Source organism: Pyrus communis, chromosome 4 (assembly GCF_963583255.1).
Source record: "Pyrus communis chromosome 4, drPyrComm1.1, whole genome shotgun sequence".
NCBI classification, from domain to species: Eukaryota; Viridiplantae; Streptophyta; class Magnoliopsida; order Rosales; family Rosaceae; genus Pyrus; species Pyrus communis.
The window spans coordinates 29,055,807-29,127,895 of record NC_084806.1 but is presented as its reverse complement, the minus strand read 5'-3'; the positions used below and the strand labels follow the sequence as shown (position 1 = coordinate 29,127,895).

Below are 72,089 nucleotides of genomic sequence, written 5' to 3'. Positions count from 1 at the left end.
TTAGAAGCCTCTTTTCTTTATTATTGTACTCCATTGTATTTGACCTAACAAATGTTGTATTTTATTTTTCAGATCTTAGTCCTGGTCGAGAGACGCTGAGTTGGGACACAAAAATTAAGATAGCTGTTGGTGCAGCACGGGGCCTTGAATACCTCCACTGGAAAGCTAACCCGCCAGTTATCTACCGTGACTTGAAATCAGCAAATATACTGCTGGACGATGAATTCAATCCAAAGCTTTCAGATTTTGGGCTTGCTAAACTTGCACCTGTGGGTGACAAAACTCATGTCTCAACAAGAGTGATGGGAACGTATAGGTACTGTGCGCCAGAATAGGCCATGAGCGGCAAGTTGACTCTGAAATCAGATATTTATAGCCTTGGTGTGGTTATTTTGGAGCTGATTACAGGGAAGAAGGCAATTGACTGCTCTAAGAGGCCAGGAGAACAGAACTTAGTATCTTGTGTGAGTTAACTCTTTCTATTTCTCAGTTTTCTTTCATATTCTGGACTATCAGATTTTCAATCTCATTTACCGTTGTTGAATTACTGCTAGCTTCTATTGCAAATAATTTATTTTTATTTTTTTCAAACTTATTGAACACCTTTGTTTTTGTAAATGCAGTCTTGTCGATTTTTGAAGGATCGGAGGAAGTTTGTCCGATTAGTTGATCCTCTGTTGCAAGGACATTTCCCAGTTCGTTGTTTGCATCATGCAGTTGCCATTACTGCCATGTGTCTACTAGAGCAACCAACTTTCCGTCCTCTTATTAGTGATATTGTTGTAGCACTTGAGTACTTGGCGTCCCAGAGCGACAAACCTGACCCTCATAGAGCTGGGGTCCATATTCCCTTTTTGGCATCACCTTCACAGCAAAACAGGGATATTTTCTCTCAGAATTCTGATTGCAGAATGAGTTCAACTTCTACTTAGAAGTTCTTGGGATCAACTTGCTGAAACAGCCTGATTGATGTAAGGCACAAAATCACTTTTTGGAAGGAATTTGGGTCATATGGTCATGGTTTCCAATAATTTGCGAAACAATATTTTATTACGCTGTTTGAGAAAGCATATATGCTGTCACTAGGACGGTTTCTTACATTGATTGCATAAATTTTTCTAAAGCATAAAGTTCGTATATGTTTTGATTGCATAAACATTTAAAAGTAAAATAGAAGCAAGAGGTACTCCTCAAGTTCATCTTTCTGTTTTACACATTGTGGTTGATGATTTACTTGGCTTGTCAACTTAAGTTGCGTAAACCATTATCATAGGTTAGTGAGTAGCATAAATGGATATCCTACTATTGTGTTTGCCCTTTATCTAGCGTTGGTTACTGTAGCTTGTCGGGTCCCCCGTTCGGAGGATATTTCAAGTACTCTAAGTCATTTGAATTCTATTTCTATCACTGGGTTCTATTATGCCATTTTGTCAAAACTAAAAGCATGGAAGTGTCATATCAACATTTTATTTTCCATCTTTATAGTCATATTGATCCGATCGTTTTCTTGAATAAATTTCATTACACACTCGTGTGCACACACCCACACATTTGTGTCCATGCATGGATATGTGTGAAAAAAAGATGTGGAGCTCATAAGGGAGCTTGGCCTTCATATGTTTTGTCATGACCTTGGATATTTTATCACTCATAGATATGTGAATGAACTCTGTTCCAAGCAATGGTTAGTGTGTCAGTTGGTTTAGTATATGATTAGGTGTGGCTTTCTCCCACATTTTCTTGGGCTTGATTCTTCAAGATATTCATCCAGCTATTTGCTAGAAGTTGCTGTCTCTAGAGATTGTTGGGTCCCGTGAGGGTCCCCAGCTTCGTATCCGAGTTTGCAAAGTTTGTTTGGGAATTTCTGGGTATAAAAAAATAAAAAAAGTAGAACGCAATCTTTCCCTTCATACATTATGTTTATTTACAACATGTATACCGTACCTTTAAAACATTGTCTCTGAAGTCTTGATTCTTGAATGAAATGAAAGTAGATTGTTCAATAGTGTTTGCCAATGAATGAATCTGTAAAGTTCATATTCCCCTGGTCATTTAATTGCATTAATTTACTGTTGTCTAGCGAATTGTGCTTTTGAATTTCTGAAATGCAAGTTTGATGTTGATGATTCGTGCTGATCTGTGATTCAATGTATCAGAAATATTTATCATGACAGTTCATGGTCTTTTCATTTTCCTTGTTTGCTCTTTCCTTGGCCGTTTTAGTTCTGTAAATGCTAATGTTTTATAGAGAATGCAATGATCTGGCTGTCATTGTTGATTATTTCTGCATACTCACTGTTGTAACATTTTCCAACTTTGCGCTCGCAGGTGCCTACGCTCGTCGAACACACAAGGAAATCCCAAAGGAAACCCCGAGATACCAATGTAATATACACGCATGAACAATTGGAATAGAAATGTGCACAAATATGTATATATATTTGAGTTTGGACGTGTAGCTTTTTGAGAAATTAAGAGATTCAGGTTTTTGTATTTTTTTATTAGAGTTCATAAACCATCATCTACTGGTGTGGATTTTTTCAATATAAATGAAAATAGGACTCGAGCTTAACAGAATCAAAGGAGCATCGTGTACGCCTTTTGACTGATAGAGAGCATCCCTCTTTTGTCCCTCCTAACCCCCAAAAAATAACAATTGAAAAAGTAGTTCTTGCCGCATCGGATTGAGGAGGAGGCTTGTTGTTCGGCTCCTCATAAATGATGTCATGGACCTAAATCCATTAGTATGGAACATGTTCTGTTCCAAGTGAAATCCCCTAGTATACGAAAGAGTGAAAAAGTGCTCATACATAAGAGCTTATGCCTTAAGGAAGCTGCATATTATACTATATTTTACTAAATAGATATCTGTGTTATGATCCAAGTAAGTCTTGAAAAACAAAAATTATATATATAAGATTTGTCCTTGTTGTATCTAAAAAATCTATTTCTTCTCTTTTTCCACTTTTTTTTTTAACATAAAGATAAAGAAGCCATTGCAATTGCCAGAAATACTAGTAAATCTTTCTTAAATCCAAACAATCTTTTTGTAGGCGTTTTCCTCTGATCCAATATGGGGATCGAAAATAGATCTCTACCAGACTACCATAAATGATTTTATCTCCTTATGTTGGAGGAAAGCCCTTACTAGATAGGGCAATCCGGGGCATCAGTTTACGACATCGACATAAAAGGGAAACATGAAGGTTTGATGAAGGGTAGTAGGTGTAGGCCTTTCCAGCCATATTCATTAATGCAATGGAACTCCAAAACTTGAAGAAATGGCATTGGTTGTACCTTAATTACCTTTATGCCCTCTTACTATGATGCAGTTTAGACCCCACACATGTTTAGGTCTCTATCTACGATCAGATCCTTTCCCCCGTATGATTGTCATCAAATATAAGTTTTTCCTATACTATAGTTGCAAGTCTATTGTTGTGTTTTGGAATTAAGAGAAGCAAAGCTTCAACAAGTAGAAGTTTCCTCGCAAAGCTTCGAACAAAGAGGTTGGACTGTTCATGTGACATCTCACATCGCCCAGGGGAGTGGATCCTTTAAGCCTTATATGTATATTCTCATCTCTACCTAGCACGAGGCCTTTTAGGAGCTCACTAGCTTCAGGTTCCATAGGAACTCCGAAGTTTAGCGAGTTTGCGAGAGCAATCCCAAGATGGGTGACCCACTAGGAAGTTCTTGTGTGAGTTCCCAGAAAAAAAAACCGTGAGGGCATGGTCGGGGCCCAAAGAGGACAATATCGTGCTATGGCGGAGGCGGGGCTCAGGATATGGTGGAGCCCAGGGCCGGGATGTGCCAATTTGGTATCAAAGCTAATCCCTGCTCGAAAGTGTGCCGACGAGGACGTCGGGCCCTTAAGGGGGGTGGATTGTGACATCCCACATCGTCCAGGGGAGTGGATCCTCTAAGCCTTATATGTATATTCTCATCTTTACCTAGCACGAGGCTTTTTGGGAGCTCACTAGCTTCGGGTTCCGTAGGAACTCCGAAGTTAAGCGAGTTCGCACAAGAGCAATCCCTCGATGGGTGACCCACTGGGAAGTTCTCGTGTGAGTTCCCAGAAACAAAATCGTGAGGGCGTGGTCGGGGCCCAATGCGGACAATATCGTGCAACGGCGGAGGCAGGGCTCAGGATGTGGTGGAGCCGGGGGCTGGGATGTGACAGTTCACTTCATTGATTTTACTTAACTTTACTTAAGACTACAGACAGGGGCCGAGCGGGTAGTGAAGGCTCGTTTCGTAGATGACAAGCTACGACTTTAATGAGCAACAAGCACCTACTCCTTACAAAATGAAAAGCAACAAGCGTAACTTGAAGAAGCGAGGCCCTTTCAGAGATAGCCACAGCGTGCCCTGTATAGGGTTCCAAACCTGTGCACCCCTAAACTACAACAAGCTTTGAAGCCCCTACTTATTTTATTTATTTTATGCGATATTTTTAGAAGTCTCTTTCTACAAAACAAACCTTTCTATAATATAAGGGAAGCTCAAATGCTTGAGCGCATTAGAAGTAAGGTTTTCAAATTAAAGTTTACTTGCTTACTTTAAAGAGAAGGGAGAAACTTTAATTTTATTATTGTAGGGGGCTAACAAGCAAGAAAAAGCCCCTTACTATAGATAGGCTAATACCCCTTTACATTATAATAGAAGGCGTTTCTTTCTCAAAGTCAAGTTTCTCGCTTGTTGCTTTAGAAATATTGCAAGTGAATCTTAGCTCCTTCCTTCAGTTGGCTTCGCCCTATCTATTCATCTCTTTTTCCAAATAGATATTTAGGGATCTCTTGTTCATAGATCTTGAAACCAGATCATTTCTCAATACATCTATCTATCTATCGATAGAAAGATATAGATCTCTTTTATCTGGCTAGCTTACTAGCTGGTAAAGATGCCACAATTGCTTCTTCAGGAAAAGTTGCAAAGGCGAAGAGTGAATCTAAGCCTAGTAGCTTAGGTCGGGCATGCCCCTTAGGAGGAAAAGTTCAGGTTGTTCAAGTTAGTGAAGCTATTTCATTGTAATTAGACCTAGCAAGAATGTGATTCGAGGCTATATGGAATATATGACAAACGTGGAGTGTTAGAGTATTTTTATTGGTCAGTCATGTCATACAAGCTCGAGTCAGACATCCTTGCTTCAATTTGAAGAGAATGCCTTATATATTGTATCAAAAATATATATTATTATATAAAAAAGATGGACAATCAAACTGATTTCTCAATTCAATAGAAGCCCAAAGAGGTGAGGTGAATATGGTCTCATCCCAAATAACGAGAGATATGTAAAAAGTAGGTCTAATTACTTTTATTCATAATCCTAAATGGAATGTAACGATGTAGGGATCCAGATGTAATCATAGTACCTATTTAGATATGCTCGAATGACCCCTTCTCATAATTAGAATGTATCTAACCCTATTTCGATCTGGTTCGGTATGGAATGAACTTATAACCATGGAATCGACATTACATGTATGACGCTAGCTAAGCTTGTAATTACTGTAGCTCCTCAATAGTCGTTTCGATATAAAAGGAAAAAATAAATAAAGATTCATTATAGCGTTCTACCAAAGCGAATGGTTTCATTATCTCAAATGAAGAACATTTCCCACCAAATAACGAGAGATATGTAAAAAGCAGGTCCAATTACGCCTATTCATAATCCTAAATGGAATGTAACGACGTAGGGATCCAGATGTAAACATAGTACCTATTTAGATACGCTCGAATGACCCATTCTCATAATTAGAATGTATATAACCCTATTATGGTCTGGTCCAACATGAAATGAACTTATAACAATGGAATAAATACTACAGGTACGGTGCTAGTTAAGCTTGTAATTACTGTAGCTCCTCAATAATCGATTCGAAATAAAAGGAAAAACAAAATAAAGATTCTTTATAGCGTTTTACCAAAATGAATGGTTTCATTATCTAAACTAAAGAACATTTCCCACCTAAGGATCAGTCCAATTATACCACTCACAGGTAAATAGCACAATATTTCTTCGTAAATCTTCGCTATTTGAATATGGAACATCGTAACAACGAATAGGAATGAAATGACTATAGCTCCTATATGAACAATAAAGACGCTCGTCTCGCTGAGACCTTCTCTTAAATTTTCAAACCTTCTGTCGTTCCACCCTTGCAAGGGCAGAAAGGGATTGAGGTGGGCTTTACCTTCACTTTTCTCATTGATTTGTTACTAGTTAGACTGATGACAGCAGCACTAGTTACACCTATCTCTTAATAGCTAGGCCCTGATTCACAACCCTAAGTGAAGGGACAATAGCGGACTTTGCCCCATGAAGTAGTTACTTTTCTTGCATTCCGAGTCTATTCTTTTCAAAATATCAAGTCTAGCTTATTATCCGAATTTATATTCCTAAATCTGGAAGATATAATATATATTTGGGATTAGCCGAGCCGATAGGATGAATAAAAAAAGTTCCAAGCTTACTTGATTGATAGGCCTTGAACCAACCCAAATGATTGTTCTAGAATGGCTATTCCTCACAATTGTTCCTTGTGATGCAGTGGCACCATGTCAATTAGGATTTAGGTCGGGTTAGGGATTAATGATTTTTGGGTAAAATACACATAACTACCTCAACTATGGGTTGAACCACAATTTCATACCTCATGTTTAATACATTGCAATGACATGCCTCAACTTATGAATTTGTTACAATATTATACCTCTGTTAAGCTTTCTGTCAATTTGTCGGTTAAATGATGACGTGGTAGGAGCGGGACCCACTCTTTCACCATGTCATCATTTAACAGCCAAATTATTAATTATTAATTCTTTAATAAATTAATTAATTAATTATTACCTGTTAAAGTTGGTCCCTTCTCCAGAATATTTCATTAATAAGTCTTATTGCAACAAACGATGTTGATGTGTTGATAAACCCTATAAATATACAAAATAAAACAGGATTTTTACCAATTTTATGTTTCCAAGAAGAACATAGTTTCCTCATTTCAAATCAAACAAAGTATGATTAGGACCACAATACTAGAATGGTTTTTTTTTTTTTTTTTTGTTGTCTTTTCTAATAACTAAAATCGATGGACAAGTACAGGTTTTGCAATATTTTAAACTACTATATTCTATATATTATTTAAAATCTTGTGTTGAACTGGCAGATAGATTACTGTAATCAATTAGCTGAAACAATGCTCATATTTTTTATTTTTTGGTATTATAGTTTGGTTTTTCTTTTCTGCGAGGGTCCCAGAGTACAAAATAATGGGCTTGAAACAGATAAATTAGTCAGCTATCGTATGAATTAAGGTTGTGGTCCACTAACTTTGGGCAATGCGTTTGGTATGGGCAAATGTATGTAGACTAACAAACATCATCTTCTTCTTCTTCTTGTTATCCAGTAAAGAGGACTAATAATTTGGAGTGGTACGTGACGAAGTCGATTAATTAATAAGCTTAATGGCAGTCTGCCGACCAAGTCAAACGTTAAAAGGACATCGTCATGCATGACTACTAATCCACTTATTAAAAGATTTAAGACCCACACTAACAGAAGTTTCTTCACTTCTAAGAATAATAAAGTTGGCTTCCAAATCTCAATCACCATTATTTACCAAGAAAAAGAAGAAGATGGTTCCAACGTTATTAAAATTGTGCATGAATAAGTGCAAGATAACATTTTGAAGTGCTCATAAGACCCCTCTACGGTATGTCGAAAAAAATCGGTATGATATCAATATATTACTTTCACCCAGAAATCAAACTCCTATAATGAGCTAAAAAATTTTGTGATACTATGGATTTAATATATTAAACTTACAAGTGTGATACTTATAAACTAAAGAGAAACATGTGAAAGAGAGAGAAAAGAGAAGACGTCAAATTACAATATAAAAATAATTGAGTCCTGCTGCTTTTTGCGATGTTTTTCAAGAATTCAACAGCTTACTCTTTCAAATTGTCAAGTGATAAATTATTAAAGTCAAATAGTCAAGATTAATTAGTCGTTGGAGATCAATGAAGCAATTTTTTTTAAGGAAACTTTAACAAAAAGTTCCCGGCAATGTTTATTTTAACGAAAAATCATATTTTTACACTAAAAAATCAATCATGGTACTATTCACTTTACCCTTTAGTTTGTCCTTATCGTTAAAACTCAAAGTTTTCAAACCCTTTTAATTAGTTTTCTGTTTTTTTTTTTTTTTTTTAAATCATAAGTTGACTACACCCTCTAAGTTTGTCATTGTGTGCTCATATGGTTTATGCTTATGGTTTCCTTCGAGTACCAAAATAAAATATTTAAAGAAAATCAACTTTGGGCTCATAATAAAGATCTTATTAAAATAAATTCAATGGTCATGCATAGTAAAGCAATAAAAATATAATTACCACCCCAATATTAAAATTATGCATAATCTAATTCTGTAAAAAAGTATAACTCTCCCAACTGTTGAACTCACATTATTGTAGGAGTAGTGTATAGGTATTAAACTCAAGCTGTCTGATTCATTTATGTAGGTAATCTCACTCACTCAAATTACTATAGAAGGCCTAAGCTTTTCACATTCGTTTGAAAATTCGAATTAGATTCAAATTTTGTAGGAATCAAACTCCAAATGGGTTGAAATTTTTTGAGTTTTATGGGAGTAGTTTTAATTGAGCAGTTTGATACCTATAAAACAAATGGCCAACTTATTGAAAGAGAAAGAAAAGAGAACAAATAGTAAGGTGGATGTAGACATCGAAATTTCGGTGAAATGTTCACGAACATATTAAAATCTTGACATGTGAGGGCTTACATGGCATGCACCATGTATCTCACAAATCATACACATGACACGTGACTCATCAAAACTGGATGAGTCATCAAGAGTGACACGTGTCAACATTTGGCGGAAATTAATTAAGGAGTTATCTTTACTAATTCTTTGATTAATTTTAACTTAAATCAAACAAATTAATTGATTTAAAACGCCAAATCAAGGATGGTTGTCACATCCCGGCCCACGCCCCCACCACATCCCGGGCTCGACTCCACCGCAGCACGAAATTGTCCGCTTTGGGTCCCGACCACGCCTTCACAGTTTTTTTTTCTAAGAACTCACACGAGAACTTCCCAGTGGGTCACCCACCATGGGATTGCTCTCACGTGAACTCGCTTAACTTCGGAGTTCTGATGGAACCCGAAGCCAATGAGCTCCCAAAAGGCCTCGTACTATAGGGATGAGAATATACATATAAGGCTTACAAGATCCACTCCCTTGGGCAATGTGGGATGTTACAATGGCCAATTAAGGATGAAATGTGATTGATTTATTTAATTTAAATCGAACATTATTTGATGAAGTCAAATCAGTAACCAAGCCCCAAATCAAGTCTTGGTTTTTTCTTTCATTAGTGAAGTCCAAAATCAAAACCAAGTCAAGCCTCAACCATGACTTGGAGAGCCTATAAATACGAGGCTCCAAGACAAAGGAATCGCCCCCTTAGAAATTGATCCACAAACCCAAACGGTCAAACTCTCAAGCCCCCAATATACGGTAATTGATAATTTTTACTAATTACTCTAAGTATTTGGAGTTTAATGTGTTTGTGATGATTATTGTTATCTTTCTATTGTATTTCTTACAATTTTAATTTAGATGTTATGAAGTGAGATTTGTCTAAAATGAATTGTTAAAATAAAAATGAAAATAAATGTAAATTACCACATGCAAAATCAGCAGTAATCGTTTATGGTAGTCTTCTTTTACGATGTATGACGTATGCTAATTGCCTTCACAATATTACGATACTCAACAAACGCCGTATCAAATATGTATTACGGTACACAGGTATGCCGCACTTATTTTCGTAGTATTACAACACTTCATTAACGTCGTATGTAATACCAATTAAGGCGCCCAATGCACGCATTCAAGAGCATTTAGGGCGTGTTCTGCTTAAATTATTCACGAATACTAGAATATGTCGTATTTGACAAAACATATATTACAATAAGGGCTTTTACTGCTTGAGGACTCGCACCATGAATAACCAATTACAGCGGCCTTTATGCGTCGCCAAGGGCCAATTTTTATTTTTTATTTTTTATAGTGCGTTGAAATAAATTAATTGAATTGGTCACGTGTATAAGGAATTCAAATCTCATTCATTCAATTAATCACTCAAGAAATAATATCCACCAATTAGTATCCAAAAATTTAAAACAAACACCAAATAAAGAAAACTGTTCAAAACTTAAACCATAAAAACATAAAGAATTCGGCCAATAAGGGGAATCTGGCTAACATAAGGGCCCATGTCTAAAAATCTAATCTTTTGTTGGAGCAGATACCTTTTAAAAGTCAGAAATTTGCATGGTACTATCCTCTGGATTCTCCACTTGAGCAAAATTGGTCTCAATCTTCTGACGACATTGATGATACTCAGCTACAACATGAGCAGAAGCTTGTCAAACGCAAGACCAATGGCCCTTGGAACCACACGATAACACATATCCGCTTCCATGGTGATGGGTGTTTTGCCTTTATTCTTGAAGTGAAGTGAAGCTTCACATCTTGGATCCACTTCAAGTAATTTCTTCTAGAGACTTCTAGAGCGGTAAAGTCGAGTTTGTTCAAATTTGACATGTTGTTGTCACAAAAGGGAACAAGATTGTGGTTAGTGCAATGGAGAAAAAAATTATCCATACACAAGGAGTAGACCACTCAAGTTCTATTAAACATATTTTAGTTTAAATTTACATGAAAAAACTTCGGGTTTCATAGGTGCAATGTTTTGAGAAAACTTGGTGTTTTATGAACTTCAAGTTCATGGGTACCTGCAAATAAACGCAATATATACAAAACAATAATATATGCGCAATAGGTAAATTAACGTAGGTACGCAGGGCCTACTCTGTGATATATCAGGGTTTACTGTGTTCAAGAGAAAAATATATATATACAATAGGTAAAACCAACGGCGCCATGTCAGCGGCCGTGATCTGGGTTTAAAAGTGGTCGAGGCGAGCCATGGGTTCGACGGGAACCCTAAAAGTTTGACAAGGAAAGCTTTCACGACATCGGGATCCAAAATTATGGCTTTTCGAATCAGGTTAATGAAATCCAATGAGATTTCAACGGGAAATCTCATCCACACATCGTCAGAGATGACTGCAAGTTATTGGGACGGCAGGGTTTCACTAGAAAACAAGGACCCCAAGCTGTTAGGCTTGACTGCAGGCGAAGCCTAAATGGTGGCACATGTATGAGAACATGGATGACACCAAAATGTGTCATTTTGGTTCTGGATCGAGCAGGTCAGCTTGGCTCAATGATGTAAATGACTGCAGGTTGTGGCTCGTTGGTGGCTCGGCTCAAAACCCTAATTTTTTTGTTTGCTTTTTTTTTCTTTTTTTTTTTTCACCTTCACATTCATCAATTTTGACACACCCCGACCCAGGATGTCCACTAGGACTCTGAATCGAGTTGTGTTGGTCGACACTTGGAAGGTGAAGAAGCCATAAAGTGTATTGATGTGAAAGATGTGAACAAATTTAAACCTAAAAGTGCCTAAGTCCAAGAATGCGCGGTGAGCGGGTGTGAACCCATTTCACACGTGATAACAGAGCATAAGTATAGTATAGTAAAATAGGGTGAGAATTATACCATCGATGGTAACCATCTACTCCAAGATTTGCCAATAATCCTTGTCGATACGAAAACTCTGCTACTAGAACCTGGAGGGGCGAAAAACAAGGATGAGTGGGCCTGGAAATAAAGTTTTAATAAAAACCTTTTGAAAACGTTATAACCCCTCACCGTAAAACCTGAATAGTTTCCAGAAAATAATAGTTCTACGTAGGTATAAAAACCAATGCACAAGACCAGCGAAAACTGAGATATGCCATGTCATAATATTTCAGCACTAAAAGATGTAAACCAAATGTGCAACTAATACAAGATAGTATGCTAGTTGGAGCCACATTGCATGACCTATACAACTGGATCTATAACTCATCAATTTAGACTAGCACACGAGTCGGAGTCACATAGTGTGACCTATATGACAGGCTCGGTATAAATATGTACACTTAAGTGCTACGATCACGTGAAAGTTATGCAATAAATCGCAGGTCGCCCAAGAGTTGAAACCACCTATTGTGGTCTGTACGATAGGTTGGCACCAAACTTGGATCCAAGGTGAGCGTGCGGTGTGGGAGGTGAACAATCACGTGAAGGTTGGCCCTGGCCTTGGGCAGGAGCATTAATACCGGAGTGCAGCCATGATGAGCTCTCATGAATATATGCATGCTCATATAATTCAACCATTTTAATCACATAATAACTCACTTGAACTTACCTGCACCCCCATAAGATCATTTGGCATAATCACAAATCTCATCATATGCAATATATAACACCTTTAAATCATGGCATGCTATGCATAACTTAGTTCAAAGCATTCGTGGAAACTATAATGTTTATACACACACACACACACACACACACACACACACAAACACACACACACGCTATAAAAAAGGAAAAAGACCCACTCACCTGGAGCCTACGCTACAAGTCCTTAGCATAATATCGAGGCGTCACGAATGAACGTCGCCTGCGACTAAGGCCAATTTGACCGGGAAAAGCCCCAATTTCACTAAAACCCGTTGGAACCCTATATTTGGGTGTGCTTTGATTCCTCCTCCATACTCATTCTGACACCTCAACCAATGATTGGGAATTGTTTCTGAGCTCAAGGGGAGTTTTTTTATGGTAGGGATCGATGAGATTGCCTTCAGAAATGGTGGATCGCCGCCTAGAGACTCACGAGTTGCCTTTGGAGCCGATGGCTTCGAACTTCATAATTTAGAGCCCAATTCCTTCGATTTTTGGGTGGAATGTGAAGAAGGAAGGTCATGGAGTTGGTTCTAGGTGGTTAGGTGATGTAATTCGTCGGAAAATCGGCAAAAAACCCTTGAATTCCATGGCTACCATCCGGGTCGGGTCAAAAAAGAAGAAATAGGTCGTGGATCCTGTGCTTCTCCTCTCCCTCCTTTCCTTTCCTTTCATGCTCTCCCTATTGGTCACTCTCTCTCATCCCTTCACTGACTGGTTTGCAACCGTCTTTATTCCTCCTTTCATTTCCATCACAGCCACACACGTGGCATGACCATTCTTTGCTCCAGAAATCTGGAGCCTTCTTGAAAATGGTCAAATGACCATTTTATCCCTATTTTTACTTGCCCACAACTTATTTGTTATAAGTCCGAATTACTTTCCGTTTACGCCCACGCGTTCGTACCACCAAGTACTATACAAATATGCTAAAAGAATAAGTCATATGTTTCTGTAGATGATGGTCAACGGAAATCAAAGTTCCTTGCCTCTAGGGCATTTTCGTCAATTCACGCTTTTAAAATTAATAAAAAGGTTGAATTAGGGACGGGTTGTCACAAATTCACCATATAATATATGTATAAATAATGCAAACACAATTTAAGCAAAATCTATAATTCGAAACGCGTAAAAGTTGGGGCATGCATCATGGTGAATGTTTCATGTAATCAATGCTGAAAATATTGACAATTTAGTCCATGTTTTATAAAAATCTAGATTGCATGATGAGAATTGTGAACCAATTTGTAGCAGAAAATACCATTCATATTCCTTAGTGCAGTGTTAGGAGTGTGCTTCATAATGTGTTGTGGCCAATTTAATAAACAGATAGATAGGTGCAGTAAAGAGAGAGGATGGAGAGTAGGGTTTAGGGAAATAATAGGATGATATTTCCGTTTGCTAGTTCATTTATTCATGGTAAACCATGAGGATAGAGAAATTTACTCCCCAAATTAAACCAAATCTATTAAGAATTTACACAATCACACAATGTTAAACATTAAATACAACAACCTTATTAGTTTTTTATTTTTTTTAATCCAACAACCTTAAAAGAATTGAGTTTGTGATGAGTGAAAATACGAATGTGAAAATTATTATCCTTCAAGTATTTTCTATTTTTTTATAGGGCTGGTTTGGTATGGGATACAGAACCGAAAAACATATCCCGATTCTCAAACCGAAATTTTTGGGAATCCCAATTTCAAGACCAATCCTAAACCAAATTTTCGGGAATCCCAAAATAGTTTCGGGATTTCGGGACAAATTGGGATTAAATTTTGATTTTGGGTTTTTGGGCTATTGGGCTGAAACTTGACATATTAGGCTTTTGGGCTAAAATTTAGCCTTTTATATTGAAATTGTCAGCCCAATTTCGTTAATACCAATCTGTCATACATACAAATATGTCATATGTGTGTTTGTGCAATCTATTTTGAGCCTTTAACTTCATACCCACATAATAAAAAATGAAGACTCAGAAGCCAATGCAATCTATTTTGGGCCACCAATTGCTCTACCCACATAATAAACAATGAAGACTCATAAGCCATAGAATTTCAAATGTGATTATGCAAACAAGAAGGAAGGGAGAGAAAAAATCTATCCAAGAACATATTATCAAACATATAACTTATACAAGTTTTCAATTACCTACTAGCACTAAAATTTTCAATAAAGATACCATAAAACATTAGAAGTTTCAGCAAAAGTTTCAACTTCCAAGAATCAAAACTTCGGAGCCATGTACATCATTGTTTAAGCATAATGCAACAACAATTGGACTACACTAGACTGCTCAACTCCCATTACATATCTTCTACTTCATGACCCTCAAAACAAGAACTCGGCAACACAAACTCAGCACAACTATTATGCAAAATAACAAAATCTAGGGCTCCAATTCACCTAAGCACAATTCTTTTCAATGTTAATTCAACCACATCAGCAACAAAAATGCAAGAACTCTTCTTAATTTTTCGATGTAATTATCGAACATATATCATATATACAATCTGAAATATCCTTCTCCACGTCCGGATATATACTTAGCATTAACATCAAATCTTAATTTCCCATAACCAAACAAGAAGCTAAATCAAATAATGGACCAAAAAAAAGTTGAGTTTGAGAGATGATTTGTGACATACCAGATCTTTAACCTCATGTTCAAGTTTCATCGATCTCTTTCTTTACTTTGCTTGGTAAAGGCTAATTGTATAAACCATAAATCATCAACCTCCATATCAGTATCTTCCAAGTGCTAAAGTTCACAAACCATAATCTAGAATTTGAAACCTAAATTAATTCCAAAATTTACCTGATTTGGGGGAGAATCAGTGCACAATGCACTGGAATCTGGATGAAGAAGTCGAGAGAGAGAAAGATCAAAAAGGTGAGCGGCACCGGTGACCATGGCTCTACCTCTGTGTCATGAAGGAAGGCTCATCCACAGTGAGGGATGAGAAGTTGAGAGAGAGATATTAGAGAGGTGATAGGTCAGTCGAGAGAGAGGTGAGTCATTTGTGTGATGTGGGTGTGGCCGGATTCGAAGATGGAGAGAGATCGGCGAGGTGATAAAGTGAGGTCAACTCGAGAGACAAAGAGGGATAGAGAATGTGACTGAGTTCTGAGGGTTTGATTTGTATTCAATGGTTAAGATTAAATCTCAACCAAATCCAATGGCTGTTACAATTCCAAATATATATATATATATATATATAATTAAATAATATATATTTTTTATTTCAGTTCGATTCGGGATTACCGAATGAATGAAAATATGAGACCGATTCCAGTACCGAAATTTTAGGATTGGTTCAGTATTAGGTACCGAAATTTTTGGGATTTTAGATTTGGTATTTTTTCGATTTGGTTCGGTTTGGAATATTCAGCATCTTTTTCCACCCCTAATTTTTTATGACCATATTAGATATAAAAAAAATGCTACTCTTATCATATTTGTACCACATTTCTAATAGAAATGTGATCTATATCTATTGGTGGCCCTTATCTCTATTAAGGAGTTGGTACAAATATTATATAAAAAATGTGATAAGTGTATCTCTACTCATTAGATACTGTAGACATTGTTGATTAATCCCGATCGACAACGGGCCCAATGTGAAGAAATTGAGGTACAGTGATTGGTCTGCGTGACTCTGCCATTGACCTGCATAACGTATAATTCCACCAGTTTATCATGCGGTCTTAATTCTCTAATAGCCTGAGCTTTCATTCCAATTTTGAGAAATATATATAACCTTTTATCCCTCAATACTGTGTAAATAATATTCGTCGTGTATAAAAATACTAACGCATCTGTCTCTGTGTGTGTGTAAAAGTCCAAAGAAAAAGTCCCACATACGTACATATTACGTACATATCAAGCTGTATAGGTAACCAGTCTTTTCTTGCTTTGGCTATTTCCTTGTTGCTTCTCCCACTCTTTCCAGGAACTTGGAGACAGACACCAGACGACCGCATCAACATATATCTGGATCAAATTAAGTAGCTACCTCCTCTAGTTGGGTACACTTGAAGGTCAACGTGCCTTCGATCAGAGAGATTGAGAGTAATTATCAGTCGATCGCTCGCTCGCCATGGGAAACTGTTACGGATCTCCAGTGACTAATAATCATAGCCCATCATCTACAACCAAGCTGCCTACCCCAGGTATATGTATATGTGTGTGTGTGTGTGTGTGTGTGTACATGCATATTTACTACTACTATTCCCCTCCAAAGTAATTCTTCAATTGCTTCCTTCTTTGTTTTATGTTTGGTTGCCATGAAAAATTGTTTGGTTTCCACTTTAAGTGCTTATTAACGCGAATTTATTTAAGAGGATTTATTTACATGCACGTTTATAAACATATATATATATATATATATATATATATTTGCAGTGGTATCGAGATACGAAAACAAGAAAAATGGATTCGTTGGAAAAAGTGTGACCAGAACCACAAAAGTTGCCAGGAATATTAGTGGCAAAAGAAATACTGGTGGAACAACGGAGAGAAGTGAAAGAAAGGCACAAGTGATATTAAGCAAAAGCAGCAGCAGAAATAATTATACTGAAGCAGCTGGAGGTGTGGCTCCTCCTCCTCCTCCTCCTGATACGGCAGCTACAGCTGCTCCAATCGAAAGTATACCAAGGTTGAAAGAGTTCACGTTAGCAGAGCTGAAGAAGTGTACTCAAAATTTCCGACCAGATACAATACTAGGAGAGGGAGGTTTCGGAAGGGTTTTCAAGGGCTGGGTCGATGCCTCAACGTATGCCCCATCAAAGGGAGGCGTCGGCTTGGCCGTCGCAGTCAAGAAGTCCAGCTCAGATAGCTATCAAGGTCACCAAGAATGGCAGGCAAGTAATTTTATTTTATTTTTTATTTAGCTAGGGTGTAGCGATAGATAGTAATATAATGCACACCTTTTTTTTTTTTGAAATTACTTATGCACATATTTATATACACAATATTTTTGGATACTAGCTAAACGCTTACTTTTGCCGGCCGAGTAAAATTAATTTGCATGATATTAATATATTATATATGTGTGTGTGTGTGTGTGTGTGTGTGTGTGTGTGTGTAACTTGACATGATCATATGCTTAGTATTATTTAGTATGGCTTAATTAAGCATATGGCAGGCACCAAACATTTGAGTTAATTGTTTCTCTTCATGGTAGACATGGCCTGAACCATTAGGCACATGATGTCATTGTTACTAAAATCATTTCAATTTTAAGTTTTGGAAATTTGTTTGGCAATTATTTTCATTTAAAAAAAATATCTGAAAATTAAAATCAAACCAAATTTTGAAAACTCACAAAATTTTCAGTTCTCTGTTAAAAACAATTACAAACAAATTTTCAATTTTTCAAAAAATAAAAAATAAAAAACAAAAATAAAATGGTTATCAAACGCCTCTAGCTAACACAGAAAAAATGATTCCAATAATCAAAAAATGGGTAATGTATATAGTGGATGGAGCACGTATGGCTTCCGTGATTGCATACTTCAATTTTTAAGGTAGCAGTAGTACTAGTGGGTGATGAATCATGATTAGCTTGGTCTTGGTCTTCCATTCATAAACACAAAATATATATTAGCATTTGCATGAAAATATATAAATTATTAGCAGACACTGATAAATAGTTAAGTTGGTATATATGCAGGCGGAGGTGAATTTCTTGGGGAAGTGTCGTCATCCAAACCTCGTTAGGCTGCTGGGACATTGCTGCGAAGAAAACCAATTCCTTCTCGTCTACGAATATATGCAGAAAGGCAGCTTGGAAAACCACCTTTTCAGAAGTAAGATTAATATATATATATATATAACCAACCATATGATGTGTTAAAAATATGAAATAAGTATGTTAATCAACACTTAAATAATAATTTAATCACTAATAACCACATCATATAATTTACAAAATTTAATCTAAATAGTTGGTCTTGCTAGCATTATCTTACATATTTACTAGTTAATAAAATGCCGTAATCGCATGCATCTTTTTTTTTTTTGTCTACTCATTCTTCGTATGGAAAGTCAAAAAGTAGGCAGTAAAGATGACAAATGGGTTATGCTCTAGGAAAATCAAATTTGAAAACTAAATTTGCAAATTGAATGATATGTCACTAATAAGAATAAACATGTTTATCAGCGTATAAATAATAAATCAATCATCAACTTCTATGTCCTTTAGTTTTCAAAAATTTGTCTACAATTTTAGTCTCTCTAACATTACTTATAACAAATTAACAAGAGAATGATAATTGTACAGAAGGTCAAGAACCACTTCCATGGGAAATAAGACTAAAGATCGCAATTGGAGCTGCAAGAGGCCTTGCTTATCTGCACAACTCAGAAAAAGTCATTTACCGTGACTTTAAGGCCTCCAATATTTTGCTGGATCCGGTACGTGTATAGAGAATGAAACATAAATTTTGAAATTGACATTTTTAAACACTCTTGATTTTTTTTGTTTTCTTTCTTTTCCTTTTTATTGACGTTTTTTTTCATGGAAATTTTGTTTTCTAGGCCTACAATGCGAAACTTTCAGATTTTGGGCTGGTAAAGATGGGGCCTATGAATGGAAACTCCCACGTAACCACACGTATTATTGGAACTTACGGATACGCAGCTCCAGAATATGTCGCAACTGGTAAACACAATTTTTAACACAAATGCATTTTTGAATAAACTGAAAATATTTTCTTGCACTCTGCTCATTGAAAGTTTTTCCTTATGTTTACACTGGAATGCGTGATAGCTTTTATTAAATGCAAATAACAACTCGCTAAATTTTTCGTTCTTTATTTTAACTCATTCTACCTTATAATCTATTGTGTAAACTTCAACATTTTATTGTGGTGTTTTATTTGGACATTGCTACCAAGTCCTCCACCAAATTATAATTAACTTGACCAAACATTTAACTATTTCTTTATACAGCTGATTATTTTGAAAATACAATAAAAGTAGTTCCCATGTAGTTTCCAATCCACATAAATAGTGACATGAGTCCAATCATTCATATGTATAGTCTAATTATAGAACTCTAAACTCGAATCCGGATCCTCTTTACGAGGGCCCAGGGATCCATGAATCGTGTCTGTTTATCGTACATCGTACGATTAGAAATCATTTTAAATATTTTTATTTAAAATTAAACACAAACAGTATCTGATAAAAACTAACCGCACGATTTACAATGAGCATACACGATTCACTGATCTCTAGGATCCTCACCAGAAGGATCCGGAGAGGATCCTGTTGGCTCTAAACTCTTCATTCTATTCATAAATCTAGTGGCTTGTTTACTAATCCATAATTAAAATGGAAGGAACTTTGAAGAGAAATTGAACTGATGAGGAGTTGGAAAGAGAGGAGTCGGAATTGGATTCATGTTGAAGTTGTTTATTAAAAAAAAACCTTTTGTAATCAGAATCAAATTGGTATAGATTACATATAAACTATTTACTAATTCACTTAAATTGGAATGAAAATCAATATAAGTACTAAAATGCTTAGTTGAAATATTTTATTTTATATAATACTTTCTTGTTGAATTTTATATACTAACTAATAGAAGGAAAAAAAAGTTAGATGCTTCTATTCATTAAATATTAAACGCACTAAAATTTAAATTTTTTTTTAAATTTTATTTAACAAGAATTAAAATTTTATAGTAACTTGGGTAGCGGTTAGTGGTGTTGGGTTAATGCGAATGGCAATTTTTGAATTTTAGAAATAAGTGATGGTATAATGGGAGGGAAATGTCCATTTCGGATTCCTCAACAACCCGAAATTCAAATATCACCTAAATGTAAGGAATTCAATTCTCCCCATTTTGGAGTTGGATTCCGAACTTCGCATGGGTCCGACCAACTTTTTCATTCTCCAATAATTGGTAAACATTGAAGTATTTCGTAATCAGAATTCAATTATGTATTTTGATTCCGATTACCTTTAGGTCGTGTCATAGATTCATTATTGATTATAGACTTGTTAGATTATGTGACACACCCCGACCGAGATCGGAGCGTGCTGGCCGTCACACGAAGGTGACGTAGCCATGTGCACGTGCGGAAGCTAATAAAGTAGCAATATAAAAGTACGAATAATTAGAAACTAGCATACAAAGTACTAAAATAAGTGCTAGTAAGTGAGATACAATTTCAGAGCAGGTCTATAGCAGCCCAAACAAAAACGACAACAGTAGTACGCCCGAAGGCGACCCTACAATGGGGAGTGTCTGTCAGAACGCCGGAAAGCCCTCAAGGGAAACCACCGCAACGGCTAAGCAACTAGAACCTGGAGGGGCGCAAAACAAAAGCGTGAGTGGGCAAAAACAAGCTCTTTGAAAACCATTTAACAAAATACATTCTAACCCCTCGCCGTAAAACCTGTACACTTCCCAGAAAATATATACACATAATACATATGCCAAACATTCTCAAGGGTATGCCAATCATGCTCAAGATATGTCATGTCAAAGCCTCATAATGAATGTAAGTGCCCAGGTATAAATCATATCAACATCATAACATCTGGCAGCCGGAGTCACCTAACGTGACCTGTACGGCTGCATCTAGAGCTCAAATCTCAACTCTATAACTGAACCTGCCCACGAGTCAGAACCACTCAAGGTGGTCTGTACGACAGACCTGGGTGTAACTTATATATACGCTCTAGTGCTACGATCACGTGAAGGCTGTGCGAATAATCGCGAGTCACCTACGAGTCGGAACCACCTAATGTGGTCTGTACGACAGGCCTATGCACCTAACTTGGATCCAAGCTGAGCGTGTGGTGCGGGAGGTGAACATCACGTGAAGGACTATGCCCTACTCTGGGCGGGAGCACTAACACCGAGGGTGCAGGTTATGAGCTCTCTAAGTCTCTCAACTATTGCTGAAAGTAAATATGAATACCACTTACCTGGCACTTACCTGTGCGTCCACAGCACCCAATATGCATATATATGTATGCCACTACTAATGTGTGCAATGATGCATAAACGATAATAATAACATGCATAGCATAAGGCAAATAACCCTTTCTGATCAATTTCTGGAAATATAAATGTATATAGGTATATACGGAAAACAAAAGCCTACTCACTGGTATGTAGAAGGGTCGTAGCCCCCCTGTCTCGCGTGTGCACGCTCGTCCTCGGGGTACGTGTCACCTAAATGCGAAACAACTATAAAAACGTTAACTTTAAAGCACATAACCCATTTCTCGTAATAACTTCTCATACATTGCTCAAAATGGACAAATGAATATACCAACGTGCTCTACACAACCTCAGGATCACAACCATATTTTTAGAATAATTTTTGGACCCCTCACGCGCCCCCACGCGCCGAAATAGGCACGGACCTACGCGCCCCCACGCGCGGCCACGTGCCATGCACACTGACGGCGTCAACTGACGCCGTTAGGAATATTCCGTTGAACTAACGGAATATTCCGTTAAACCTAACCAGATGCCGTTAACGGCGTCAGGAATATTCCGTCAACTTTGACGGAATATTCCGTCTCCTTCTCCAATCAGTCCCCGACGCCGTCGCCGTCGCCGGCACCGTCGCCGGAAAACCTGCAAATCACGATTTCTCGCTCGTTTTTCCACCTTTTTCCACGTTTCTTGCACCAAAATCAACCCTAGAGCTAGTAGAACAAGTCCCAACAAGTTTTAAGGCCTAAAATTACGAGATTATACCTGTCCAAATCTTCAAAACTCGGCCAACTCCACATCCAACGATCCTGACGTCCAAATTCACCCAACGAGCTACTCCCAAGCTCCTGGGAACCTCACAAACACAACTATAAGCTTCAAATGTCCAATAACTCACTAAATTAATCTTGCATGAACAGTAACTAAAACGGACATGGCGATATCAACGTGAAAGCGTCGAAGTTCTTACCTGAAAATGGTATATTCGTGCTCCCCTCGACCTCACGATCACAACTGCACCCTTGGTTTCCTCGATCTGCTACGGTATAATGGTTCTTGGTGTGTGTCCGTACGTTTACAGTGGAAATGGGAGCTCGGGGGGAGAGAGAGACAGGGAGAAGACAGAGGGAGAGAGATAGGGACAGTGGATGTGTGTGTGTGTGTGTGGCCCAACACATGCCAACACCACACCACCCAACAACAAAATAACGAAACGAACTAGGGGCTAAAATGTCATTTCACTAGTACGTTTTAATAATCCCGGGACGGGATGTCACATTATGGGTGAGGTAGATTTTTCTTCACTAATGTTGTTGTCTATTTGTGTTATAACATGTAATACATTACGTTGGACACACTAAAAAATTCTCCATAGTTAGTGTATCAAAGCACATAATAATAGTTAGCCAAAAAACGCACATAATAATTTTCGTGTTAACTTAAAATTACTTACGTTACTCTCCTAAAAGAAAACTTAGAATTTCGTAAGCAAGCACGCCCTCTACAAGCTATTTGATTCGTACAAACAATAAAAAATTCCCACTTTTATATTTAGCCAATAGCACATTGAGATACCACGTGGAATTGATAAAGTCAACAAGAGGTTCATATATGCAATTAGAAAGCCTTTAAGAGAAAGGATCCTTATTATTATTTTTTTAATAGGGATTAGTTGTGGGCTCCACACCATATCACATTTTAACGATCCGAACTGTTCATTTTTCAAGTTATGCCTTATAGATCATTCTTGCAAAATATTAGCCAAATCGGAAATATTTAAGACATTTAAGTAGGTTCAAAGAAATGAACGAATACTTTGTTATATAAGAAACAATGAAATTTGATATTGATAATTAAATAGACATATGGTTTCGGATTGAATTAAATTTTTCCAAGGATAATCTATGAATCGAGACTAACAAAATAGACGATTAGATTGTTGAAATTCGATGTGGAGTGGGCCTGACACCTAATCTCATTTTTTTTCAAAAAATGGAAATCGCTTTGTATAAAGGGCATGTATGCAATTATACACAATTAGACTAGTAAAAGATATGTAAAACATATTTACATTATAACATATATAATGGTATGGTTTGGTCCTTGGGATCTACACTACTTGCCTTCCTTGCTATTTTTTTTTTTTTAATAAACGATATTATCTACATTATGAGAGAGAGGGTAGGCTAAGTCTCACAATGGGTTAGCAATAATGTGGTTCAAATTCGCCTTTAGCTATAATCAAACCTAAGACTTCTCACTTACAAGTAAAGAAGAATACCAGATCGTAGTATTAAGTGACAAAGTTTATATATATTTAATATAATTATTCTCTTAACAGTTAGATATGGTCTTCTTATTTATATATATTCACATGAATAGAGATCAATCATACAACTTTTTCTTAGTTATCATTGAGTGTTGTTTTTATTTTGGAGTTTAATTATGTGAACTGTAGCCTACATCCAACAAATTCCAACTTGGAATCTTTTCAAATTTTCGGGAGGAGAATAACACTAAATCGAAAACCAATGGGTTAAATTAGATAATCCATTGTTTGATCGATCACATCAAATTTCAAAATCACTCTTCTGTTAGTATACCCAGCTTTACTCGGACCTATGGATGTTTAAGTGGTGGCCTTCTTTTTATACTTTTGGTTAAGCGGGAAAAGGAGAGAAACTCTAGGCTGGCTTTGGACTTGGTCAACAATATACGATTTCCACATGCTATAATAATAATACTTTTATACTATATTTGAACGAGGAAAATAAATGTAAAATTTAGATAAAAATAAGAATTTATAAATATACGTGTATCAATTATCTTATTTGGATTCATAAATTTAGAAATTTACAATTTCCGCGCGGAAAAAAACTTGGAATTTGGGACCTCCAATTCCCAAGTTTAAATTTCATGTAAATATGTGTCAGTTCCCAATTTCTATGATTGAAAGTTTAAAAATAACAAATTTCTTATTCAATTCCACTGTTCTTTTAAGTTAACCAAACAAGAAAATTCACAAATTCTAGAAAATAAAATTCCATCATTTTAATTTCTGTTATTTTAAAATTGCTTAGTAATCTTAAATTTCTTTATCCAAACATAATGTTAAAGATATATTTAGACTTTGGTGATGGTGATCTCTTTCTTCTTGCACTTATGGCCAAGAATGATTCTTGCATTTGGTGACTTGACTTCCAATTTATTTTTTAAGCTACTATATATATATATATATATATATATATATATTTATATATCGGACTCTAACCCCCTCTGTATGTATATGTCACGACATTGTCAACCTATACCTTAATTAACATTACTTAAATATCCCCCAGTTTGACAATTTCCTGAATAAAAGTATATAAAAGAGTAGATTAATTACAGATGAAACATTCAAAAGTATATAAACGTATTCAAATTCCAAAATATTTAATTCAAGATTGTGTACGTTAATTACCTTAGTTGATGACTAGCTACAATTAAAAGTGAAGATTTTCCAAACACTAAACATGCATGCATGCAGGGCACTTGTACGTAAAGAGCGATGTGTACGGTTTCGGCGTTGTATTACTGGAGATGCTAACGGGATTACGGGCACTTGACAGTAATCGGCCATCTCGCGAGCACAGTTTGGTAGACTGGGTGAGTCCGTTGCTTCACAAGAAAAAGGAGCTGAAGAAGATAATGGACCCAGGGCTTGGAGATGAATACTCCTTAAAAGGTGCCTGCCAAGCAGCTGAGCTTATTCTGAAATGCCTAGAACCTGATCCTAAAATCAGACCATCCATGCAAGAGGTTTTGATGGTTCTGGAAAAGATAAACGACATTAAGGATCAGAAACCAAAAAACAAGAAAGGCCAATGAGAGACGACATGATCAGGAATCATCCTCTTCACCACATTATAACCACCATGCTAGTACTAGCTAGCAATACTTCTCCATATCACCAAAAGGATTCCCAACCTCGTTTTACCCAATCCAAATTTGCACCCCTTGATTGTTTTCCTACTATTGTATTTATCGATCTACTTTTTATTATTTCAACTTTTGATGTACGTTAATATATACAAGTAAACAAATAGTTTGCAATCAATTTATTCCTCACCCGTTAGTGTAAAAATATCGATAAATTTAAAAGTGTTGCAATCCTAATTGTTTAGGAATGTGGTCGTATAAATCCTATTATGTCTTGAGATATTCTTGTGGGATTCTACCATATCTCTTAGATTAAATATTATCATCATATTAGAGTTGTAATCCTATTGCGGTACGAAATTTACCTTTCCTACTATAAATAAAGGCACAATGAGTGACATAACACACACCTCACAATCACATGCATATTTCTCTTCTCTCGTTGTTGTGCCACACCCCTCTCTCTTTATCCTTTATATTATTCAGTTAAATAGGCCTACAACAAAAAGTGTATTGTTGATGAATTTATTTCAGCTTCTTTAACCCACTGGGCCTTAAAATCAATTTGGGCTTTGAGTAATTAAATGAAATGTTCAACGCAACCAACTAAGCCTGTTTCCTCTCTTATTGAGCTAATTACAAAACGAAGCCCAAACACATATCAAAAGAAAAGTGGGCAACAACTATTCCATATTCCACATACATATAGGAGTTATTTTGTTGCTTTCACATTCGAAATTAAAGTCCTTGCTTTCACGTCTGAATAAGCTCACATTTTATTGCTTTATCATTCTGACATCATCGTTGTCACCGCTGGAAATGTACAAGTCCACAATACGGATATGTGCACTCAGAAGCACAAGAGCCCATCCCACTACTTGAATCCATTACCCGACTCATGTTTGTGGGCTGGAGATGATTTTGTTGCATTTCAGGGATTGAATCACCTAATTGATAATTTGATAGGGTAAGGGATGGAGTGGAAATGCTTTAAGGGACCTCTACTTTTGATTTTGGACGGACCAAACAAATAAGATATAAAATAAGAAAATAGAAAAAAATGACCTATTTTTTTAATCTTGGGACAAAAATAGGATTTTTCGAATATGCACACAGTATGCACAACAATTGGACAGAAATATGATTTTTCCTAACCTTGAAATGACCAAATTGCCCTCGTCTATAAATGGGTTATTTCCTCCCGTTTTTAGATCTCTCTCTCTCTACTCTCTCTCTCTCTAAAATTGATATTTATTGACTGTTATTAGATAAGTGAAGGATAATGGAAAATCCAGTTAGAAGATTTGATTTATTTGGAGACTCTTTGTGTTTGCTAAATGGACCTTTTGGGAAATGAACACATTTATGTGCTTATAGTTGCAGATTGGAGATTTCTTCCTCAAATCATCATCTTCTTCCCCAAATTCAAAATCTCATTCAAAACCCATATGGGTCAAAACCAATCTGCATAAAAAAACATTTCAAATGTCGAACAAAATCCATTATGAAAAACTAAAGACACCATTTTTTTCTGTTGCAATCTTTTTCTCTCCTCTGCCAATGAATGCCTTCTCCCTCTAAGTTCGAAGAAAATCCCAAATTTGTTATTTGTATCAATACGTGCAACGACATCGGTTTTGTTATGGACGTGCGTCATGCAATTAACGGCGTTGGAGGGATATGTGGGTGGCTAGATTCTAGAAATCCTTTAAAGATCTGTATTTCACAAATCTAACTTGAACCAAAATTCTGGGAATCCCATTAAAAATCATTTATTTCCATTGACATGCACATGATATGCTCACAGATCTGAGCTAACTCAAAAACCCAGAGCCATAGCTCTTTCTTCAAAATCAGAAAAATGATGTCATCACATGTGACGTCATCACCATATACACTATATGCACACCACTTGCACATCATATATATAATACATGCACATGATATGCACAGAACTGAAGATCGAGCAACAAGCTGCTTTTCGCATTAATAAGAAACTTTAATGGTAACCTGTTGGTATATTGGATACAATTAAAACATAATTGTTACGTATATAAGGTTACAATGGCAGTTTGAAAAGTCTTGTTACGTATATCAATCATCGCTTAATTGTGCACGTGGAAAACATGATACTCGTTGTCGTTATTTCATGGACATTCATGACCCTTAACGTCTTCTTAATTTTGTCTTCCGCCAAGGCTAACTAGGTTGTGGTCATACTTGCTAAATTCTAGGCACAACATACGTGCATCATAACTAGTGAACATTCATGCTTCTCATATTAAGATGTAGTAATGCACGTTACTGAATATTTTTCAAAAATTTCTGCAATGGAACACTTGAACCAGAAATTGTTGCTGGAAAAAATGGAACTTTCCGGCCAAAACATAAAATATGGTACAAACGTCATATCTTTAAGGATTGAAGAATTTGTTGTGTTTGGTTATGGAAGAATAACACACATAGCTCACAAATCTGAGTTCAAACCTGAAAACCCTGACCTCACTCTTCTCACCTCTTTTTCACATCCATTTGTTTGAAATCAGAGGTATGAAGTCAACCCAAAACCCAGAAACGCAGAGCTTTCTCGACATCCCTATCTTCCAAATGAGAAAAGTGATACAATGAGCTGATGATTTTTAGTATTTATATGTGGGTATTTTAGTAATTTTGATTTTGTGCATGTGTGTATGGCTTGTGCATGGTCAATTTGTCCTATTTCTGTCCAAGATTAAGAAAATGGGCCATTTTTTTATCTATTTCCCAGTTATGTGATAGGAGCATATTTATGCGACTTAAATGGCTTGTTCTTGTACATTTACGTTATGGTTCTTTAGTTATTTTAGTACTTTAAGCTATTTTCGTGTGTTTGTAGGTCCAAAGGGCTAAAGGAGCAAAAAGATGCATTTTGGGGACTTTTGGAGCACTTTTGGGCTAAGGACGGATAGCTTATGCTTGAAGCCAAAGTGTTGGACGAAATTGAAGACCTAATTGGAGCCAAAGTGTTGGAACCTTGTTCTCTTTAGTTTTAGGACATTTAAACCTTTCCTAATCCCAATCATGCCATGCATAACACACATCCATTCTAACACATTGTCATTGCACATGCATTTCCTTCATTAGTTAACCCACATGCACTTATCACTTATCATCACCACATATCATATCACTTAATCACTTATCACTTATCATCACCACTTAACCACTTATCATATCATAACCACATATCATATCACTTATCACTTATCACTTAAAATATCATCCACCTACTTCACCTACAACATCCACCTACTTCACCTACAACATCCACTTACTTCACCTACAACATCCACTTCACCTACAACATCCACTTCACCTACAACATCCACCTACTTCACCTACAACATCCACCTACTTCACCTACAACATCCACTTCACCTACAACATCCACCTACTTCACCTACAACATCCACCTACTTCACCTACAAATGACATAGCCATATGTTCCCTCCACTACTCCTATAAATACCCTTGCATTCATTCATTCATGGACATCTCATTTCATACACAACACACCATTTTTCCATTTCCCTTGTAATCCAAACACCATTTTTCCATTTCCCTATTAATCCAAACACCACTCCCCAAACCATTCACACCATCAAACTATCCTTAGACCTTGTGCTACAACAACGAGGAAGAGAAGAGTGCCTAAACGTTCATACAATTCAAGTTTGAGTTGTTGGAATGTTTAGGTGTTTCTTTGATTTCAATGTTTAAATTCAATTCTCTTTGTTTGTACGTATGAGGAATGGAAGAGAAGAGTGCCTAAACGTTCATACAATTCAAGTTTGAGTTGTTGGAATGTTTAGGTATTTCTTTGATTTCAAAGTTATAATAAACTAAACCCCCTTTAGCTAGGGGGTGATTCGAAATATATGTTTATGCTTGCATTTTGATTTGATTACTTCTAATTGCATTTCATAAGTTGTTGATTCAATTTGTTTAACCGTTTGATTGATAACTTATTTATGTATGTTTATTAAGAATGCGCGCTTAATTTTCATGCATGAATATGACGCTAGAATATAAGTGATTTTCACCTAATCGTTATGAACTTATATTCACAAGTAGTGGAGGTTGCTTATAAACAATCGCGTTAAATGAATTCTTGGCACGAGTTTCATGCTCATCATAGTAACGAATGCCTCGTCAACACTTATAGTTTTCATAATGCTTAATGATCTTTGATTGTATCTTTATTGTGCTGTTCACGTAAAGGACTTTTGGAGAATGTTGTGAATTGCGTTGCGCTAACCCATCCAATTCATTAACTTAAGGAAAACTTGACGGTTAATTTAAGCGGACCTAATTAACCCGGGGTGATGAGTTTCATAATTTATTGAAATGTAATTGGAAATCTTTTTATTATGCAAGTGTAACATATGTGGAGATGACCCCCTTAGCTAGCATTCATCCATTCTATTTCATCAATTTCATATTTACATTCTGTTTTAATTTGTTCATTTAATTTAATTTCGTATAAACTTAAATCCCCCTTTACTTTAATGTCAATTTAGTTAGAAATCATTTTAGTTTGTGTTTTTAAAAGCATTTTGAGTCTTTGGTTTGTCTTAGTGTTTTAAAGTTTAGTTTTACATTCTTTGAGTCTAGTATAGTGTTTTAAACTGTGTTTTTAAGTTTTTGAGTCAGTTTCCAAGAGATTTGCAATCCCTCCTAATCCCCGGTCCAGAACGATCCCTACTTACATTCTTCACTACAATTGACAAAAAGAGGGTTTAATTTGTGTGCGTATAAATCTCGCATCAAATTTTGGCGCCGTTGCCGGGGATTAGAAAATTTGCTAATCCCTTGGATTGTTTGTTTCTGTATTGTCTTTTAGATTTAGTTGTTATTTGTGTTTTGTTTGTTAAGAACAACATGGCACTTGATAACGCTTCTCTTTTGTCACAGCTCATGGAAAGGTCCCAAATGCAAAGAGTTGATATATCTAATCTTCAATCAAGGAATAACGTGTTTTCCAATACTTACAATTCGGATTGGAGTGATCATTCAAACTCTATGTGGTGGGAACCTCAAAATGCTCAACAAGGAGGATATTGGCAGCCACCACAACCTCATATTCAATATGCCCAACCAAACTCAAGTTCGTCAATAGATTATAATCAAAAGCTTAATGAATTAATTTGTTTGGTGCAGGGCTCACAAAATCAAGACAATGAGGCTCAACAAGAAGGATATTGGCAGCCATATGAGGAGTTCTATTCAACGCCTATGCAGCCACCACAAAGGTTGGACCACTTGGATAAGCAAATTGGGCAGATCGCAGAGTTCGTAGGACAGTTTCGAGACCAAGGCGAACTCCCTAGTTCAACCATTGCAAATCAGAAGGGAGAATTTGAAAACACCAATGCTATCATGTTGAGAAGTGACAAGGAGGTTGGAACGGACCCTCAACCATCAAAATCAAATCACAAGGAAGAGGAATACACCCAACCCACGGAAAGGGTGGAAACACCTTTACCGGAGGCACCTATTGCTCCTATGCCATCTAATACAGGTATGGTTGTTCCAAATTTCATTATTTTTAACCCCGTTCCAACAAGTATCCCTATTCCTTGCAGATTCATGACTTTCAAGGAAGAAGAAGGTGAAAAAGACATCTTGGAAGCCCTTTCAAAGGTGACAAGTAGGGAATGTCATGAATTCATCAAAGAGGACGTTCTTGAAACCACAAAATCCAAAGAAGTTAAATTTGATGACATTGGACAAGTCATAACCATCACTTGCAATCTGGCCAAGTCCAATATCCCTGAAACTTTCAAAGGAGTGGTGTTTGTCATTGAGTTCTTGTCGGACAAAACAAGTAAGTTTTTTTCAAATTCCTTTACATTTTATACTAACTTGCTGTTTTTTATGAATCAGGCACCTACACTAGAATTCAAACCATTGCCGGTTCACTTCAAGTATCACCTTCCATTCAAGGACCAATTCCATGCCGTTTGATTTTATTTATGTTAATAAAAAAAATAAAAAAATAAAAAAAAAAAAAAAAAGAGAGATAGAAAGATACTAAACATGGAAAAAGGTGGAGCTTCACAAAGGTTGTTTGCGTGAAGCCCCACTACGAGGCGCAGAAGCGGGAGGCATAGAAGCGGGAGGCATCGGAGCGGAAGCCATCGGAGCGGAAGGCATCGGAGCTAGAGCATTCCAGGCCTCAATACTTGGCCAAGCGCTGGATGACCCAGGAAAAAGGTGCCTCTGGAGATAAGACGCAAGCCTTTGACGGTCACTGTGAATTCGACCCTCAGATTCTTGCAGCTCATCAAGCTTCCTCTTCATCCCCGACGAATAGTTATTTGCAAGCACATGCAAACTTCTATTCTCGTACTTAAGCTGCTGGATCTCTTGCTTAAGTCTTTCCACCTCTGCCATCAACGATTCCACTTGGCGGGACCGAGCAAGCAGGCGTTGGCCCATGTTGGACACAGAACTCGCACACTGAACACTAAGTGCGAGGGACTCTTGAACGGCCAACTCATCGGACCGTCCTGACAGCAGCCTACTATCTTTTGGAGTGAGGAGGTTTTTAGCTACTATTGTAGCTGTTGTGGTGTCCTGCATCACAGAGTCTTCACCTGAAAGAGGACCGTTAGAAGATAAAAAAGAAGGGCGCCATACATTACCTTGACGGGGCGCAACTGGATCGCTGCTGAGACTCAAATCTAAGCTAAGGTTCGATGAGTTCGCCATTTTTTTTCAACGATGTTCAAAGAGAAGGGGTGGATGGAGTTAAAATTTCACAAAGGGCTGGAGTCGAGTTTCAGGAATGGGAAATCTTCAGAGTGTGTGTGTAGGGGTGATTGATAGCTCTATAAAAAGCCAAGACGACGCGTCCACCGATTCAAAGAGCCGGATTTTCCGGCGTAATTTAGGCGACGCTCCCTCGGCTTTTCAGAAAACGCGTTCAACTTTGTCAAAAGATTTCTGACAAAGCTGAAAACACGTGGAGGCCATCATCGCATCTACACATCTTTAGCCGACAAGCGCAAAGTTCGGCGACGCTTTCTCTGCTTTTCAGAAGACGCGTGCAGCTTTGTCAAAAGGAGCCGCATCTGCACTACCACGTGTCGTTCAGAAAGCGAAGGGGCGTCGTTCAGAAATCGAAGGGGCGCCTGCTCAGAAATCGAAGAGGCGTATTCAAAGATCGAAGAGGCGCCACTATTTCAAAGAGCCGGATTTGCGGGATCAAAACGTTTGTCGACAAGGGTAAAAAGTACCACCACTTGATATTATCTCTATATATGTCGACCTTCGTCTTTTATGGCAGGGCAAACCTGAAGAAAATGCCCAACTCTCCCTCACCTCTGAGGGCGCACTCCCAGCAAAGCCTTTCAAAATACTCAATTCTTTCTTCTTCCCCAAAGATGATACCAGATGCCTGGAGTACATATGACCCAGGAGGAAACGGCGGATTGAAGCATGTGCTGATTCATTCACCGCTTCTTCAAAGCAAAGGTATCTCATATCATCAAGGTCAAAAGCAAAAGTATCTCATATCATGCTCTTTCCCTGTCTTTTTCTTTGTCCTTGTTCTTACTTGCATGGCAAAGTAAAAGAAGCAATCAGCCGGCACTTGGAGTCAGTCTTCCGATCTGGAGCCAACTGCCTGGAATCTATTCCTGATTGCTTACCTAGCGTTGCTCTCGAGTAGTCATCTTCAACGGTTGTTACACTTCCAGAGAAGGGACCACTCCTCCAAAGATTGAACAAAGAAACAGATAACAGGAGGAAGCTCAGACCTTCGGGGGAAACCAAAAGAACCATCCTGCTGCCCAGTTCAAGAAGTAGCACAAAGGAAAATCAACGATGGGCAGAAACCAGTTCAAGAGTAAGCCTGTGGAATCACAAAGATCAAAGCCTCAATGTAATCACCAAGGAGAAGAGGGAATTTACACTCCATAACCAGATTTGCGTCCCTAAACTCTTCTCTTTGTTAATTACATTATGCCATGTTTAATATGTTTAGTTGCTTTTTGTGTGTTTACTTATGTTTTGTGTGAATCTATGCTTAAAACATTGAGGACAATGTTTGATTTAAGTGTGGGGGGGTAACTAAAGTGTTTTGATGCAAATTCGTAGGGTTTTATCCACCATAACTTCTAATGTTGTTCCTTGCTATTTTAAGGTGTTTTTAAGTTGTTTTAGAGTGTTTTAGTGTGTTTTGTTTTATAATTCGAAAATCCCATAAAAATTTGAAAAATTGTTTTGAAAAACCCAAAAAGAGTTGTTTTAAAGTTGTTTTTGTGTGTGTGTTTGTGTCTTAGGGTACCTTCCAACACAATGATAAGGATTTGGTTTATAATTGCATGACGGTTAGAAAGAGTTATAAACATAGAGAAAAGTTTGATTTACTCTTGGTATATGCTTGGTTATGGTTATAATGTATGACTTCACATGCAATCATAAAAGAAAAAAAAATTCGTTTTTGTAACATGCTTGAAGGAAGGAACTCAAACAAACGCTACAACCCTGAGAGACTTGAGCCTATAACGTTCTTTGGAGAGTATAATCTGTGATTTCTTGTTTTCTAAAGTCGTTGCATGATCTCATTATTCTTTGCTTGGTTACTACTTAGAAGGCGTTTTATCATATAGTTCCAAATGCTAGAACTCATGCCCATTTCATTCAAAGCATGTTATTGATTTGCATAACACATATTCAAGAAGAAGTTGTGTAGTGACCACCACCATAGCCAAATAGCCTTACTTCCCATACTTCGTATATGTTGTAAGTTTTAACCCCGTTGAGCCTTGTTTAGCCTTTATTCTTTGTTTACCCACATTTTCCTCACCTAGCCTAGTTTAGGACAATCCCCACCCTTGTTCTTAAAAGATAGTGAGCATGACTTAATTGAATTCCTTTTGAGTTACATTATGAAAGAAAATAAGTGTGGGGGAGAGAATGTTTAAGTGTTGATGTTTTGAGATTCAAAAGAAAAGAAAGAAAAAAGAGAAAAGAAAGAAAGAAAGAAAAAAAAAAAAAGAGCTTGAAAAAAAAAAAAAATGAAAGAATAAGTGATTGAAGAAAGGTTCCAAAACACCAATTCTGGGCGTAAATTGTCTAAATCCTCCCTTTTTGTTCAAAAGTTGAGTTTTCATTCAAAAGTGAATTCTAAGTTGATTCAAATGCTTTGCTCACTATTTCTTTAAAAACCTTTGTTTTCCATATCCCTTCTTTGTTATCCACATACCCCAAGCCCCGTTACAACCCTTGACTTCTATCTTGAGTGTTGTGTATTTCAATTTGTGGAGTTTGAACTTGGTATGAGCATATGGTATCACTGGTTCTCGCGTCTAAGTAGTAGCATTCCATTCATGAGATCATATCTAAACATGCTTATTAACTCCAGAAATTGCTTCCTTTGAAATACATATATGTGAGTGTTCGTTTTTATGATTACATCAATCTTCTCACATATAACTAGTTTAGGGTGTGTAGTCAGAAAATCTGTGTGAAAAACGAGAGCATATCTTGTAAGGAATTGAACAAATTCTCTAAGGCATGTTACTACATTCAAAATATAGTTTTAAATGCTTAATTGTGAATTAGTATGTGGTGACTATGATTAAGAATGTACTTAAGTGTCAAGATGGCTAAAATCTGTGGGAATAATGATTTTTAACTTGTCTTGTGCATTGGAAATCCGTGAGACGATTGTTGGAAGGTGTAGGTTGTGTTTTGTTCTTTTTGTTTTGTTTTTCTGTTTTGCTCGAGGACTAGCAAAAGCTAAGTGTGGGGGTATTTGATAGGAGCATATTTATGCGACTTAAATGGCTTGTTCTTGTACATTTACGTTATGGTTCTTTAGTTATTTTAGTACTTTAAGCTATTTTCGTGTGTTTGTAGGTCCAAAGGGCTAAAGGAGCAAAAAGATGCATTTTGGGGACTTTTGGAGCACTTTTGGGCTAAGGACGGATAGCTTATGCTTGAAGCCAAAGTGTTGGACGAAATTGAAGACCTAATTGGAGCCAAAGTGTTGGAACCTTGTTCTCTTTAGTTTTAGGACATTTAAACCTTTCCTAATCCCAATCATGCCATGCATAACACACATCCATTCTAACACATTGTCATTGCACATGCATTTCCTTCATTAGTTAACCCACATGCACTTATCACTTATCATCACCACATATCATATCACTTAATCACTTATCACTTATCATCACCACTTAACCACTTATCATATCATAACCACATATCATATCACTTATCACTTATCACTTAAAATATCATCCACCTACTTCACCTACAACATCCACCTACTTCACCTACAACATCCACTTACTTCACCTACAACATCCACTTCACCTACAACATCCACTTCACCTACAACATCCACCTACTTCACCTACAACATCCACCTACTTCACCTACAACATCCACTTCACCTACAACATCCACCTACTTCACCTACAACATCCACCTACTTCACCTACAAATGACATAGCCATATGTTCCCTCCACTACTCCTATAAATACCCTTGCATTCATTCATTCATGGACATCTCATTTCATACACAACACACCATTTTTCCATTTCCCTTGTAATCCAAACACCATTTTTCCATTTCCCTATTAATCCAAACACCACTCCCCAAACCATTCACACCATCAAACTATCCTTAGACCTTGTGCTACAACAACGAGGAAGAGAAGAGTGCCTAAACGTTCATACAATTCAAGTTTGAGTTGTTGGAATGTTTAGGTGTTTCTTTGATTTCAATGTTTAAATTCAATTCTCTTTGTTTGTACGTATGAGGAATGGAAGAGAAGAGTGCCTAAACGTTCATACAATTCAAGTTTGAGTTGTTGGAATGTTTAGGTATTTCTTTGATTTCAAAGTTATAATAAACTAAACCCCCTTTAGCTAGGGGGTGATTCGAAATATATGTTTATGCTTGCATTTTGATTTGATTACTTCTAATTGCATTTCATAAGTTGTTGATTCAATTTGTTTAACCGTTTGATTGATAACTTATTTATGTATGTTTATTAAGAATGCGCGCTTAATTTTCATGCATGAATATGACGCTAGAATATAAGTGATTTTCACCTAATCGTTATGAACTTATATTCACAAGTAGTGGAGGTTGCTTATAAACAATCGCGTTAAATGAATTCTTGGCACGAGTTTCATGCTCATCATAGTAACGAATGCCTCGTCAACACTTATAGTTTTCATAATGCTTAATGATCTTTGATTGTATCTTTATTGTGCTGTTCACGTAAAGGACTTTTGGAGAATGTTGTGAATTGCGTTGCGCTAACCCATCCAATTCATTAACTTAAGGAAAACTTGACGGTTAATTTAAGCGGACCTAATTAACCCGGGGTGATGAGTTTCATAATTTATTGAAATGTAATTGGAAATCTTTTTATTATGCAAGTGTAACATATGTGGAGATGACCCCCTTAGCTAGCATTCATCCATTCTATTTCATCAATTTCATATTTACATTCTGTTTTAATTTGTTCATTTAATTTAATTTCGTATAAACTTAAATCCCCCTTTACTTTAATGTCAATTTAGTTAGAAATCATTTTAGTTTGTGTTTTTAAAAGCATTTTGAGTCTTTGGTTTGTCTTAGTGTTTTAAAGTTTAGTTTTACATTCTTTGAGTCTAGTATAGTGTTTTAAACTGTGTTTTTAAGTTTTTGAGTCAGTTTCCAAGAGATTTGCAATCCCTCCTAATCCCCGGTCCAGAACGATCCCTACTTACATTCTTCACTACAATTGACAAAAAGAGGGTTTAATTTGTGTGCGTATAAATCTCGCATCATTATGCATAGACGATCAAATTTAAATGGCAGATAAACTTTGACACAGTCCCTATCCACTAATACTCTTTTTTCAAAGTTTTGTGACTTTTTACAGCTCATATTAGTATTAATGTATTTTGATGTCAATAAATAAGCTTGAGATTTTAGATATTATTCTCTCAAAGTTAAGCAAATTATCTAAGACAATACGAGATAATAAGTGTTAAATAACGCAAAGGGTAAACTAAAAATAAAGGGACACTTTAGATGCGGTTCCTAGCTATCAATATTCTTTGATTGAAACCTTGACTATTTTTAGTTTTTTATTGAAGTCCCTGACATTAATTGTGACAGCTCGTTCCGGATTTTCGAACCGTAGGGGTGAAATGACGTTTTTGCCCCTAGTGTGGTTATTTCGTTGTGTGGTTGTTTTTTTGGTTTTTGTTGGTAGGTTTTGGACCACACACACACACCTTCCCACACCCACTCACCCTTTCCCCTGACTGCATCCCTGTCCTGAGCCCTCTCTCTCCCATTTCTATTCTCTTTGTACGTACACCCAAAAACCATCCAAACCTTCACAGATCGAGGAAACAAATTACATATTTGTGCTCGTGAGGTCCTTGGGAGTTCAACCATACCCATTTCAGGTAAGGATACCTTCGTTTTTACGTCGAACTCGGGATACCCCGATTTGGTCACTGTTCATGCACACGTTAATTCTTGTGTTTTTGGGAATTTCAAGCTTGTAGGAAGCTTGGTGAGATCCTTAGGAGGCTCGGGGTGGTTCGTTTGAAGGTTTTGGACGTCGGGATCGTGAGTTACAAGGTTGGCCGGAGTTGGTGGTGTTTTCCCGATGAGATTCCATGTGTTTTAACACTTGAAAGTGGTATGGATGTGTTCCTCTCGTTGTAAGCTTCATTTCGGTACCAATTTTGTGAAATATGGGTGAAAAACGAAGAAGTTACAAGGTTTTGAAAATTTCCCGGTTTTCCGATGCCGGCGACGGCGCCGGAGCTTCACCGGAGAAGATGACGGAATATTCTGCCAGTTTGGACGGAAAATTCCTAACGGCGTTAACGGAATATTCCTGACGGCGTTAACTGACGCCGTCAGTGTGCCAGGCACGTGCCTGCATATGGCCGGCACGTGGGGGCCCGTGCGGCGGTGAAAAATTTTTCTAAAAATATGGGGATGTTCCTGAGGTTGAGTAGATCACGTTGGTGTATTCATACACCCCATTTGAGTATTGTATGAGAAGTAATTTCGTGATGTTGGTTATGTGCTTTAAAATTAACGTTTTTATAGTTGTTTCGCATATAGGTGAGACCTATCCCGAGGACGAGCGCGGTCACTCGAGGCAAGGGGGTTACGACCCTTCTACATACCAGTGAGTGGGCTTTTGTTTTCCGTATATACCTATATACTTATGTTTTTCCCAGAAAATGAATTGAAACATTTATACGTTTTTATGCCATGCATTATTCACCCCCCATCACTCTATAAAACCTTAATTCAGGCTGAAAATTGAGTGAAAAATACTGATAGAATGTAACAAACACTGAACAAAGATCTGATTTATTGATTAATGGAAATAGCCAGCAAAATCTGGTACACTATCAACAAAGATGACATAATATTTGAAACCATCTACAGAAACACTATGTGCGGGTCCCCACAAATCACTATGCACAACCTCAAAAGGTATTACAAATTTTGCAGAAGCATGAGAAAAAAGAAGCTTACTAAATTTACCTTCTAAAAAACTCTGACAAATAATAGGAGACACATCTTGTTTAACAGCAACATTAGACTTTCTAAGTATAAGAGAGACTATAGGATTGGAACGATGACCTAATATGCAATGCCATAAGGTTGAATTCACAGCGTGTCCAAGAAAGGCAAGAGCTTTATTGGCTTGTAAATGAGATGATTAGCTTGATGGTAAAGCATGTAAGGAAGGAATTGGATACAGTCTATTGCTGTAGAGTCCTTTATACAAGATTATCCTTGTGGCCTTGTCTTGAATCCAAAAACAATAAGCATTGAATATTAACCAACAATTGTTGTCAAGACAGATTCTATGAACTCACATCAGATTATGAGACAATTTTGGGATACAAAGAGCATAATTCAACTTAATAGGCTGAAAAGATGGCCTAAGAAGAGAATTCCCAATGTGAGAAACTTGCAAACCTTCACCATTTACAGTTTGAACAGTCTCATTGTGTGGATATGGAGATGCCAGAGGCAAATTGTTGAGATCATTGGTCATGTGATTGGTTGCACCAGAATCTGTCAACCAAACTTGAGGTGAAACTGAATTGGACATTGTAAGAGCATATGAAGTAGAAGCAGTCATATTTGCAGAAGCATTCAGAGATGGAGAGCCATTCTGAGACATCATATTCATCATATGAGGCATATTGGAAGGAATCATATTTATCATGGAAGGCATATATTAAGGCTGCATATATCTAGGAAAAGTAGCATGCATAGCAATCATAGCAATCATCTGTGATTGAGGAGGTCTGTTGTTATTTTTGTAAAAACAGGTTTTAGCAGTATGATTGTTCCTATCACAAATTTGACAGTTCTCAGAGGAGTCAGATTCAATATTTCTGTAGTTACAAGTAGCAGCACTATGACTATGTTGAGAACATAATTGACAAATGACATTGGCAGAGGATGAACTAGTGCGAAATTGAGGATGACTACCAAGAATTCCAGGTGCATCATCATGAACAATGGGTTTAGAATTGTAATACCTTTGTCCTTGATTATTATAGTATTTCTAACCCTGAAAATTTCCAGCTTTGCCTTTACCCTTGAATTTAAACTTGTTACCTCCATTAAAAAAGAAAGGCTGACCAGAATTACCATGAAAACCATTTGGAGTCTGAAACCCAGAATGGAAACCTCCCTGAGATCCAGAAGACGAAGCACATGAATTGGAATCTTGGTTCTTTGCAAACATTGCAGTAGAAAATGACATACCTTGACTACTCTCAATGATAGCTTCCTCCGCAAGCAACTGAGCATGAAATTCTTTAAGAGAAATTACATTATCTCTACCACGAATGACACACTTGAATGTGTTATACTCTACAGACAAACCATTCAAAGCCAATATGACAATAATCCTCATCTTCAAAATTAACCCTTGCAGCCACAAGATAGTCTCGTGCTTCTTTAATCCTTTGAAGAAATTGAGTTACAGAATCTGCCCCTTTCTTTATAGTTTGAAGATCAAACTTGAGTTGAAAGATCGAAGTCTTGCTGACAGTAGAAACACGTTCTTGAAGACGAACCCACAAATCTCTAGCGCTTGTACTGCCAATAGCACAAGAAATGGCAACAGAAGACAGTTTTGCAGTAATAAGCTGCATAAGTGCCCTATCATGCATCTTCCATACTTTGTAATCATCAAACTCAATTCTTGAATTAGATTCAATAAATCAAATTTCAGGATCACTAGAATAGGTATACGAGAATTGAGAAGGACAGGGATTTGAACCATCCACAAAATTCATGATCCCATATCCTTCGAGCATCAATTGCATCTGAAAATGCCATTGAAGATAGTTGGAATCATCCAACTTAGCCGACATTGAGGATGATACAAAAGAAATCAACCCAGTAATCGAAGATTGCAAGATTTGCAGTTGATTGATAGTAACCATGGTGGAAAATTTTCTCTGAGGAATAAGAACAAACACTTGGTGGGCAAGAAGTGATCGATAGAAAATTACAGCTACCAACAATGAAAAAGAACCCAAATATCACAGAAAAATCACAGAGAGATAAGAGATGAAGCAGAAGCACAAGAACCCAGAAACGAAGAAGTTATCGAAACTTATCGGACTCTGATACCATGTTAACCATAGTATAATATCTTTGAGAATTATATAGAGAAGACCATAGAAGCTTAAAGAAGAAGAAGCTTGAGAAAGAAGTCAGAGAAAGTTTAGAGAGAGAAAGAAATCTTTTCATATATTTTTCTTAATGATCAATACAATCCCACATATATCTAATGAAAGATTTTGTTCCAATGTCCTTATCCTCTAACTAAATCTTGTAATCTAGCCGTTCATATATTGACAGATGTCATAATCCTGATGGCTCAAGTAAATACTCTAACACTCCTCACTCCTCAACCCCCTTAGTAGCCCAGAGATTTTTCAGTGTGATGAAAACATGACGTATCACTATATAAATAGTGAGATATATATATATAAAAATTAATAACATAAAACATAAAATTTCTCATTATTTATATAAACGCACGATGTACCACTCGTGTTTTTTTTTGTAACAATGAAAAATTTCTACTGACTCATCAGTAGCTGTAAGTACACTCTCTCTCATTTCACTCGTGTTTTTTTTTTGTAACAATGAAAAATTTCTACTGACTCATCAGTAGCTGTAAGTACACTCTCTCTCATTTCTTTGTCTCGCTGTCTCTCTCTCTCTCTCCTCTCTCTCTCTCTCTCTCTCTCTCTCAAACAGTTACAGACGTATACAAACATACAGAGCACTCAGCGATTAACGCATATACAGAGGACTCATCGTCTCGTCTTTCTCCGCATTATTCGCTTCGTTTTGGACTCTTCCGTACTGGATTGAGGTCGCACACAGAGGATCATGGCCCTCCGTCGTCCGCCGCTCCTCCTCCTTCCCCGCTCTCTCTTCCAGGCAAGCACCACCAACTTCCTTTCCGTCTCTGCTTTTCTCGAATACATTTTTTTCCACTTTCACCTTTCTTTTTCTCCTTTTAAACAAAAAGGACCAGAAACGGAAAAAAGAAGATTTTTTTTCCTCCAAGTTTTTCTTACAGTTTTCTCAGTAACCAAACATAATTTTCACTTCAGAATTGAATTGAATTGAATTATTTGAGGCGCATTCGACTTTGTTTTCGAGTATAATTAAGAACATTTTCACTTTGGTTACTGTCACTGACGTTATTTATGCAGTGCAGGTGTTATTTATTCTGGGCGTAGCATATGCTGCTCAGACCTCCGTGACGTGTAATGCTACGACGGCAGGGTAAGGCCGCTTCCTTCACATTTTACACGCACAATTTATCATTTTTTGTTTTTCGCATTAACAAACTTCCGAGACTTAATTGTTATTTAATTTAGTTAATTCTGCTTAATTTTGGCACTTCATGATGCATATGGTGTGCTTAGTTAAATTTCACTAAAATCTTAATAAAATATAAAATTAATGGTGACTACAAGTTAATTTTGAATTAGCTGTTTTTAAATCGCTCCTGATTCTGAATTATGTCCTGCTCATGTGGTGTTTCAATTAATTATCTTTTAGTTCCTGGAATCGTAATTTTAGTTCCTTCGATGAATTATCTGATGAATCAAGATATGGCAATAGAAGTCGATGTTTCTTGAATTTGTTCTTTTCTTTGAAATTGATTATTTCTTACTCTTTATTTTTCTTGTTGTGTAGGGAAAGGCATTCGGAAGAGTGCTGTGCAATGTATGGCATTTGCGGGCAATGTAGTGATGGAAAGTACTTAAACTGCCCGTTCGGTTCCCCATCTGTTAAGGTGGAAGCAGTCACTCTTTTATGAGTAAAAGAGCTGATAAAAGACTAGCTTTAATGCTTCTTATTCTATCATAATGATGTGCGCGTGTTTAAGGTTTTTAATCAACCCAATAATCTCACATTTTATCTGTTCCAGCCAGATGATTTACTTTCGTCCAAGGTCCAAAGTTTGTGTCCAACAATTACTGGAAATGTTTGTTGTACAGAAGCTCAATTTGACACACTAACGGTCACAGGTCCAGCAAGTAAGTATTTTTTCTGTTTACAGTCGGTTGTAATCCCACTCTGCTAAGATGCTTTCCATAATCTTTTCCACCCTCACCCCAAAATATATCATTAGTAGTCTTTTTACTTGTGTTCTATATTTGCAGGCAATTCCCTTTCTTGTAGGTTGTCCAGCATGCTTAAGAAACTTTTTGAATTTGTTTTGCGAGCTTACCTGCTCTCCAAATCAAAGTTTATTTATCAATGTGACTTCTGTAGCCAAGGTAAGAAAACCCTCTTTGTATTTTACTGGTTCCATTCAGACATTGTCCTGCAGTCCAATCTTATGATTTATTAATTATACAAGTAAGAAGGTTATATATAAACTCAAGCGTGCAACCTGAAACATTGATTCATGCTTTCACAAAATTTCTTGCCAATATGAATGTGTTTACATCTCTTGGATCGCCAAAGCGACCTACTGCAATCTATTGTTTTTTTATGATGTATGATGTCTTTATTGAATTATATCTAACATGCGAATATGGTGTGTGTTGGTCTCTATATAGTCTTATAAATATTGCATCAAAGAAAAATAGAAATGAAGGCTCTCAGTTATATGGTAAAAGAATTGAGTCCTAGAATCATTTGACGTTCATCCTTATGTTTAATTTACTTGATGGTTTAGCACATGAACATTTTGAGTTTCATTTAGTTGATGAAAAATGGAAAAAGGAAGCAGATAATTCTTAAATTACTTGAGGATGTTGTTACCCTTTTGATTCGTTGGTTAAAGTTTGAATATTCTGTGAGAATTTAGTCTTTTACTTGGAAATAATTTTGTTTTTAAACTTATTTTTTGTCGAATAGAGAATATGATTATGTCTCTTCTCAGAGAGAGACAATACTTAAGGAAGCTTATTCCGTTTGCAGGTTAACAAAAATATGACTGTCGATGGGATTGATTATTATATAACTGATGACTTTGGTGAAGGGTTATTTGACTCCTGCAAGGATGTCAAGTTCGGCACCATGAATTCTCAAGCTATAGAATTTATTGGTTCTAAAAATTTTAAAGGTAAGTTTGTTCTTTTGAAATTGCAAATTAGGTCTCCGTCTCCATCTCTGTCTCTGTCTCTGTCTTTCTCTCTCTCTCTCTCTCTCTCTCTCTCTCTCACACACACACACACACACACACACACACATACAGAAAAACGTACACTACATGGATTTTATCCTTAAGTGGGGAATGATAATGTAAAGATAAGCATATCAAATTGGAATATATTAATCAAGTGACATGGCTACTTTTGCAGTAGCTAATAAGATGTAACTGTCGCAATAACGCTGCACCATTTAGTTTATTATAAAATGTGGGTCTTTTAGCATCTTGGTTTTGCTGGTAGTGGGGATTGATTGACTATTGGACACTTAATTGGCAGATGCAACGAAATTCTGATTGATGTACTTGTATGCCAATGCCTTAGTTTGTGCTGTTTAATAACTATCGGTGCTTTTACTGTGGTTTATGGCAGACTAGTTTGCTTTTATCGGTAAACAAGCACCTCCTGAAGTGCCAGGTTCTCCATATGCCATTAGATTCCTTTCAAGCGTTACTGAGTCATCTGGGATGAAACCTATGAATGTATCTACTTATTCATGCGGTGATAATTCACTGGGCTGTTCCTGTAGTGATTGCCCTTCAGCTACAGTTTGTTCTAACACAGTTTCTCCTGTTTCCCGAAAAGGAGGTTCATGTTCAGTGAGAATTGGGTCGATAAAGGTGAGAGCATGTTTTAGTATATTTTAAGCTTTCGTCTCTTACATGAATTAGCTTGGTCATATTGGATGAAGATTTCATGTAGGTACTGTGAAGTCAGGAACTCTATGCTTTGTTTATACGCTTTACTTCTGTGACACCTGCAGGTTAAATGTATCGACCTTGCTGTTGCTGTTCTATATATTGTACTGGTTTCTGTGTTCTTTGGGTGGGGTTTGTTTCATCGAACTAGAAAAACCAACCCGGCTTCTAGGACAGAACCGCGGTGGAATGTAATGGATGATGGCGAAGTTCATACTAATAGGGAGAAGAATGAGAACCCTCCGATGCAGGTGGAGACCAATTTCCTTTCTTTCACGATATACTTATGCATGTGTTCATCTGAATTTATATCACTCACAGTGTCTGTGTTTACAAGTTTAAATCTACTTTGAATTTTTTTCATACATTGCCGGTCCCAAGCCCGGATAAAGGAGGAGGGGGAGGGCGTCAGGTAGTCGACAGCCGGCACTCCTAGGCTATGTCGAATCCTTATGAAAATGAATCCAGAACGAAATCGCGCTAAAGCTAGGGCGTCACCCGTAAGTGGCGCGCTGTGTGGCCCGAGCATAGTGATAAGTGAGCAAGGGTCGCTGTATCTCCATCGGCACCCGGATGCAGTGTTAAATGAGCAAGGGGGTCATAGAAACTTCTTTTTGAACGACTCCACTCAAAGTTGTTTGGGAGCATATGCTCCTATCAACTTTACACAGGACACACAAAAGAAGTACTTTGATCCTATTAGACGAGGGAGGGTGAAGAAGCTAGGACAGAAGGGTAGAGTTCAAGAGAGTAGAATGCGTTTAGGAACGTGGAATATAGGAACCTTAACGGGAAAATCTATAGAAGTAGAGGAAGTTGTGGTGAGGAGAAGGTTAAGTATTATGTGCCTACAAGAAACTAAGTGGGTTGGTCTTAAGACAAAGGATCTAGAAAACTCAGGTTTTAAACTTTGGTATTCAGGCACAAATAGAATGAGAAACGGTGTTGGCATCATCGTGGACAAAACCTTGACACAAGATGTTGTAGATGTCAAGAGGGTAGGAGATAGAATTATGGCAATCTAGATTGTAATAGGACAAGAACTCATCAATGTGATTAGTGCGTACGCACCTCAAGTAGGGTTGGATACGAGTTTGAAGGAGAAATTTTTGGAAGATCTTGGAGACTTGGTGCAAGGAATTGCTCAGATGGAGAAGGTATTTATAGGAGGAGATTTAAATGGACACATGGGCAAGGAGACAAGCAATTATGGAGGTTTTCATGGTGGCCATGGTTTTGGTGAGAGAAACGAGGATGGGGAAGCCATCTTGGATTTTGCAATGGCATATGATCTCTTCTTAGCCAACACCTTCTTTAAGAAGAGAGAAGAACATATGATCACCTACAAGAGTGGGTCGTCAAAAACACAAATAGATTTTCTTCTAATGAGGAAAGGGGATCGTATAACTTGTAAGGATTGCAAAGTTATACCAGGAGAGAGCTTGGCTAATCAGCATCGCTTGTTGGTGATGGATGTACATATCAAAAGAGAGAAAAAAGAACAAGACTTGGAAGTGCCCAAGGACTAGATGGTGGAATCTAAAAGGAGAAAAACAAGTCATTTTCAAAGAGAAAGTAATCACCCAATGTGTGGGATAGAGAGGGGGAAGCTAGCCAAAGGTGGGATTCCATGGCTAGTTGTATCCGAAAAGTAGCAAAAGAGGTATTAGGAGAGTCCAAGGGCTTTGCTCCACACCAGAAGGAATCTTGGTGGTGGAATGAGGAGGTACAAACAAAGGTGAAGGCTAAGAAGGAATGTTGTAAAGCCTTATACAAGCATAGGACCGATGAAAATGGTGAAAGGTATAGAATAGCGGAGCAAAAGGTGAAGAAAATTGTGAGAGAAGCTAAGCTAGCGGCTTATGACGATATGTATAAGCGACTATTTACCAAAGAAGGAGAGTTGGATATCTATAAACTAGCTAGAGCAAGGGAAAAGAAGACAAGGGACCTAAACCAAGTGAGGTGCATTAAGGATGAGGATGGAAAGGTTCTTGCTACAGAGAACGCGGTCAAAGACAGGTGGAGAGGTTATTTTCATAATCTTTTCAATGAAGGACATGAAAGGAGTACCTCTTTGGGGGAGTTGAGTAACTCAGAAGAGTGTAGAAACTACTCCTTTTACCGCCGAATTAGAAAGGAAAAAGTGGTTGTAGCTTTGAAAAGGATGAAGCATAGAAAAGCAGTGGGCCCAGATGATATACCGATCGAAGTGTGGAAAGTCTCGGGAGAGACGGCTATAGCATGGCTCACAGACCTTTTCAATAGGATTTTGAAAACGAATAAGATGCCAAATGAGTGGCAAAAGAGCACTTTGGTGCCTATCTACAAGAATAAGGGCGACGTACAAATTGCATGAACTATAGGGGTATTAAGCTAACGAGTCATACAATGAAGCTCTAGGAGAGAGTCAATGAGCATAGATTGAGGCAAGAGACACGGGTTTCAGACAACCAATTCGGGTTCATGCCAGGGTGCTCAACCATGGAGGCAATCTATCTCTTACGAAGATTGATGGAAAGATATAGAGATAGGAAAAAGGATTTACACATGGTCTTTATAGATTTGGAAAAAGCGTATAATAGGGTCCCAAGAGACATTCTTTTGAGGATTTTAGAGAAGAAATGAGTACGAGTAGCATATATCCAAGCTATAAAGGATATGTATGATGGACAAAAGACTGCCGTAAGAACTCATGAAAGACAAACCGAAAGCTTCCCCATAACTGTAGGGTTACATCAAGGCTCATCCTTAAGTCCTTACCTTTTTGCAATGGTTATGGATGAGTTAACGGGACATATTCAAGATGATATTCCTTGGTGTATGCTTTTCGCAGACGATATAGTGTTGATAGATGAAACTCAAGAAGGGGTAAATGCGAAGCTTAACCTTTGCAGAGAAGTGTTGGAATCTAAAGGTCTTCGCCTAAGCCGATCAAAGACAGAATATATGGAGTGCAAGTTTAGTGCAAATGGAGGCCAAAATGAGTTAGGGGTGAGGATCGGAGATCAGGAAGTACCAAAGAGAGACCGTTTTCGCTACCTTGGATCTATCTTGCAAAGACCTTAACCATAGAATACAAGCTGAATGGATGAAGTGGAAGGGTGCATCTGGCGTGTTGTGTGACCGCCGTATGCCACTGAAGCTCAAGGGAAATTTTTATAAGACAGCAATAAGGCCGGAAATGCTGTATGGCACGGAATGTTGGGCGGTGAAGCATCAACACGTACATAAAGTGGGTGTAGCAGAGATGAGGATGCTTCGTTGGATGTGTGGGCACACGAGAAATGATAAGATTAGGAATGAGGATATCCGAGGTAAAGTAGGAGTATCCGAAATTGAAGGAAAGATGAGAGAAAATCGGTTACAGTGGTTTGGACATGTGCAAAGAAGGCCTACTGATGCTCCGGTTAGAAGATGTGACTACGGGACAGAGGTCCAGGGCCAAAGGGGTAGAGGAAGACCTAGGAAAACTTTGGAAGAGACTCTTAAGAAAAGACTTAGAGTACTTGGATCTAACGGAGGACATGACACAGAACCGAGCCCAATGGCGTTCTAGGATTCATATAGCTGACCCCACTTAGTGGGAAAAGGCTTTGTTGTTGTTGTTGTTGTTGTTGTTGACGGTTTGCGTGCATTCTATCATGCGCCATTCATTTCTATGACTTTTAGCTAGCTGTCTGTGCTTCATCTATCTGCAGAGGTTTATGGATCATATGTCATTCCTGACCTCACCAGCCACATTCCTGGATTTATGTTTTGCTTTTCCCGTTATGTTATCATTTTCGTATGGTTGCAAATTCTCCTGTTAAATAATGAATTTATTATTTATATCATGTCAGATTACCCACCCACATTGATGAGCCATACACATAAAGGGGGAATATGCTTAGGAGGTTTTTTGAGTCTATTTCTTCATTTTCTTATAAAAGAAGAATTCTCAGTGGAATTTTTTTTATCACCTCTTCTTCTAGTATAGTCTTCCTCTTTAGCTTTCTGTAGTCTAAACACTTGATGTATTTTCTATATTGTGCTCAATTATTTTACTGTTATATTCTTTAGCTTACTGAGGCTGCTCTCTAGTCGACATATACTTACAGAATTTTTCTTTGCTTCTATATCTGCAAAGTTCTTTACCACAAAAAACTGTCTCTGTAATATGTAGTTTTCGACTGGTATTATCTTCCTCTTTAGCTTCTGTGGTTAACTTGCTTCATGAAATTGCTTTCTGTGTTTGTGCTCAACTTATATTACTGCCATAATCTTGAGTCTGTAAGCACATGTTTCATGAAAATTGTTGGTAATAGGTATTTGAAGATGTTCGTCACATTGGAGATGATGTCCAACTTTCAATTGTGCAAGGATACATGTCAAAAAATTTCAGGTGATTGCTATTCCTTGCAGAATGATTGCTCCATGTCAAACTTTTCTGTCAGTGATTCTTTTAAGGCAGAATTGATTTCTTACATAAATTATTACATTTTGATTTACAGGAGATATGGAACATGGGTTGCTAGGAATCCAATCATAGTGTTGATCTCATCATTGGCTGTAGTTCTTCTGCTTTGTTTGGGTCTTATCCGTTTCAAGGGGGAAACAAGGCCTGAGAAGGTTCGGTTCGGTACTTGAATAGTCTTTTGAAGTGATATTATTTATGCGTTTAAAAAATGTGAATGCAATTGGATTCACCATTTTGAATGAAATTAATTTTAGTGCTCCCAGTTATTTTACAAAATTTTATCTTTCTCATTTTGGCCTTTTGGAAGCATGACTGAATTTTATAGTTTGGATAACTTATGAGGATCATCAGTTCTTAATCTTGTGATGTTGGTTTACAACCCATTCTTTTTTGAGATTATACTCTCCCGTGTGTACCCCAATGTGGGTTCTCTTGTGGACATTTAGCATTTAAACCCTTGTATGCATGCAACAGTTTTTTATGTCATTAGATAAATAAGTTTACATTTTAATTTGTTTTGCCTTAGAAGCCTTCTATGTTATCATTGGGCTTCTACCATTCTGTTCAACTTAAGATGTATGATGTTGCCGCTGTGGGTTGGGCCTGGGAGTAAAGCAGCAGAAGAGACGCAATTTTTTGATAGTCACCTAGCCCCTTTCTACAGAATTGAGCAGGTTCTACATACTTATGCTCTCTTCTTCTGGTGAACTATTTTTCATCTTATGAGGTGTTAAACTTTACTCAATGCAATGAGGTTAACTTTCCAATGTAGCAGAATTGGGATGAGCCAACTTTTCTTTTTATTAATGAGTTGCCTTTTCTTTTTATCCAGACGTTACATATCTTCATCACTTTGTTGTTCGTATGAGAAGCCTGCTCTAATATAGGTGAAGTTGTATTTGTTACTTTTTGAGATACAGAATAAGGTATTTGTCCTTCCAATCCAGACTCTAGCATTATCTTCAGAGGTTAAGTGTTTATCTTATAAGATTGGATGGGCTATACGAGACTAGAATTGTTCTTTGTTTTGATACGTACTCCAGTTGTTTTTTGTTATTTCATTTCAGGTGTGGTAAAAGAATACTTCTTAGACTACATTACTCATCTGTGACAGGTTGCTGGAATTAAAGCAAATTATTCTGGTTCGGCAATATCTATTGCTGATATTTGCATGAAGCCAATGGATAAAGATTGCGCCACTCAAAGTGTCCTACAGGTAACTCTTCTTGATGGCCTACTTTTGGTTGATGCATTATGGGTACCAATACTAAAATGGTAAACAAAACTTTTGATTTTGATTTTTATTGTTTAGCTAAATATGTAACTTGCACTGACAGTGTGTCGGTTTTCTTTTCTAAGGTGTTATACCACAATTTCTACATTTTTCAGAAAAAAAAAAAAAAAAAAAATTTATTGCATTGTCACAAATGGATCCGTGAATTGCCTAATGGTTCCAGTATAGCTGAAGAACCTAGGTATTTTTAAAATTGTTATTAACATTTTCTCTCTTCTCTTCATGGTTCCAGTATTTCAAAATGGATCCTGCAACTTATGAAGATTATGGTGGGCTTGAACACTTAAAGTATTGTTTTGAGGTATATTCTTATAATTTCCATCTATAAATTATCTGAAGTGTGAATCTAGTTTATTGTCTAATGAGATTCTGTATATCTATATCAACTATTCTAGATATTTTTTGTTTATTTTGAGCCATCATTTCCAGTGTAAACGACTACTGAAATGACAATGTCTATGAACATTACGATGAACTGTGTGTTACTTTTGATAGAGCATGAATGGTGAAATTTAACATGTGAATGTGATAGTATCAGGGTTTGTAAGACAAAGTTGGGTCTACAGTATTATGTTTGTAATAGTTTTTAAAGCTGTTTTAGATAGTGAGGTGTGTTTGTTATTGATTCATGGTCAATGATCCATGATCCATAATACGTGCATTAATGTAGTATGCATGATTATTATCATTATCATTATAGGTATGTTATTTTTAAAATGCCAGGGTTGGTGATGAAAAATATTGTTTTTACTAATTTTTATTTAAGGCTGATGGATGGAACTAATGCATCTGATACTGGTCAAACTGCTTGATATACATTATGTGCATCTATTTTCTGCTCATTTTTTCAAATAACGAGATGCAGATATCTGTCCATATTTTCCCTTTTTTTTCTTTTAGATAAGCCGGAGTCATCTGGCCAGATGACCAACCTCACATTTTAATATGCTTACATTTCTCTCCAGCATGTTCTATAATTGATTTACTTGCTTGACCATTCCAAATTTCTCAAACAATATGGAAATACTGTTACGGAAAGTAGACCTGTTAACATTTGTGTTTTGTGTTATTGAAGCACTGTTCATCTGCTGACACGTGTATGATTGTGTTTAAAGGTCCTCTTGATCCTAGCACGGCATTAGGAGCCTTCTCTGGGAAAAACTACTCTGAGGTAATGATTTTCTGTTTTTTCATGAACAAAGTCATTTTTTAATCTTTTCAAGTTGATAAGAAGATTGAATTCTTTGAGTATTTATTGACCATTATGATTTTTTTTCAATGCAGGCGTCAGCATTTCTTGTAACTTATCCCGTAAACAATGCTCTTAGTAATGACAGGAATGAAATTGAAAGAGCAGTGGCATGGGAGAAAGCCTTTATTGAGCTTGCAAGGGTTTACTCTTTGTCTAGCATAATTCTTGTAATTGTTTATTTTTTGCATTCTTGTTCATGTTACCTTCCTGTCCTGAATGAAAGTAGACATATTTCTCTGATAACCGTTAATATTAGTTTTTTGCCTGTGATAGGATGAATTGTTGCAAAAGGTGCAACCTAGAAACTTAACACTTTCTTTTTCATCGGAAAGTTCTGTTGAAGAAGAACTTAAAAGAGAAAGTACAGCAGATGCCATTACAATATTGGTAAGTATTTTCTCTCTTTTGTTTTAGTTGCTTGCTTCTTTTTATAATCAAAGCTCAGAATACTGTAATGCACAAGTACTGTACACGATGTATTTTGTGGTTTAAATATTTTTATTCGTTTATATGGAACAAGTTCCATCATTTGAATCTTTTAAATTACCATCCATTTATGGTTTCGTATTTCATTGCAGATAAGCTACCTTGTGATGTTTGCTTATATCTCTCTTACTTTGGGCGACTCACCTCGTTTGTCATCATTTTACATTTCCTGTAAGGTATGTTCTCAACTATTTTTAGTTTTCTTTTTTAATTGACTGGAAAATACCGTCCTTATGTGTACGTTGTTTGGTTTTCCTTTGATTCAAAACTGAGACATTGTTTATATAACTACAATTGTGCACGGTTGAGTTCAGGTATTGCTTGGTCTCTCTGGTGTTGTGCTTGTCATGCTGTCAGTTCTTGGATCAGTGGGATTTTTCAGTGTTATAGGTGTAAAATCTACCTTAGTCATCATGGAAGTTATCCCATTTCTTCTTCTAGCTGTAAGTTCCTTGACATCCTTACATATATATAATGTATGTGTGTATATATATATATCTATACAAACCAAATGGTTCATAATGTGTACAGGTGACTGATTTTGTTGCAGTTTATAATATTCCGGAGTCTATAATCTTACCAGGTTGGGGTAGATAATATGTGTATACTGGTGAATGCTGTCAAACGGCAACCCTTGGAGTTGCCTTTAGAAGGGAGAATAAGCAATGCACTTGTGGAAGTTGGACCATCAATAACACTAGCTAGTCTATCAGAGGTTTTAGCATTCGCAGTTGGAAGTTTTATTCCTAGGCCAGCATGCCGCATATTCTCCATGTTTGCAAGTTGGAAATTCTGATCCATGATAAACTTTGGATAAGTGAAATAGTTGTACGTTTTTGTTGTCTTCCTGTCTTACCTCAGGCCTATTCTCCAAACTTTCTCTTGCACATTCTTCTGCAGCACTAGCTGTTTTGCTGGACTTCCTCCTTCAAGTTACTGCATTTGTAGCTTTGATTGTTTTTTATTTTTGGAGAACTGAGGATAAGAGGGTTGATTGTTTCCCATGCATGAAAATTTCATCATATACTAACTCTGACAAAGGTATCAGAATATTTTTTATAACGATTCGGATTGATGCATTTTCCTTAATGCCAACACTAATTTTCAATCTACCCTACCTTATTCTCATATTATGTTTTTCTTTTGAATGCTGTCTTATTTAGGTATTGATCAGAGAAATCCTGGTTTACTGACTCGTTATATGAAGGTGATTGCTTTTTTACTCATACAAAACCGTGTGGATAGATCATAGGGATGATATAGGCAGTTGGAATTACCATCATTTTCATACTTTTCTATGTTTAAGAGCTTAAACCTTTAAGAATTAGAACGTTGGGTTATCAATAAAAACTTCGATGCTATTTTTTTATTTCAAAAGTGTGGTAATTCTGTGATGATAGTCATTTGCTTTCAGCTTACCTAAATTTCTAACAGTGCTGTTTTTCTCCTTTTTTTGTTTTGCACTTCAAGGAGATCCATGCTCCCATTCTCAGTCTTTGGGGAGTCAAGATAGTTGTCATTTCCATCTTTGTTGCATTTGCATTGGCTAGCATTGTGAGTTTTATAATTATTCTGCCCCAACTTATCATATATTTGATATCCATGTGAATATCCATTTTACTGTTTGTGCGCACACCTTCCTCAGTTAACTTCTGATTCTTTCAAACTTTACAGGCATTGTGCACCAGAGTTCAGCCTGGTTTGGAACAAAAGATTGTTCTTCCCCGAGACTCCTATCTTCAGGTCTGTAAGTCGGTTGCCTACTTATCAAAATGCGCTTATGCTATTGATTATTCTGTTTTTCTTTGAATTAACACTGACTTTTATGTATTGCAGGGGTATTTCATAATGTTTCAGGGTATCTCCGAATTGGACCCCCACTATACTTTGTTGTGAAGAACTTCAATTATAGGTAGCATACTGTTATTCATTTTCACTCTTTTAGGATGTATGTGGCAACTATGAAAATCTGGAAAATCAGATGCATTCAGATGAACTTTTTTACCTTTCAACATATGATGTGCATCAGCATTTCATTTAATTTTCTATCTACAAGCCCAACAGTGGTTATCTGCTATGGGAACTACTCTTTCCTTTAGGAACCAGCATCCCATAGACAGTTGGCATGCATAACATCTACATATGAAAGCAACTATAGTATACTATTTGTAGTCTCCATTTTACCCTTTCATGTATAGTGCTTTTTAATATGAGCTGAAGCTCAATATCTATTTACGATGTCAAATTTTTTTTATTTTCTTATGAAAATACTTATCTGAATGCTTCTGTTGGCTGAAAATCTGCTTCATTCTGATGTTGCTCGGTTCCTCAGTTCAGAATCAAGACATACGAACCAATTGTGCTCAATTAGCCAATGTGATTCAGATTCTCTTTTGAATGAGGTAAAACCTTCTTCCATTTTGTTTTTATTTTATAATGGGAAAATTATAAGATTTTGGATGCTGTTTTAGAGAATAAAATGCCTCCTGCATTTTTCTTGTTCACAGGCCAGTATATAATCGTACAACAATAAATGTCCCTTCCTAGTTCAAGCTGGTTCTTTCAAATCTTACTGCTAACCTAGAGTAATCAATGTGCTAAGTTTAATTCATATCTAGGGTTATTAGTATATTAATAAGATATGTTGAGGTTTTCTCAATGTGTAATTATATAGAGAGATTAGTACGTAATACATTTAATATGATATGCAATGGTGTCTGTTCGTTTTCCCATGAAAACGAATTGGTACATCTCTTTGAGCTTTTATTTTTCAATTCACCTATTAAATTTTCAATGTCCTTCATGCTTCTGTCTATGGTTTCTTCTGTGGTCAACCAATACATGTCAGGGTTTTGGCATCCGTTATGTCCACCTCAGTTTTTAGTTTTTGGGTGTGTGTGTGTGAATTGTCCTTCTGTATGTGCAGAATGGTAGAGCATCCTTTCAGAATCTATGTGTTTGAATTGTCCGTTTGTATGTATGTATGTTTTGAATTGCTCTTTGGTTTTCGTATGTATGAATTTGAATTGTGCTTTTCTATGTATTGATTGTCCTTTTGTTTCTGCAGATTGCAAAAGCATCCTTAACTCCAGAATCAAGTTACATTGCTAAGCCTGCTGCTTCATGGCTTGATGATTTTCTTGTTTGGATATCTCCAGAAGCATTTGGGTGCTGTCGGAAGTTTACAGATGGGACTTACTGCCCTCCTGATGATCAGGTGCCAATACATTTTTCTTAGTATAATTGTTAGTATGCTTATGGAAGCGTGGTCTGATGTTTGGAATTTCTTTTACAGTCAAAATTGTGGAATTGTCTTCAGTTTTGGGATTCCTTTTACATTAAAAAGAGAACAATGATAATAATGCTTTTCTTGTCCGCTTGTAAATTTGTTAGAGCACAAATTATCTTGTTTTTTGTTTGGTTGCAATCCTCTTGATACTAAATTTAAGTTTTCTCTTTCCACTTCTTCCAGCCACCTTGCTGCTCTCCCGGTGATAGTCTATGTCGCCTTGGTGGAGTGTGCAAAGACTGTACTATGGTAATATACGCATGGCATGATAGAGAAATGTTTTTAACTAAATTTGTTTGTCTAGGAGGGAATAGATCAATTCTCATTTTCAATTTTGTTGTCAGTGCTTTCGTCACTCAGATCTTCAAAATGACCGTCCCTCTACCATACAATTTAAAGAAAAACTTCCATGGTTCCTCAATGCTCTACCTTCTAATGATTGTGCTAAAGGCGGCCATGGAGCTTACACTAGCAGTGTGGAATTCAAAGGTTTGTTTATGGAATACTGTGCCTCTACGATGACTTCTCTTTCCAAATGGCTTATCTGCTTTCAGGTTAAACTTCCATTACCTGTGGCTTGTTACTTGAATTTACGTTTTAAGAACTTCATCATATTTTTGTTATCAGGCGATGAAAGTGGCATTATTCAAGCATCATCATTTCGCACATATCATACTCCTCTCAACAAGCAGGTATCTCATCTGTGGTCAATAAAAAAAGATTTCCACTTCCCGTCTTTTCTAGGTTTCAACACTAAAGTAAGCCCATAACTTGAAATCTTTACAATTTATTTAAGGCTGACTACATAAATTCAATGAGAGCTGCTGGGAGCTCAGTTCTAGACTTTCTGATTCTTTGAAGGTAAATTTTTTAAGACTAACTGCTAAGTGGATTGATTTATTTACAGTACATCTTTAATAATATAAAGCTACACCAAGTCTGCATTGTAAATGGATTACGGTGAAGCGACCCAATATGAACACTATGCAAAAAGACTCCTATTATGATTTTGTTTTTGTTTTTGATACAAGTAATATTCTAGTTTCTTTAGTAATATTTTACTTTAAACTCTTCGATATTGTGGGGAGGGAGATTCGAATTCAAGTGCATAGGCGGTGGCACATCCACTCTAGCCAATGTGGTTGTGCCCACGTCTGCAAATGACTTGGCGTCTATTATGCCCACATCACGACCCATGCAAAGGGAAAGGGTTAATGTCTTTATTTAACTTCATACAAAAGGGTCCATTGGTTCATATGAGTCATTTAACGTGAACCCAAATTTTACAGTTAGATTGAGTACAATGGTGTTATGTTGCCCCTTTCCGTAAGCCAACAACAACCAAGCCTTATCCCACTAAGTGGGGTTGGCTGTATGAATCCTAGAACGCCACTCTGCTTGATTTTGCTCCAAGTCTTCCATTAGCTTCAAGTACTCCATCTCTTTTCTTATAGTCTCTTTCAAAGTCTTCGTAGGTCTTCCTCTAGCCCTTCCTGGTTCATAATTTCATTCTATATTTACACTGGGACAGTTGAACTGTAATAAATTAGCTTAATTCACTAGTGCATTCCTCGTGGTATACCTGTGGAACTGATATGTGTTTTCTGGTGCAGATTGAGCTATTCCCGTATTCACTTTACTATATGTTCTTTGAGCAATACCTTGATATTTGGAGAAAAGCACTGATCAACCTTTCAATAGCCATTGGTTAGTTTTCTGATAACGTTGAACACTACTGCTTGTATCTATCTACTATGTTTGTTGATCATAAAATTCAAATGTTACCTCTCTGGAATTCAGATTTTACTATCAGCTTGTATCTATCTACTATAGATGTGTGCATATGGTAGGTTGTGGTTTCATTTCATTTATTCAAACGAATAATCCGGATATATTTTCTGGTGTACCCAGCTGCTGTGTTTATTGTTTGTTTAGCTATCACATGCAGGTCAGTATTCATATTCTTAGCCCTTCGTTTCTTTGTCGTAATTGCAAGGAGGTGTTTCTTTTTAATAATGATATTTTTATGCTTCTTTCAAATTTGTTTTGTAGTTTATGGAGTTCAGTAATTATTCTGTTGGTGTTGGCAATGATTTTACTGGATCTCATGGTGATCTTTCTTTGTTAAAAATTCTCTTTCGAAACAATAAAAATAAATAATAAATAACTTCTATTAGCTGTCACATTTGCTCACTAGGTAACATTCTACAGGGTGTGATGGCGATTCTGAACATCCAATTGAATGCAGTCTCTGTTGTTAATCTTGTAATGGCAGTGGGCATTTCTGTTGAGTTTTGTGTGCATATGACACATGCTTTCTTGGTCAGTGTCATTCTCTTAAACATTATCTTTCGTTATATAATTTTGTTTTCTCTTTCTCGCTATTGTTAGTTTCTGTGATGCTCAAAGTCCCTTCAAATCTTGGCATATTTTGGGTTATGGCTTCACAGAAGACAGAGCAGAATCACAGTTATTATTGGCGACATGCTACCCCTTTCTTCTGAAGTGTGATACATAACATTTCTTGTACAGGTTAGCACAGGAGATAAAGATCAACGCACTGAGGAGGCTCTGGCTACAATGGGAGCCTCCGTATTCAGGTACTTATCCCGATTACCAACCCTCCTTCCCAAGAAAGGGGGAAATTCAACTCGTACTTTATTTCATTATGTTTGTTCCATCTCATGACATCTTCCATGATAGATCATGCTTGACATGCTTCACTGCTCAGCTGAATGTTAAGTGCAGTGCCAATAGACACTTGTGTGATACAGAAGTAGAAATTTTATCCGATCTAAGCTTACATCTCATTTTCTTTCTGGACATGCTTTTGCAGTGGAATCACATCAACAAAGTTAGTTGGGGTTATTGTACTTTGTTTCTCAAGGACGGAAATCTTTGTGGTGCTAAATCTTTTGCTCACTGTCTAATCATACTGGCGATTACTGTCGGATCCCGTTGAGCACATCTTTTCCTCTTATGTTTTGTAGGTGTATTACTTCCAAATGTACCTGGCATTGGTTCTTCTTGGTTTCTTACACGGGCTTGTGTTCTTGCCAGTAAGTTGGTAGAGTTTTCTTATCACATCCTTGCCATCCTCGACGGAAAATATAAAATTCTTGAACAATAACTAGCAACTGAAAAGGAAATGTCCAAATAGAGAGAGAAAGCATGACTAGCGTTATAGTCTGTTGAATTTTGATGAACTAGTAGTACATAAGGACGTTTTGTTTACAGGTCGTCTTGAGCATGTGTCGGTCGCCTTCAAGACGTGTGCCCACTGAGCAGCGACAAGATGAGACATCTGTTCCCCGACAACTATGAAGGAAGCCGAGTACCGCCAGAGCAGACTTGTTTTACAGCTGAATTATGTATGTGCAGAATAACAGAGAAATACCTAAATAGTTAAATGTGTAAATTATAGAAGTGCTGGTGGCAAAGGAAGCAAGGAAATAGTAGATTTCGATAACTAGTTTGTTTGGCTAACATCAACTTCCTCCTCTTTTTCGGTAAATGTATTAAATGTACGTTCACCTGAGAACAAAACAACTCAGGAAACCAGAAACCAGTTTAACCCAAAAACACAGCTCACAAAACCAGAGTAAGGACGAGGAGTAATGGTTGTTTTGATTTAGGATGCACCCAATTCCTGGTTTATTAAGGGGCCGTTTATAAACCATTACGTATTTTCTTCGATATCTCTAACAGACGATAGAAAATTAGAAATCAAATAGATATCAAACCGGACCCTTTTCTTTTCCTTCCATTGTACCCTTTCTTCTCTTCCAATTATACCCCTCACGGAGGGCACAATTCCAGTTACGTAAATAAATAAACAGGGCTATTTAATTGGCAAAAAAAGTATGTAAATAATACACAGACAACTATCAACTAACTTGTAATTAACAAAAGAAAGAAAAAAAAGGGAGAAACACTAACGGCTAGCTAATACTGATAGACCAACAATGTGGAGTTAAGCTAGCCTGCAGTTTCATGGAGAAGGATTCTCTCCCCTCCTAATCTCTCTCCCCTTCCCTTCTCTTCTATTTGAACGGTCACAGTTATGTCATGCCAGCAGCCTTGCTTTTCGTTCTGTACAACGCAAACCTTCCACATTTACATTGCAAAGATTTCGTATGCTCCAAGCACCCATCTATGCACTCGGGCTTCAACGTCCCTACTAAAACTAACCGATGCATCCCCATTTTGTTGACTGCAAACTTGTGCTACTTGAGTGTCTGCAACCTCAGAGAAGCATCTTACAATCACGACGGTCTACCTATCAAACCTTTCAAATGGTGACGAGAAATCTGGAGAGAGAGCTTAATTGTGTGGCTCTGTGAAGATCGGCATACATCCACACACTCCTCTAAATCATCATCACATGTTAACAACACCCATTCTGAGTCATCATCCAAGTATTTTATATCGAAATTACTCATGTCTTGTATGCTAAATCGCTTTGCGATTTCTTGCACCAAATCTTCATATCTCCAATTACTTTGCATGCGGAACCGGGTTTTCTCATCCCCATATGCAACTTTTACTCTTTGAACCTCTACTTGAGTTACCCGGCCATTATTTTTCAGTGAAGGTGGAATCGACTGCAGATTTTGTTGCTCACAGAGAATTTTCTGGCTCTGGGATCTTGGCAGTAGCTCCATTCGATCTTGGCCAAAATCATGCAATCCTGCCTCACTTCTAACCCTCTTTAGCACACCATCTCTTGAGTTATCTCCAACTGGATCATCATTACCAGCAACGTTACATGAGAAGGGATGTTGCTGTGTCTTGCTGGAACAGCATTGGCTTGAACTGGAATTCTGACTGCATGAAGATGGGGGAGATTTTGATGCGGTAGCTTGGGGGCTAAAAACACCACCTTCAGGTGACAAGTTTGTCTGGTTTGGTTGGTCACTCAGCTTTGAATTTGAAAATGGGCTGGTCCCCGATAAATTTGGAGACGTTAGCTCTGGGAAGTTCGTATAGAAAGAGTTGATTTGGAAAGCACCAGATGCGCCTTCAACTGAGTCGATTACAAGTTGGAGTTTCTGTAAAGAGTGACCAACCTTCTTTATTTTTCGAGATGGCCAACGTTTAATCCCATGTTGTCTGCATATCCTTTTCAAGGTTGTTGAGCAAACTAAACATGAACAGTTTGTAAAAGAAATGCATTAAAATTTTGAACGATGAAACCTTCATAGCAGAAAGTTCAACATAATCCACATAAATATAGAATGCTGCAAGACATTAGATTGCTAGTAGATATTTTTGAAGTCCAAATGGTATTAGCTGGAGAAACAGAAAATACTAATGTGGGAAACTTTATTTTGGAAGATTGCAAGGTGTATATGTAAACCATACAGATTGTACAAGTAAAACGATCATAAATTGCACAAAGTATACATACATTGGTCCCACTACTCTGAACGCCACCAAAATTCCATACGAATATTCACAACTAAAACATCAAACAGGAAGCAGGTTTATCACAAGAAATGCTTACCTCCAATACTCTTTGCAGCATCTTTCAGACTACCAGAAAAATATTTTCGAAGAACTTGCAAGTTGATATCTTTTTCTGCCTTGGCACGTCTTTTCTCTCGTGTCTTACTCGCACCAACAGTTGAAAAGCTAACCTCACCCTCACCCAAAACAGAAAACTCTTCTCCACACTCAACACTTTTTAGAGTTGAATCTTCTTGATGCTGCCTTAATTTCGACAATTTCACACTCAGCACCTTGCGTTGTTTTTTGTTTGGGAACATTGAGACAGCATTACCATTCTGTTGGACCTCTGTGAAACAGGCAACATTACTTGGTCCAGGATCTGACGGGACTATCACCTCACTGACATGAAATTTAGTTTCCTCCTCAACTTCCTTGTCTGTGACAACCCGTAAGCTCTGGCATGTCTGTTGTATAATCAAGGACAGTGAATTAAGCATCTTTTTCTGTTCTTTAGGATCCCTGCACTCCAATGGCAAGAAGAACTCCAGGACAAAATCAGTTGAACCAATGTCGGTGCTCCGTAGACGTATTGCAACAGCTGCATGCAAATTGAACATCCTGGCATGGTGAGATAGAGGATACTCTGTCTTGGAAAAGGAAGTCATGTCATCTGAGAAGCATGGCTGATTGGTCATAAAAGCTCTTCCAACGATGCCTTGGCCTCTTAGCAAGTGATGCTCAGAACACGCTTCATGAAAACCCTGGATATAAGGATCAGCCACATGACAAGCATGATCCACAGTTGAAACACAGTGGATGTAGTTGTCATCAGAATGTCGACACCCATCTTTACCCTGTTCGATGCATGACACCCAGGTTTGTGCCAAGGGCAATTTGTGCGTCACACATGCAGATCTCAAGATCTCTTGGATCTCGGGTAACGCAGCGTGATAGGGCTTGTCACACCCCTGCTAAGATAATCCCACCAAATGACCTTAGAACAAAAATCAAAAATCAAAATATGCTAATATGTGATAAATCAAGCTTCCTTCAGATCTATCCGTTTACCTTTACATTTTCAGTACTCAAATTTCTAGAACTTCGAAGATCAACAGCCTGCAAATTGTAAAGCTTGTCTACATCAGAAAACAACATTCATGTGAATCTCAAAAGTCTTCTTCTAGGACCTTATCCGCGTAATACTCAAGATAAGTTTTCCCTCTTTTTTTCCAGTAAATTGAACGAAATAAACAAAGGAACGGAAAAAAGAGGTTTCTACTTGTATGTCCATCCTCAAATTGGAGTTTATATCCACTGATTCAGAAGCTCATAGTGATAAACATCAGAATTGAGTTTCCAATTCATGGGTGTGACGGAATATCTTTTAAAGTTTAAATCCATTAACTATTCTCTCAGTTTGGAAAACAGGCTTAGAGGATTAACAAAAGAGAAACTTGCTCCATTAACATGAACACAAAAGAAGATAAAGCAAGAACCTTTACAATGTTAAGTTAGATGCCTCGCATACAGTTCGATTTGGCATGAGGATGCCCTTAAGAAAAATTGAAAGTCTTCAAAAACTAAAGAAATAGTGTGATACGACATCTTGATTATAGTTATATCATCTCTAAGAATCATGGGAGACTCTTGTAATATTATTTGTCAATTTTTATAACAAACCTTATAAACTCCAAGTGCCTATTGCAGTGATGTGAAAGGTGAAGAAAGTTGAGGTTCCACCATAAAACCAATTGGCAATATGAGGAGTAGCCCAAACTCTTATAAGCCCATGCAGGGTAAATCCTCCCATCAATTAGGACTCCTCAACAAAAGAAAAAAAAACCAAATGAATGAAATTATGATACATGGAAAGAGTACAGACCTCAAGTGCCTTGCAAATGCCATCAATGTCAGGTTGATACCTTATCTTCTGGTCGGTCGTAACAACCTCAATAACACCCAAGCAAGTCCTACTACCTTGTTCAAAGATTGGAAGGGCTAGAGTTCCACTTACATCATACTGTTGAGCATGGCCAACCCGTGGATACTCATCACTTGTAAAGTATCGAGCATCAGGAGTCCACTCAGGAACCTTACCCGAGAAAACCCGGCCAGGCAACCCCTTGACCATCTCTGTTGAATCCTCCCCAGTTGAGAACTGGTAATTAACAGAGATATCTCGATATTTAGCAAGCCTGGAACAGCTAGGATCAAGACAGAAAAGTTCATTCGTTGTTAAAACATCTCTACCCCCTCTATTCACTGGCACCCATACTTGTACTAGGACATCTTTGTTTCTCATGACCTCTCTGATGTACGTGAGTGCCGTCATTAATCTCTGCGTCACAGATGATGCAGACCCATCATTTCCAGTGGGACCAATCCACCACCTTCTGCTCAATTCACGACCTATTGTAGGATCCTCTGATTGACCAGAGTACGCCACAACATCTTCTATCATATTCTGGCAAGGAGACTGAGGATTCGCAGGACCTTCCTCGAGTTGTTTAAAGAATGGGGTTTGCATCTCCTCTTGATTACTGTTTTGAGACGGGTTCATGGACATATTGCCATTGGTCTCCAACGTACGCCAAATAAAGGAGGGGTTCAAGGGGGTATTGGGGAGGCTCTGATTAGGAAACTCAGGTCCATCTCTTGCTTCCAACCAGCATCCCTCTAAGAAGAGTTCATCCATGAAATCCAAATCCATAGCGGAATCAGGTTGAGCTCCCAGCATGGTAGCTGGTGACAGAACACCATCATCCATTACAGCCCCTTGCAGAAGCCTCACTTTCCGGATTCAGTTCCGCTGTATCCCCCAACCTTTAGGTTCGAAAACTCATTAATCTTGGCAAGAATTCAAGTCTAGTGTGCCCGGCCTTCAAATCCGAGTCTGTCTGAATTCCCCAAAATAATAAACAAAATTCTTCAGAGTAGAACAAATAACAGAAGAAATTGCAAACAATTCTGTTCATAAAATTAACAAGGTAAAACTAACTAAACAAAAGCAAGGAAACGGGAATTAAATTGTGTATGTATTTGTTACTGTACAAAGATTAAGATTATATTCTGTTCTCCACTCGTAGAAATCCCATACGAGTCAATCATGCAAGAACTGATCAAATATCACCACTAATCAATAATTATTAGATTAATGCAATGATTCAAATCTTCCAATGTCAATGATTCAAATCAGAAGGCAAAAACGCAAGAAATTTAATAAAACCCACCTCCCACAGATTTTCAAGATTCCAATTGAAAATTCAAGCACTTCACTTCCACAGTTCCACTAAACAAGAAGCAATCCAGTCTCTGAGACCCAGAAAACCCAAAAAGGAAAAAGAAAGAAAAAGGAATAACTCACTGTGGTGAAGATTCTTGTGGATACCCAGGTCAAGTGGAAGTGGGTATTTATTTTATTTTTCTTGGTTTTATTCACCCATAAAAAGCTGCCCGCAATACAACAAACAACATACAACCTCAGAAAAGACCTCTGGATGGAAGCGGTGGTTGTTTCCCACGATTCCAAAGTTTCAATCTTTTCCTTGAAGAAACTAAGAATATATTATGATTCCAATCCAGGCAATCTCATTGTGTGAGAAAGAACAAATGGACCCCACCACACACGTAGCAACCCAGCATGGCCATTCTACTTCTTGGTTTAGAGTCAACTACTAACTCGCCAAACTACACAGACAGAGAGACTGAGTCAGTATAGCGAGCTTGGGATCGTAATATCAGATGAAGGAATGAGCAGTTTCTTTCAATTCACTGTGTAGCCCATATTTTGAAATTTCGTGCTTATGCTCAAAAGTGTTTATATTATAAATTATTTTTAATTTTGCAAAAATTCAATTATATATAAATAGATAGACAAATTCAATAAATGAACTACGAATCATTTATTTATTTGTTTTAGTTTTGTAAAAAATTAATTATATATGAAATGGTTTGGTTATTGGGCAAACTTCCCGACTTGAAACATCAAATTCAAAATATCTCACATTTTTTATCTAGTTGAGAGTTGAGCTCTAACCACTAAGTCACTTGTTGTGATTATCTATTTGCTGGCTAAAATTCAAAGTATACTTAGTCAACTAAATAACATTAATTTTAATTAATTTTATATAAAAATAATTTTTACTAAATATTTTATAATAGGCATGACATTCTTTGAATCAGTCAAATAAATTGAAGAGGAGAAAAAAAAAATGAAGAGGAATCTCGAACAGTCGGGTCTTTCTAAAAGAGAAAAGTTGAAATGAATAAAAAATAGAAAAAAAAGAGATTGAGAGAATCAGTGAGGGGGGGGGGTGATTCTTAATAGGATTCTCTTTGTAAATCTGGATAATCAATTAATCGTGTTTATTCATTATAAATTGTGCGGTTAAAAATTATTTTTAATTTTTAATTTAAAATTATATATAAATAGTACATAATAAAAATTAACTGCACGATTGATTGATTTTTTGATCCTTACAAAACGGATCCGGAGAGGATCCTTATCCATTCTAACATGGTGATGAAGGGTGAAGAAAGCAAATGGAATCCGAAATTGTTCGAGGGATGAGTAAAATAAGGAGGGATCATACCTCGGCACTCACCATCGCCCACTTTAGGTCTACTCCTACGGCTCCCAACCTAACTCACCCTCCTCCTTTATTTTATTACAATTCCAGTGATGCCATTTTTTAATAAATTTTTTTGAATTATAAAATCAAAGCTATTATTACTTGACAGTTGTTGCAATAATATCTTGACATTTGTTACTAGTTTTTTTGTTATGACCAAAAATGTAGAGAGGCAAAAGGAGTGTGAGGCAGTGAGAAGATGAAGAAAGGTTGAGGAACTGCGTGTTAACGATCTCTCATACCTAGTGTCTTTATTTATATTTATTTAAACTGCATATTTATAAAATTATGTTTATCAACTAAAACTCCAACAAATTACCACTCTAAACATCTCTGTGACAACCCGTCCCTAACTTTACAATTTTTTTTTTATTTTAAATGAATGAATTGAAGAAAATACCCCTTGAGGTGAAGGTGTTAACTTTTGTTGACATGCGTATTAGGAAATGTATGAAACATTCTTTTAGCGTATCCTCGTAGTGCTCGTCACTACGAACGCGAAGGCGCAAGCGGAATCAAGATTGGAATTACGATGAAGATTTTACGGAACTACAAATCTGAGAAATACTTTTGTAAAAAATTTCTAATTTATATTTTATACATTTGTTTTGAAATTATTATATTATTACTTTATTATTAGTTGAGAGAAAAGAGTGGGGGTATTGGCCAATCGGAAAGATAAGGAGAAGAGAAAGAAGGGAGGGCATTAGCTGTCCAATAAGAGAAAAAAGGGGATGGATCAATCAGGAGAAGAGGGAGGAGAGTCTGAACAATAAGAGAGAAGAAAGAAAGGGAAAGGAGGAAGGAGAGGAACTGGCCGAGTTCCCTTTCGACCTGCAACCCAGTTTCGACCCAAAGGGTTTTCCGGTGATTCTCATCCATTTTTCCGACGAATTCTACCCAACCCTTACCTATATACACAACCCTAACCTCCATTCTCTCACTAAAAATCCGAGGGTTTTGGCCTCGATTTCACAGGGAACGAAGCCGACGGCTTTGAGGACACCCGGCGGCAATTCGCTATTTTCTGCAACCCTTCCCGTCGATCTCCACCATCAAAAAACTTCCCTTGAGCTCAAGAACAATGCCCAATCAGTGGTTGGAGCGTCGAAGTTGATTTGAGGATGAATCAAGAACACCCAAATTCTAGCAATTGACGGAGATCTGATTGTTGGATCGTTCCGAAACTTTAGGATGTTGTTCTAGAAGCTTATTGAAACTCTTGAGAAGTTATGGATCAGAAATCTGAGGTGTGGATCTTCCGGATCAAGTTCGTAGGGTAGTGGTCCCTACCGTTGACCTTAATCGATGGTTGACTTTTGGTCAATAGGTTACAAATCATTCTAGAACGTCCTTGGGGATGTATTTTATGTAAGTTATGTGTTCCATCGATAAGAATTTTGAGACGTGATTTGATAATTGTTCTAGGTGACGATCGTTCATGACGCCTTGATATTCGTGCTAAGGAGTTGTAGTACAGACTTCAAGTGAGTGGGTCTTTTCCTTTTTATGGTATGTGTGTGTGTATATATATATATACATATGATTGATAGTTTCCATTTATACATTCGAAAAAGAATTTTTTACGTACGCCTGGATTAAACTAAAGTTTATAAGAATTAGCGAAATGACGGAATTTATGAAATATGCTAGGTATGCTTATAATCTTTGATGCCATAATTATATCTATGGATATGAGTGTTAGTATGTTGATTAGAACTATCGAAACACTGTTGCATGCTTATATTCATGTAGTCTACTCATTATTGCTGCACCCCAGTGTTAGTGTTCGCCCTAGGCCAAGGCCAGTCTTTCACATATATGTTCACCTCTGCACCGCACGCTCGCCTTGGATCCAAGTAAATGCCAGTCCTGTCATACAGGTTGCATTAGGCAACTCCTACTCATAGGTGACTGCGAATAGTACCAGTCTTCACATGATTGTAGCACTAGAGCGTATATTACGATTACATGTAGTCCTACCGTACAGGTCGTATTAGACGACTCCGACTCGTGTGATAGCACAGATTGATGAGCATCAGTTTAGTCGTACAGGTCGCATTATGTGACTCCGACTTATATGCTAGCATAGATTGTTTGAGCACCTGATTTTACTTATATTACTGTTAAGATTTTGTGATTTTGGACATTTGGAAACTATACTTATTTTATGGTGAGGGGTTACAATATTTTCAGAAAGGTTTTTACAAACTTTATTTTTAGGCCCATTTACCCTTGTTTTTCACCCTTCCAAGTTTTAGGTTTAAATTTATTCACATTTCCACATCACTACACTTTATGGCTTCGTCACCCTCCGTGTGTTAGCCATCACAACTCGATTCGGAGTCTAGGTGGACATTTTGGGTCAGGGTGTGTTAGTTTGGTATCAGAGCATAAGTTTGGGCAGTATTGCATTCATCACACGCATGACGTAAGCATTCTCGATTCTTTAGCCTAAATGTTGAATTTTGCCACCTCGTCAACTACGAAAAACGTGTTAGGTTTTCTTAAGTTTTGGGTGGATTAGGTGACTTATTGACATTCGAGAAAATCGTTTTGGCGACCGCCCCTAGCTATAAACGACGAACCACCCTGCCAAGGAAAATTTTGTTTTGGAAATGAGTTGTTAGCCCTGCAGCCAGGCTAATGTGTCAATGGTTGTGTATCACTAGAGAATTACCAATCAATCCATCATTATCTTCCAACCATTCCAAGTTAGGAACCAAGACTAGTTTGATTCCTTGGCAGTACTCATTAGTATACCACCTATCTGAATTCCAATGAAGTTTTTCTTTTTGTTGAAATTTCTAGAAATGTCTTGTGTGACAATGTGGTGCTAAAAGGGTAGCACTTGACGGAAAAACATCTTGGGACAATCACTTTTGGTCCTCGATAGCACTAATCTTTTCAAACACACTAGTGATCATTCTGGATCTTCAGGAGGAAGATCGACTCTCGTTTGAAGTCTGTTCTAAGGTAGATTATTAACAAATTCCTTTTTTCCAGCCTTGGAAATTTTCAACCAACACTAGTTTCCAGAACTTCTTTTGGTGCTATACTCATCATTTTGATAAGTATAGGCATGGGAATATGAATTATTATACCTATAGTTAGTAGAAATCCCCGCGTAGCAAGTATTTCACGGTCGGCTGATTCTACGACAACAATGCTGTTTATCTAAACTGAAGATATCACATGTTGCCTTCACAGTGCTATTTATCCAAACTGAAGACGTGTCGGTGAGAAAAAGAAAATAAAAATCTGAAGGTTGTTGAGAGGTTCCGCATAGAGCAAGAGCTTGCGCATGGCGGTTTGTGTGTTGAATTGGAGAGAGCCTTCAACGTTGCATGCGACTTTGTATTTATAGTGGTTGTCTTTTGCTTGATACGGCCTAATAACTTTGTAGAGTCCAACTGCAACTCTAACTCGCGGAACCGAAATTGATTTGTGTCAAATGCCAAGGCATATCCTTCAGATTTTGTGACTTTTCAAACAAAATAAAGCTTATCTAGGCTTTATTACATCACATCATAAATCTAGCCCACCTAGGCTTCTTATCTCATCAAAAACCTCCATCAGAAGCCTTTAAACTCATCAGATAACTTCCATCACCATGCAAAAAGGCATAGCCTACCTAGGTTTCTTATCTCATCATTATCCAAGACCATCAAATCCTAGGCTTATCACATCATCATAATTCCGTCACCTTTAAACCCATCCATGCATGCATCCTAATCAAATGAATTTGAAATTCATTTTTAGCTTCCAATTGCCGTCAGACATCCCAAATCAATTCGAACTGTACTGCTTGCCTGGGATATAATTCGCATCCTATTTATCTGGTTTAAGAAGATATGTATAATTCATATTAAAAGATAATTATTATGATAAAAACCATAATATTATCTTTTAACAATAACAAAATTATCTTCACTTTTCGATCCAACGGTTGAGAACTATGCTTACTCAACGACCGTGATTGCACGGGCCGATGGTGTAAATTTGGATCCAAACAACTGCTCAACTATTTCTAATGATTTGAGTTCTACTTACTTAGACTTACTATCTATGAGGTCAACAAGCTCTTTTAAATCTCTTTTGCTAGGAAACCTTTGAATATTTTTATTATTATCTTCTAACTGAGATGCAATATGATCTAAACTTTGTCTAATTGATTTTGTGGAACTTTTCTAAAAAATGCTCTAACAACTGGTCTAACAAATGATTATGCTTATTATTTTCTAATTTTATATTTTCTGCTTGACTAATAACAAGATCTACAATACTATTAGCTTGTGAATTTTCTTCACTATGCAAAATATGATTATGTTGTCTTAATGGAAAATACCAAACTAAACTATTTTGGTCTAAGGTTATTTTTCTTTTTTGTGGTTCACTAATTTCTAAATTAAGATAATCTATCATAAACTACATTCTACCTTTTTCTAAAGTTACGATTAACTGGTTTCTTAGAAACTCTCTTTCTTCTCTCAAGGTCTCTAAAGTTTGATATGTTGCTCTTTTTGCTTCTAAAACTTTATGCTACACTTCTGTGTTAATATATTTACTAATAAATGAAGGATGTTCTAGATAACCAAGATAAAACTTCTGCTTCTTCAAAGTCTTGCTAATTCTTTTAGATATGTATGCTAATCTTCTCTTTATGCTAGTTATGGTTGGGTTATCTTCTCTTTATGCTATTTACAGTTGGGTTCCTAGACACCCAATAAATGCTTGGTAGTTATGGTTAACAAGGTCTACAAGGACAATAATATCTATTGTTAATACAAAATAAACAAGTGTGATATCAATTGTGTTAATGACTTACGTCCTCAAGGTACTTTACTATTATAATTATACTATTAAAATGCTAAACTTGGCTCTGATACCAAATTCGTGAAGCAAGCTCGGTTAAATAGTCGGATGGCCATTATAACAACTAAACATAAAACCTTGCACATGGAACTCGACATATTTCAGCATGACGGTCACTCACAGTACAAGTATAAGGCCTTAACGGCTGAACTCAGAGGTACAAAAAACTCAAAGGTACCCTAGTTAATGTCCAATTATTTGTATGGCAAGCATTCAACTATAACAGAGTGCTCGAACAAAGTATGATCATCAGTTTAGTAGGTTAATAATATAACTACAATAGTGTTTCCCTATTTTGAACTAGAAGTCTAATTAAACAAACACACTAAAGAAAGAAAAGAAAGCTTACTTAAGAATTGAAGATTGCTTAAATCTGTACACTTGAACTTTTATTGATATATATAGAATGTTTACAAAGAAAAGTGTTTACAAAGGATGCTAGGAAGGTTTCGGATGCTTGAGTGTTTGTAGATTGAAGTATGATGTGAGTATGGTGTTGAGGTGTTTAGATGTTGAGGTGTGTTCATACAATGAAGGGAATTTCTCTTATATAGACTGAGTGAGAATACTCTGGTTTAAAATTTTTACAAATGTATGGTATGGACATCTCCTTGGTACTTGTCATCTTCTACTGTTGTGGGCGCAAAATGCTATCCTGCTCTATTGTTGCGTAGCAATAGAAGCCTGCTCGTGCAGCTTCGGCGGTGCTTTTTTGCCTTTTCAAGAGGAAACTATTGTTCCCCTAGTGTACTCAGTTTAGAACTCTAAATTAACTAAATTTATATATTAGTAAGAACTGCAGCTAGTAAGCAAGTCGAATTGTCAGCACTGTTTCTGAAACATGGTTTGACTTATTTGTCTTTTTTTTCGCTTTGCATGTGAACTTGCTTGTCTTGATAAATTCATGTGAGCTTCCTGCATGGCTGTCTCCTGTAGCCCAATTTTAGCTTTTGCATGTCATATCCCTGAAATGCTTTTTCCTTTGTCTTCTTTCCTATGCCCAATTTGGGTATTTTAGAATTGTTTTGTCCTGATGATTAAAAGAAAAGTTTTTTGGGGTTTTTGGTTAATTTTCCAAAGAAAATAAGAGGGTGACCATGTGATATAATCGGCATTTAAAATTCATTTTTAACCTCGCTGAGTTGTCTTAGCTTGTGGATTAGATGGCTCAAGTTTGGTGAAGGCAGTACATGTGGCGTGGGTGTATCATAAGCCAAAAAGAAAGGGGTCTTTATGCTACATATTTTTGCAAGTCAACACCTACTTTAGGTGTGTCAGAGTGGCCCATCAACAAAAAGAAAGTATGAGGTACTTTCCATGCATGGCATATCTACAATATTAGTTCCAAGGTGGTTTTGTGGTCTGCGTACTGCTCTGAATTCTGTTTTTAATCGAATGGAGATGTGCGCACCAAGATACGAACTATGAGCCAACTTTGATGATATCCATTGGGGTTGAAAGTATAAGTGGCATCATTTTCCATTGCCAAGAGGAAGCCAACCATGCACCCCATTTATATCGTTATAAGCCAAGTTCGGTATTAACTTATTCAGCTACATCAATTTTGATCGTCAAAATTTTTGCACATAATCAACTTAAATTCCAGGCCTAGATTCAAGATTTA

At 37.0% G+C, this 72,089-nt stretch overlaps 2 protein-coding genes, 2 long non-coding RNA genes and 2 pseudogenes across 4 annotated transcripts; 4 read left to right on the top strand and 2 right to left on the bottom strand.

The window, feature by feature from the left end:
- LOC137732957 (probable serine/threonine-protein kinase PBL21) overlaps positions 1-2,562 on the top strand; it is a 4,118-nt pseudogene extending 1,556 nt beyond the window's left edge.
- Positions 2,563-16,255: 13,693 nt separating this feature from the next.
- On the top strand, positions 16,256-25,418 carry LOC137731662 (probable serine/threonine-protein kinase PBL11). The gene is made up of 6 exons (XM_068470840.1): positions 16,256-16,568; positions 16,801-17,258; positions 18,071-18,206; positions 18,680-18,813; positions 18,937-19,060; positions 24,888-25,418. The coding sequence occupies exons 1-6, from the start codon at positions 16,496-16,498 to the stop codon at positions 25,226-25,228; spliced, it is 1,266 nt and encodes a 421-aa protein (XP_068326941.1). The 5' UTR covers positions 16,256-16,495; the 3' UTR covers positions 25,229-25,418.
- Positions 20,414-22,209, bottom strand: LOC137730638 (uncharacterized). The gene is made up of 3 exons (XR_011068198.1): positions 22,124-22,209; positions 21,523-21,604; positions 20,414-20,712 (listed from the first exon to the last, which is right to left on the bottom strand). It is a non-coding gene; the product is annotated as an uncharacterized lncRNA (long non-coding RNA).
- A 17,174-nt stretch (positions 25,419-42,592) lies between the features above and the next one.
- Positions 42,593-59,201, top strand: LOC137732956 (uncharacterized; annotated as a pseudogene).
- On the top strand, positions 52,300-55,430 carry LOC137730901 (uncharacterized). The gene is made up of 8 exons (XR_011068229.1): positions 52,300-52,395; positions 52,534-52,662; positions 52,803-53,426; positions 53,690-53,773; positions 53,894-53,962; positions 54,056-54,131; positions 54,552-54,621; positions 55,287-55,430. It is a non-coding gene; the product is annotated as an uncharacterized lncRNA (long non-coding RNA).
- A 131-nt stretch (positions 59,202-59,332) lies between the features above and the next one.
- Positions 59,333-64,662, bottom strand: LOC137730900 (protein NLP5-like). The gene is made up of 5 exons (XM_068469899.1): positions 64,190-64,662; positions 62,842-63,856; positions 62,028-62,075; positions 61,015-61,927; positions 59,333-60,651 (listed from the first exon to the last, which is right to left on the bottom strand). The coding sequence occupies exons 2-5, from the start codon at positions 63,724-63,726 to the stop codon at positions 59,774-59,776; spliced, it is 2,724 nt and encodes a 907-aa protein (XP_068326000.1). The 5' UTR covers positions 63,727-63,856; positions 64,190-64,662; the 3' UTR covers positions 59,333-59,773.
- Between the last annotated feature and the right edge of the window lie 7,427 nt (positions 64,663-72,089).

What these genes read in the sequence shown, in the direction of transcription:
- LOC137730900 (XM_068469899.1), bottom strand. Translation starts at nt 63,726, where the DNA reads ATGGATGATGGTGTTCTGTCACCAGCTACCATGCTGGGAGCTCAACCT. An exon ending in GCATTTGCAAGGCACTTGAG is followed by an intron (nt 62,076 to 62,841) that starts GTCTGTACTCTT and finishes TACAATTTGCAG; the next exon opens with GCTGTTGATCTTCGAAGTTC. An exon ending in TGAGTACTGAAAATGTAAAG is followed by an intron (nt 61,928 to 62,027) that starts GTAAACGGATAG and finishes TTATCTTAGCAG; the next exon opens with GGGTGTGACAAGCCCTATCA.
- LOC137731662 (XM_068470840.1), top strand. Translation starts at nt 16,496, where the DNA reads ATGGGAAACTGTTACGGATCTCCAGTGACTAATAATCATAGCCCATCA. An exon ending in AACCAAGCTGCCTACCCCAG is followed by an intron (nt 16,569 to 16,800) that starts GTATATGTATAT and finishes ATATATTTGCAG; the next exon opens with TGGTATCGAGATACGAAAAC. An exon ending in TCCAGAATATGTCGCAACTG is followed by an intron (nt 19,061 to 24,887) that starts GTAAACACAATT and finishes GCATGCATGCAG; the next exon opens with GGCACTTGTACGTAAAGAGC.